This window comes from Cupressus sempervirens, chromosome 3 (genome assembly GCF_028749045.1).
Source record: "Cupressus sempervirens isolate cs-2001-9-10 chromosome 3, ASM2874904v1, whole genome shotgun sequence".
NCBI lineage: Eukaryota > Viridiplantae > Streptophyta > Pinopsida > Cupressales > Cupressaceae > Cupressus > Cupressus sempervirens.
The window spans coordinates 418380494-418452582 of NC_143120.1; the positions used below are offsets into that span (position 1 = coordinate 418380494).

The 72089-nt window shown below is 35.7% G+C and overlaps 1 protein-coding gene across 8 annotated transcripts; it reads left to right on the top strand.

Moving 5' to 3' along the window:
• The first annotated feature begins 12186 nt into the window (after positions 1-12186).
• LOC149566801 (vesicle-associated protein 1-3-like) lies at positions 12187-60410 on the top strand. Of its 8 annotated transcripts, none has more exons than XM_089820118.1 (10): positions 12187-12248; positions 12605-12682; positions 12841-12948; positions 13715-13785; positions 13927-14008; positions 14155-14270; positions 14365-14529; positions 14749-14790; positions 22626-22703; positions 59867-60410. In XM_089820118.1, the coding sequence occupies exons 3-10, from the start codon at positions 12897-12899 to the stop codon at positions 59972-59974; spliced, it is 714 nt and encodes a 237-aa protein (XP_089676244.1). In that variant the 5' UTR covers positions 12187-12248; positions 12605-12682; positions 12841-12896; the 3' UTR covers positions 59975-60410. The 8 variants fall into 8 exon arrangements, with proteins under 8 accessions (XP_089676244.1, XP_089676241.1, XP_089676249.1 ...); XM_089820115.1 differs by having other exon boundaries at positions 12198-12427; XM_089820120.1 differs by lacking the exon at positions 12187-12248 and adding an exon at positions 12290-12427 and having other exon boundaries at positions 12823-12948.
• The last annotated feature ends 11679 nt before the right edge of the window (positions 60411-72089 follow it).

Consider the following 72089-nt stretch of genomic DNA (forward strand, 5'->3'; position numbering starts at 1 on the left):
AAATACTTTGAAGTAACAGACATTAGCTTTATAGCCATACCATAATTCGTAAGGTGTATGATCTATACCTTTCTTTAGTTGAAATCATTTCAAGGTATGAACTATCATACTAATTGTTTCTTTCTAGTATTTGGATGAAATATTTTTCTCTATCATCAATGTTCTTGCACAATCTATGATGGATCTATTCCTTCTTTCTGCTATGCCATTCTGTTGAGGTGTACCAGGTGCAAATACCTATCTTTTGATTCATCTTTCATTGTAGAATTCATTGAATTCATTAGAGATGAATTCTCCTCCTCTATTTGACCTTAGACATTTTAAATTCTTCCCTATTTCTTTTTCAACCCTAGCCGGTCACTTGAACTTTTGAAAAGCTTCAAATTTATCCTTCAAGTACATTATTTTCATCATCCTAGAATAATCATCAACAAACAAAATGAAATATTTATCTCCACTATAGCTTTCTATGCCTATTAGTCCACAAAGATCTATATGAATTGGTTCCAATACTTCTTCAGTGTTGTAATTCTTACTTTTGAAGCTAGTTTTACCCATCTTTCCAATCTGACATTGTTTGCATGTAGCCATTTTAGGACTCTTTATATTTGGAATACCTCTTACTCTTGTGTTCTTACTTATAGTAACCAAATTGTCAAAGTTTGCATGACACATTCTTTCATGCCATAGTCAACTTTCCTCTACTTATGCCAACAATTATGAATATTCAGTGAGATATAGATAGAATAGATTACCTTTTGTTTGATCGCCAATTCCAACTAGGTTTCCTTTACCATCTAGAAGCCTAGCCTTCCCATTCATGAATTCTACCTTGTATCCAATGTTGTTCAGTTGTGCCACACTTAGAAGATTGTGTCTCAGTCCTTCAACCCAGTAAGCATTGTCACATTTGAGTTCATCAGTCAATGCAATGCATCCTTTTCCCTTCACATATCATGGTTCATTGTTTCCAAATTTAACACTTCCTCCATCATAGTGCTCCAAGTGTTCAAACTTAGTTTTATCACTGTTATGTGATGATAATAGCCACTATTTATTATCCATGTGTCATTCTTGCTAACATGAGAAATTAGTGTCATCTTTTCATTATCCTCATCATTTGACTCATCTTTAATAGCAATATATATCATTTCATCTTCATCAACACTGTTGGACTTCAATAACATCAAGGTCATCATCTGATTCTTCTTCTTCTTCACTATCAAACTATTTTCTTTTTGAGTTTCCTCTCTTTCTACCATGGCTTTGAATGTTAATTCTATGTTCTGAGATCTAGGAAGAGAGTTATCAAAGTTATCCAACTCAAAAGTTATTAACCTTCCCACTGATGCATCCAAATTTATATCATTTTTGGGATCATGTCTCATCTCTTGAATAGATGAAACTCTAATTGCATAAATAGGAAGAAGAGTTATTAATACCTTGCTGACTACTATCACATCATCTATTTTTCCTCATGCAGCTCTGATTGCACTCACAGTTGCTTTGATTCTTTCACTATATTTGGAAATGTTTATCTTCTTTCATTTTCATCTAATCAAGTTTACCTCTTAGACTTTCTGCTTTGGCTCTCCTCACATTGTCATCTCCTCCATAGATCTTTTGCAACTTGTTCCACATTTCATGAGTAGTAGGACAATCTTTGACTTCATCAAATTCAAGATAATTGAGAGTAGAAGCAACGTCAAACATCATTGTGTTGTGATTATTTTTATCTGCCATTTGCTCCACAGTCAAAGGATCAAGAGGTGACACATACTAGTTCTCCAAGAAGCTTAGGCACGTATCTGAAATGGTTCCCAAATGTAGCTTCATGAGTTCCTCGCATGCTTTTAAGTTGTCTCTGTTCAACTTATGAATCTCTCTTCTATAAGACATCTTGATATTTAGCTTAGGTCCTTGAAAACTTTTCAACATGCACCAACAGCTCTAATGCCAATTGTTAGAAATATAAGAGAAGTAACTAAGAAGGGAGGGGTGAATTGGTTACCACTAAAATAATTCCAAATCTCTTATATGTCAAAACAAACTTATTAACTTAAATCCTTGCACAGTTCGGTTAGAACTAGATATTCACTGTAACTAATTAATAAAGAAATCTTGAGATATTAATGTGTATTAACCTTTAGTAACTTAGTTGAAAAAAGATAAAGCAATAAGAAAATAACATGAACACATGAGACATGAAGATTTAACATGGAAACCCACTCTGGGAAAACCACCAATGCAACTAGTGATAACTTTTCACTTTTATGAAGCGAGCCTTGTTAGAAACCAACCATGTTAAAGGTTACAAAACACACTATTAGGTGTGACCCTATTAAAGGATTTGAATCACCTTTTCAGGAGTGGCCTGGTTAGAGGTCTTAAGAAACTTCAATCGAGAAATGCCACCTTGCTAGAGGATTTACAAAATGATTGTTAAGTCAACTCTGTTAAGAGATTTCTTCATTGCTACAATTGTTAGAGAGTAACAATGATTGACTTGATTAATGAAGCAACTAATTTTCATATTTAGATCATTGTTTTGATTTATCCTTTGGATCTACCCTAATCAAAATAATATTTGCAGCTATTTGGATGTTTTTCTCTTAATTAGATACCATTCTTTATTCATATATTATCTTCTTCCACAACTTCCATATTTCAATCCACAACTTAACCTTTCATATATATGAAACCCAGTGTCAAGTCAGCTTGAATACCTTTACAAATAAGAAATTAACATCCACTAAGTTGGCTTACATAAACAAAATAATAATAATAACTATTCTATTGTAGGTTGGATAGAACTGAAACTGGGTCACTGGGTTACCACTAACTTCCTTTGTAACTGACTTGACTCGGCTTACACTGAACCCCTTTGGTAACTGACCTGACTTGATTAACACTTGAATCCTTCAATGATTGACCTAACTTGGTTTGCACTTTATCACTAAACTTGGCTTCTTCTAAACTTATGCTCGGTTGATACTAGAGTCTTCTAAGCTTGGTTACTACTGGTAGTGCTCAATTAGAGTGTAAAATTTGTGTAACATCAATGAAAATATATAATTGAAAAATTATTTTCAACTATGTACTTCCTTCCTTTACTCAGAACAAAAATCACAGGATTCAAGCCAACCTAGAGAAATCCTTCATGAACTGATGAAAGTAACCCTCTAAGTGCATGAAACTATAAACCTTGGGAACACTACTGGGAGTTGGCCAATCCATGATAGCTCAAATCATAGAAGGATCCACCAAACTACCATAACTTGAAATGATGTATGCCAAATGCTTCACCTCAGTGTGGAGAAACTTACACTTGTCCAAGTTTCCATACAACTGATGGTCACAAATCCACTACAATGGCTAGCACAAGTGGACCTCGTGTTCTTCAACAATCTTCAAATAAATTAGTATGTCATCAAGAAAAATAAGGACAAATCAATTGAGGGAATTGAAGAAATGTATTGTCCTAAATTGGAAGCACTTCAATTTAGTGACGATTTAGCATTTATTTAATGATAAACATGTATTTAATTTGCATTTACATCTCTTTTTATTGCTTCTAGATGGAATCGGGGTAGGATCTATTGGATCCTCCTTGGTATTCCTATTTCATGATACAAAACTCAAGTTAGGACTTATCTACACAATGTCCTCCTTTTTCATTTTCCAATTAATAAAATCCTTTTTCGTAACGAAACCAAGTTTTTCTTGAAATATGCACCGAATCTCTCAAAATAAGCATTTGTTCTAAGACCTCAAAAGAATCTTAAATTTTTTTGGGCCCTAGGATAGGGATGTATTAAACCCATGACCTAGGAGAGGGATGTAGTGTGTCCCTATCCCATGCCTAGGATGTAGTGCATCCCTTTCCTGGGACCTATTTTGGGTCCCCTTCTTGGCCCTTGTGTTGAGGTTGACATGAGGCATTGTTTCTTTTCTTGGTTGACTGATGGGAGGAATTTTATTTTGAATCCTTTTTAAGCATACTCAATTTCTTTATTTGGCATAGAGAAATAATGCACAAACTTCATGTGGATAATTGTTAGACTCAACTTGAATGTAGGTTCTTGGCAATCAACTCCTTGAACTAACATTTCATAAGCTTTTTTGACTTTGCTACTTGATGATGCCATGCTCGGTAGGGTTACTAAAAATGCTAGAAATCTTCAACAATAAATGCTCAAGTTGCTCAGGGGCCCTGAATTCTCTCTTCACAAATAGCTCTAGAAATTTGCAGTGAAATAATGCATTTGATTTCTTCCTTATAAAAAATTTCCTCTTTTCAATTGCCATTAATGCTTCATATGTATACTTGCTCGGTGATAGATTGTCCTCCACTCGGTTTGGCTTTTAATGCTCCGGAGACATTCACAGCTCGATAGAGTTACCAATAACTTGATGTCTACATCTAGTGTTTTAGTGTATCTCGACCTCACTCAGTAAGGTCTTGCCACCTGACCTAGCTCAATAAGGTCTTGACTTTCCACCATCACTCAATGATCCTTGTGCATCTTGAATGCTGATTGGATATTGCTAATGATGAGAAGATATTGACAAAGGAAGAGAAATATACCATGCTCCATATGTAAGTATATAGGAGAGATATATGTATGGGGGAGTAGTATAGTATTATGTAGATACTTATACAAATAAGCAAATAGTATCTTTGCAAAAACAATTGTGAAAAATCAAAAAAATAGAGTATGCTACCGAGCTACAATAACAAGAAGTCAAAACCAAGTTAAAGACTTCGAATAATGATAAATGAAGTTTTTGACTTATAGTTTTGAATGTTTATATTTTTGGTTTGATAAGTGTTTTTGCCACTAATACCAGAGGAGGAGATTGTTGACATTAAGGTCAACTTGTCTATTAGTGACTCAACACCTAGTCAAATGGTTACATTTCTACCAAGCTTATCATTCATCCCACAATGTTAACCAAATGATTTAGTTGCTCCCAAGCCAAGTGGTTAGAATGAAATGTCTACCAAGCACTTGAGTAAGTTTACAATGTGTGCTAAGCCACACAATATTTAACGAGCTTCAAAGATTGTACAATGCAAACTGAGCATAACAGAGGCTACCGAGCTATTCAATAGAAGTCAAGAAGATTGTAGTGTTAATCAAGCTATAGCATGTTAAGCAAGTTCTACTATATCTACTAATCTCACAATGTTAACAATGTGAATCTAGTGTTGACCGAGTCATGCAGTGTCAACTGAGTTTCTTAGTGTTCATAGAGTAGCACAATGTTGACTGAGTTTGAGCTACCTAGAAGTGATTAGTATGAAACAAGCTTCAAGTTCAACCGAGTACCAAAGTTTGTCGAGCATTGATAGTGTTTGTCATGTATTAGAACATCACTAAGTTTGTCTTCTAAACCCAAGTTATAACAGTTGGGTCGACTTTATGAATTATGTTAAAATTGGTATGTAGCCGACTCCAATAAGTTGTTATTTGGATTGGTATATATGTAATGCATTGTATCATATCCAAATATGTCAGTTAAAGAAGATTATGAAGTACATGAGTATGAATTAAAGAAGGCTAGAAGTAGTATATGGGACAACAAAGATTTATCTATCATAGTTAGGTGATCATTGCAAAACACAGAATCTCATTCAACAAATTGAAGTTGCAAATCAAAGATCAACCATTGATTCATATTAACAAGTGCATCAGTAAAATCCTTTAACAAGGTAGACTTAACAGTCTTTTGCTAAATCTCTTAATTGAGTGAATACTTTATTGTATGTATGCAAATCCTTTAACAAGGTGGACCTCATAGTCCTTATTGCTCCTAATAGGGCAAATCACTATAAGTGGTCATTTGTAAGCCTTAATAGTTAACTTTATACTGCAGTAATAAAGCTTGTGGGTATGATCCCCACCCCAGTTTTACTTTCTATTTGGAAGGTTTTTGGGTCACCATATCTTGTGTAAAAGTGTTATGAATATTTTAATGCTTTCATTCTTTCATGAATGCAATTAGATCAGAATATTATATGAAGGATTAATTGGTGAAGATAAAGTTTTATTAGTTCTTGATTCATCCCTCCCCTCTCGGTAACCTAGCCTACCTTATATTTCCAACAGGTCTTGCTCTGAAAATTTGAGCACTATATTATCAGACTAAAAAGATGATAGATAATTACAAAAGATCAATCCTTATAGAAGGAGATCGATAACCGTAAAGGGAAATCTTAAGAAGTAAATGACATTTAAAAATTACTAATTAATTGTCAAATGGAAATTCAAAGTCCATAAATTGAAATCTTAAGAAGGGAATAAAGGTAATTTAATAAATGAAATGAAATTTATGCTTTACTCTTACACCCCCCTTAAGACGAGCAACAACGTAGCTACAAACAATGCAAAAAAAGTAAGGAAACTACAATGCAATGCTGAAAGAAAACTTGGGTCCCAAAAACAAGGCTGGATGAGGTACCTAATCACAACCAAATCTTTATTAAATATAAAAATAGAGAAAACCTAGTGGGAAAAACTCTACTCCAAAAAGAGATAGAAAAGGATGCATAAATAAAATATCTCAAGAGACTCTTTGAAGACCATAAGTAGAATAAAACCCCCTATGATAGAAGCTTGAGACTCCATAGCCCCCTCAGAATGGAGGAACTCATGTGTTGATGAACATACCAATGTGGCTCCAATCTGAAAGAAACAAAGACAGTGGACAAGGAGGGTAAAACTGTTGAATGTAAGGTGAAGCTGGAAGTCTTAGTTGATGCTCAAAGGATAATGCATGAGAATCCTAAAATGGAATCTCCAATGGAGGTAGAATAACAGGTGTGTTAAATCTATCATCTGAGAGGAGATGTGTGTCCTCTGATATATCCATAACAACTGTAGTAGGTGGCTCAATGACTAGAGCTACAATGGTAGGCAATTCTGAAGAGTAATCCCGTGTGATAGATGAACTCTAAACAAGAGGTGGAGGTGTAGAAGTCACAACACTGGTCTTAGGAACAACACGTAAGTTTAAGCAACCTGACTTCACCTCAGTAGTCTCTCATAAAGAAGGAGAGTGAGTCTCTAATAGTGGAGATGGTGGACCAAAATGAGAGAAAGAGTATAGGTGGCAAAAGTGATCAACAATCCTCGTAGCAACAATATTGCGTGTCTCACTATCTCTGATGTGCATTAAATCTCATGCAAACTCAACTATCTTCCCTATCCTAGTGTGTGTGATTTGATAAATATAAAGAAGGTTAGATGATGAAGATGGAAAATAGAGTACATCATAAATGCCAATAGAAACTTTCCCACATACAATCATAATAGTGTTGTTACCCATCAAAAAATGTGGAGTTGGAGAAGCCTCAAAAGAAGAGAATAAATCTTGAGAAGATGCCATATGGTGCAAAGCACCTGAATCCAATAACCATTTATAAAAATGTGGAGTAGTAGTTGCACATAGTGCATGACCCTTTCTTATATTTTTACCATTTGACTGAAACAATGACGATGAATACAATCTGTGAGAAGTAGAAGGAATACCAATGTTGCTCTTTTGAAGGAGACCAGTCAAATCTAAAACCTATTTGACATAACTATCTAACTTCTTCTCATAGTAATGTGACTCATCATGATTAGGCTTATTACAATAAGTACACTTCAATCTTTCTAGCTTTGGTTTACCCACTTTAGGAGGAGGTGGCCTTGATGAATTGTGAGGGCTAGAATCAATCTAAGACTCTTAGAATGTGATTTTTGTGTCTTCTCCTTTGTCCCAAAAGATGATCGAGCTACCAATGCATAAGTCTATAAGTTTATGAGAGAATCCAACTAAGAGAACTTAGCTTGCTCTTGATTCAAATGATCATAAAAAACCTCAAAGGACGGCATCATAAATCTATTACTCAAAGCATCTTTGGTGGAATAGTAGGTAGAGGACAAAATATGATAGTTTCCACAAAGCTTAGAAAGAATCAGGCAAATGCACTTAGTGTTAGGCTTGGTTTTCCAACAACCCTACAATAAAGATCTTTGTTGTTTGAACTTCATCAAGAAGTCCTCAATGGATGGAAAATAATCCAATACAAGAGAGGTAATCTCTACCTCAATCTGAAGTGCCCCGAGTTCATTCACTGTACCAAACAAGCCTTTAAGCTTGGTCCACATAGCTAGAGGGGTATTACACTAATTAAGATGAAATTGTAGACTGTTAGATACCTATAAAGCAATAAATCACAGTGCCTCATCCATCTTGTTCCTATGCTACATGATCTCAAAAGGCCTCTGTAAAATTGGCTGCACTGCATTTAAACAAGACCATAACCCTTTTGATCATAGAAGTTGTGTCATCAAGGACTTCCATGTGTGATAGTTATGAAGGGTCTGAAGGATCAGAAGTTCTGGACAAGAAGAGGTCTCAACCATTGTTTTAGAAGATGTTGGATTGGTTTTTGAAAAAGTTCTGGTTTACTAATGTAAATAACAAAAACAATAATACAAAACACCCCTTACAATAAAAAAAACTGAACCCCAATTGCTAGAAGGAATTTATAAACAAGAAGAGAGAAAAAATATTCAATTGAGTATCACATATACATTTGAGAAATACTAATGAAAATCACAAAGAATATAGATAGAGCTCAAGAAGAGCTTTCCGATGCTTCTTTTGGATTAAATAATGGAGCTAAAATGAGCAACTTATGGCCTTCGAAAGATAAAATGATCATCTGACTTTGAGCAAAAAGCAGGTACCAAACACCTTAGGATATGTGCCAAAATGCATTAATTTTTGTATAACACATTGATTTTCATGCCAAAATATTGATATGCGATAAAAAAATTCTAATTAGCATGCCAAAAATTGAGATTTTCGTATCAAAAAATCTCAATTTGCTTGCCAAAAATCTCAATTTTTGAGACAACAAATTTGATTTGCATGTTGAAAATCATAAAATCACCACCTTGGTAAACATGCCAAATCTGGAAGCACTATTATTTTGCTTCAAATTCCGACTGTGTCCAAATTCGACAAATTTTATATGAAAATGACGGCTTTGACACCTTTTGAATCCAACCATGAGGTCTGTTTGGCCTCAAAGTGCTCCGAAAATCAGAGACTCCCCTATTTTCACAGAAACTACCAAAAAAATGCTAGATCTATTTGTTGGAAATATAAGAGGAGTAACTGAGAGGGGAGGGGTGAATTAGTTACTACAAAAATAAATACCAGATCCCTTAGATGTCAATACAAAACAAAACTTTGATTAAATTATATTCTGCTGTAACTCAGCAAACACACATGCACTTGGTTTACTCTTAACAAATATTGTAACTTGACAATAACTAAATATTGACAAGTAGGAGATAATTTCCACAACAAGTCAAATTGTGATATTGCTATCAGGATTTAACTATGTGATTTTTAGTCAAACTCATTGACCCATGTTTCATGAGTAGTGATTCAACGTGAATTCATCTCTCATGAGAATAAATGGGTTTGCAAGCTTTGGGTTTAACCATGGAGGAAACTCCATAGTTAAGCACACTTAGGTTGGAGTAGTCCTAGGATGGGTGACCTCTTGGGAAGTCTCCGTGCTTCACCCTTGTGAGCATCACCTAGATCCAATGATTGCTAAGTGTTCCATTTATTCTCATGAGAAATGGACTCATGTTGAATCACTACACATGAAACATGGGTCAATGAGCTTGACTCAAAATCACACAAATAAATCCTGATAGCAATATGACAATAATTGAATATACTAAACTTAATGTGATTAACCTTAATATTAACTTAGTTGCATACACATATAAGAAATAGCATGAACATAAGTGACACCAAGATTTAACATGGAAACCCAATTCAGAAAAAACTATCAATTGAAACTAGTTACTGATTTTCACTCTTTTGAAGTGAGCCCTGTTAGGAGCCAACCCTGATTTTTGATGCAACTAAATTGCTGATTACAGATCTCAATTTTGGCTTGAATACTTGATTCTTCCTGATCGAATGTATCTTTGCAGCTCAACAAGGATATTATGCTTATCCTTCTAATTCACTTCCTCTAAGCATCATTATATCTTTTGTTATGTTCCACACATTCAATCCTCACCTTGACCTTATATTTATATCTCACACATTGTAAAGTCGACTTGAATACAACTTAGAATACTTAATATTCATCTTCGTAGTCAGCTAGAACCAACAACTAAATCAATTAAACTCAATATGCCAAAACAAGAAAATCCTTCATTAGCCAACCCTGCTCGGTAGACACTAACTTAGAAACAATTTTCTTGTGTTAACCAAGTGAACTCAGTTAACACTGCATATTCACAAAGTTCCTTTGGCATGTAAGCATCTAAATAAACTTTTACTATTTTTCCCTCCAACCAAGAAAGTTGTCAGCCCTTTTTTAGTGGACTTTTCAACATGATAGAGACATGTAGTTTAAAACATTTTTGAAGCTTTTAATGATAAACAAATAACCTTTTTGTAATCACAAAATGCATCAAAAACATTTGAAATAATTTTTTACTTTCAAGATTCCCTCACCCAAGACACTTTACAAAGCTAATTTCTGCACATGGTGAGGTGCAAGCCAATAAAGTTGCACTCGAAGTTGCTCACCTGCAGGAGCTGCTCAATCACTGAGGCAATGCTCCTTGTAGTGTTGCCAGAGTTCCTCCAAATGCCTCAACGGAGACCTCGACGTCCCGCGGTCGCCGTCCTTGGTGCCACTCGCACACCCTGCGCTCCCAAGCTTCCCTCCGTCGCTCTCCTAGTGGTGGTGATGGCAGATGGAGGCGCCGCTCAGCTTCCCCACCCCGTGGTGGTACTGGTTGGTCCCCAGCTCTTCCTCCTAGTTCTCATTGTGCACACTCAAGGAAGTGGCCTCGCTTGGACCTGGCAATTTCTCCTCCGCGATTAGAGTTTAAAGATGTAGAGGCTGCCACTGTTCCTGCTGCTGGTGACGATGGCTGGACTGTTCCCAACTTGCCCCCCAATCCTAAAGATGATTGGGGTTTTCAAGATAAAGATGATCCACCACCCTCAGTTAGAACTACTTTGGCAGCCTGAGGTTGCCTTATATATATATTTTTGATGAATATATTCTGATTCTGACTGTGGCCGTATTTTTAGTTTGACTTTGGTCGTTTGAACTCTTTCGCGGGGTGATCTTGTATCCCTCGACCCCTTTTTTGTGAATTGTAAACTGAGTATATTTTATTAATAGAAAAGGTCACTATTCATCAAAAAAACAAAGGTAACACTTTTTATACTTTAAAAACCATTTTTACATGATTTAAGTTTTTCATCATGTCTTGCAAATGTTTTAACATTACATTGACATAAACATATCGAGAACAATTCTACTTATTTGCAATTCATATTTGACTTTACTCCTCTACAACTTATGATGTTGGGGTTGAAGTCATTTTTGAAGTCTCATTCTTTTTTAAAAATGAAGATAATGGAAACAACACATATTTGAAAATGTTGGATCCACATTATTTGACCAAAAAAATCATAAATAAGAAGAAGAAAGAGTATCAAAAGATGTTTCACGATCACAAAAATAACAATATTAAAAGATTAAAAGTTAATAGCAACAAAAAATGACAAGAGTGAAACATTCAAATTTGTGACTATTATGGATCCCATTACCATACACTTTATAACAAAATAAAAGGCTCGGTAACCTTTTTAGCATGATTGGTGACATTGACATGACACTCCCTTCAATACTACATAAAATATTTTCAACCCAAAGTTATAAATGAATGACCACATTTTCGATTTTCAATGTGAAACTCAAACTTACAAGCATATTTGATCAACAAAAGTACAACCATGTAATTACAATGACTTTGTAAGAGTTTAAATCTTATTACTCACAACATCACTACTACCAATTATCCAATAATATAGTAGACACATCATCTAATATTATGTATTAAACATATTAAATAACAAAGTAATTAGGTGTAGTTGAAATAGATTTTCATATTGTTTTAATGACCATGTGTAATCCTGCTAAGGTATGACAAAATCCCATTGAAGGAAAATTTAAACTCATCCACCAAGGTCCAGATCCAAATTAAGGCGACCCATTACCAGCCAGAAGTTGTCACGTAATTTATGCCACCTTACCTATATGGACACGAATACACTCTATATGAAAGAGAACAGTGATCTGATTTAAGACATTGATCTCCTTTACCGCTTTTTAAGTTCGAACTTCGTGACGTGAGGTAGACCCCCATCTTTGTCCAGGCAAGCTTAATGCTGATGTGTAGGGCAAACCGATGATGTTGGGCGCTTTTTGCGAATTTATCTATATAAGTCATTGCCCAGCGTAGTTCTGTTTTTTCGAGTAAATTTATTTATTTACTTTATATGAACATCTAGATCCGAACTTGGATTTTTTAAGGCAAGTTAGATTGTGCTCAAATTATTCTGCATTTGAATTATATGCTTTTGGGTTTATGATTTGTAGTTGCATGGTTTCTTTTTCTTCGCTTAACAAGTTAATCCAAACCCTACTCCGATGAATTGCTATAAAATGTTGTGCATCTTGTTAATGCATTTTTTAACACCTGGTTTGCAGGTTTACAAACAGGTGGGATATTTTGATTCGAGGCAGAAGAAATAATTTTATAGCCCTATTTCTTCTTTTGTTTTGTGGGTTAGTTTTCATTTGCAATATAGGTCGAGTTCTTTTGGGACATTCCTTTATTCTTTACACTGAGAAAGACGAGTCATGTGAATGTCTTTTTTGTCATTTTCTTTGTGGCTTTTATATTTATACTTATGTCGATGTCTTAGTTAGACGGGAATATGCAGGAATTTATCCGAAGTCTTTGAAGCAGAATTCAAGATCAAGCTCATTTTGGGAAAGAATGAGCAGTGGGGAGCTTCTCACGGTTCAGCCCACTGAGCTTAAGTTCCCATGTAAGTTAAAAAATCATCTAGTTTTTGTTGTGCACTTGGGGCGAGGTGCAGGATTAATCTTGACTGGGGTCTCTTCTGGAGTTAAGGTTGGATAAGATTATAAATTTGCATCACAGTCAACTTAACTTTCATTAAGGCTTGTAAAATTGGCATGGCTCATTTTTGGATTATATTTTCAAACATTGTTAACTTGGGTTACGGTTAAAAAACTCCTATGATAAATTTGGACCATGTTTTTAAGATTATAAACTTGGATCAGAAGGTCGAATCGGATTGTCAAGTTTTGTAAATTTAAGTCACTCTTGGATCATGACAATCTGTAAACTTGGGTCATGTACAAGTCGCATGTTTATAATTTGTAAAATCGGGCAGCACTCCAATCTCATTCTCAAGCAGTGTAATCTTTGATCACCCTTGAATATCATTGTTATTTGAGTTATGAGTTGTCTATTATGGTTAGGGTGATTAGATTTTGAGTCACGCTCTTCTCAGGGCTACATTTGCCATTAAACTTAAGTTTGTAGGATGGTTTGATTGATAAATATGGATACAGACTGCGGTAACTATCTGTGTAATCGGTTTGAATGACCATGCCCATTTCTCTTCAGTTTCAGAAATGATATTGACAACTCAATGGGCAGTTTGATCATTGCCAAGCATCGGCCCTATGTGTTTCTTTTATTAAGAAAGTGCCGTAGTATTCTATGGCACAGTTCGTGTTTTTGAGAATTCCTAACCAATGTGGATTTTTGGGTGTGTTGAGCAGTTGAACTCAAGAAACAGAGCTCATGTTCTCTTCAACTGTTCAATAATTCAGATCATTATGTGGCCTTCAAGGTATTCTACTATATACAATTTTTTTTTCTACTGCATCTTCTGTATATATTCAGTTTGTTATATTTTTATTTTCTTAAGCCGGAATGTGTATGTGGTAATTTGATTTAAAGTTGATTTATTTATTTATTTATTTATTTGCAGGTCAAAACTACTTCCCCAAAGAAGTATTGTGTGCGACCTAACACTGGTGTTGTATTACCAAAATCTTCTTGTGATGTTACCGGTACCATTCCTCTTTTCTAATTTTATTCATGTCACACATTATTTATTTTGGCTTCCTGCAATGTAATAAAATGGATATTCCAGCAATTTAAGTGTCCTAATGGCTGTTGCATGTGGCATGTGCATGCAATGTTATGAAATTTCTAGTCACCATGCAAGCCCAGCGGGAAGCACCTCATGATCTTCAATGCAAAGACAAGTTCCTTGTACAGAGTATAATAACAACTTATGGGTCAGAAACAAAGGATATTTCACAGGAAATGGTGAGTTACTTTAAATCTGGAAGTACTGAGGGCCTTGATATAATTTGAATTTGTTTCTCACATTTTTTAAACATCCAAGATATATGTATGACAGTTCAACAAAGGCAATGAGAAAGTTGTTGAGGAGTGCAAATTAAGAGTGGTGTATGTTCCGCCACCTCAGCCTCCTTCTCCAGTGCCCGAAGAATCAGAAGAGGTTATATCTCCTAGGCCTCTGTCACTGCAGAATGGAAAGCAAAATATTGGCGTGTTTGATTCGGTGAGTGCCATGTTCATGTGATTTGGTGCCCATTTAATGAACCTGCACAGAAATGTGGTGAGGTAGATGTTTCCTTTGATTTATTTCTGATAAGTAGTGGTACTATATCACAAGGTATTTATTCATCATACTATTACTTATTAATGGGTTTGCTTTCTAATCTAGATAAAATCATTCACATATTTTACATATGTATACTTTGTGTGGACATGTCTTTAGGGACATAGAGATGTTGGGGAATTGAAGGCGAAACTCACTGAGGTCAGTCTTGTTTCTCTATTTGTTATTAATAAAGGATGTGATTTAAATTAGCATGACTAGAAATTGTCTCTTAGGCACTAGAGTATGAGAATGTACTTTGAGCATTGATTCTTGTGCAAGTATAGAAATAGCCTGCGTATGATTCCCGTGTGTGTGTGATATCAGATCTGTGTGGTTGGCTATATGCATGTGCATGTGTGTGTGCACGCACGTGTACATTCATTCTTGCATGGGAAGAAACTTCTACATTAATAATGGGTCAAATGGCCATTGAATGTTGCATAATAAGTTGATGTTAGTTATGACCATTGACGATAACTTAGTGACAGCCAAATAATAAAATGTAGACAAGCAACACAAATGGAAATCTGGCAGTGAAACATACCCCTCCCCAAAAACAGAAGAAATGGGATTAATAATTGTTAGTTGCTTCATAGATTCTGTAAGATGGAGCATGTGCCTATGCATGTGTATTGGTCTTTATAATTATAAATTTTTGGTGTCTGTTTCCTTCCCTATGTGGAGATATATTTTTTCAAATACTTTTTCTCATTTGTGTTCCGTTTGAGTAATAGAAAGTTTTCTTTGTAGATTTTTAGATTATGGGAACCATTGAAATATAACCAGAATGAATGACTTGGGGGGCATATTATGTAAGTTACGTCATCTGCCTCAACAATAATCTATTTTAGGGGCAAACCCTACCACTCCACACTGTTCTCCCCACTCCAAGACGAGATGTGACATATAGATGCACATCTCTACCCGACTCCAAGTCGCTGCTAGAGAGCAAGTTTCCAATTATGGAAATACAAACACTGCCCTTAGCCCATTAGCACCAGCCATTAGAATAGTAAGCAACCCTGCCAGCCATTAGAATAGTAGGGGGCTGAGTTCCTTGTCAAACAACCAGCTAGTTCCTAACACAAATGCCAAAGATTCCATCTCCCCTAAAACAGCAGGAGAGACCCTGCAAAGGCCACTCCGCTAAGCTCATTATCGTGTTCCTTCTATTCATACTTGTAAGCAGGTACATAATTCTCATTTTGTTGGCTGCAAAAGCGGGCAGCAAACCTTAACACCAGCAGAGGACCCCACTACCCGTGCAAAGGCCACTCCGCTAAGCTCATTATCGTGTTTCTTCTATTCATACTTGTAAGCGGGTACATAATTCTCATTTTGTTCTCTGCAAAAGTGGGCAGCAAACCTTAACACCAGCAGAGGATCCGACTACCCCTTTGCTCCCACAGCTTGGCCAATGACTCCTTACCCTTTGGAAATCCCTTTCACCACGCTCTCCCAATCTGTCGGATGGCTAATTACCTTTATTCAGGGGTTACTAATAATTTTGTTCGAAGCGCTCTCCACTATTGTGGGTGTACTTGCTATTGTCAGAACTTCAGTGAACATCAACAGGCACCCAAGCAATCTAACCTAAGTTGCCGGTTCTGGTGTGTGTGTGTGTGTAACGTTGAAATATAACCAGAATGAACAACTTCTAAGCTTTTGTCTTTAGTGCTTGCTGTTGTCAGTGAAGTTGTGAACAATGAACATCAGCAGTCACCTAAGCAATCTAAACTATGTTGCCAGTTTTGGTGTGTGTGTGTTTGACCAAGGTTCACCTTAGTTACATTACAGAATCCAGACTACTTGGGCAAAACTAGTCCCTTTGCAGATTGGGATCCATGGCTAGTTTGAACTGTTCTAGTTACAGGTTGTGCTTTGAGTAATCCCAGAAACACAGAATCTAATTGGGACATGAAACTGTAAAACTCCACGAAAGGAACAATATATATGTATGTATGTATGTATGTAAATATGTACATATGTGTATATATGTATATGTATATGTGTATATACGTATATGTATATGTATGTATATGTAATATGTGTTGTGTGTGTGTGTATGCATTTAACTAAGGCTCACCTTAGTTCCATTAGAGACTACCTTGGCAAAATTAGCTTTTTCATGGATGGGGATCCATAGTTGTTTTGTAACTGTTCCAGGTACAGGTTGGGTTGTAATTTGTAAACAATACCGACTAACACAGAATCTGATTGGAACATGAAACTATAAAATTCTGCATATGGAACTGTTGATTTTTGCCCAGATATAAGATAAACAGCAGCCAAAAAGAGTAAAAACAATATACAAAAGACTCAGAATATTTATATATTTATCCTGGGAAAACCCTTCCACTTGAAGGGAAAAACTCAGCCACACCAGCAAAATATCTTTTATTGTCTTGATAATAAAAAATTCAGTACAAAGCTTTCACTTGATTCAATTACAATATACCAATCAATCATATAAATAGATTGCATAGGGCTTTTCATCTTACACACGAAGGTCTCTTTGAGTCCCAAAAATAAGACCCTTCAAATTTCCACATATTCAACACTAAACATTTTCATACGCATGCCTCTTCACATGACGTATGGCACATGTCTTTTGCATAATATTAATTTAAATATAATCACAAATATCTCTTTCAGCTGAAGATCACCATAACGGTCATAACAAACATAATTTTATTAGAGATAAAGATCTCTATCGCAGCTACAAATTTCAACACTCCTTCTTAGCAAGAGAGATCTTTTAGTGCGGAAGTTCACATATGTTATCTCAGCATAACATAATCTACCATAGTTACTTCATAAGCACATAGAATGGAGTCACCCTCATGACTTTCACCATGCCTGATTGCAGAGGGTAGAATGAAGGCATTAATTTCAAAACTTCTCCCAGAGAAGGACACATTTCCACCATGCCCTCTCGCAGAGGGTGATCGACTGTACCTACTTACAGAGGGCAGAACGAGGGCGTTCACCTCAGATTTGTCCTAGAGAAGAATGCATATCCACCATGCCTACTTGCAGAGGGTGGTTCACCGTACCTACTCGCAAAGGGTGGAACGAGGGCTTTCACCTCAAACTTTTCTCACAGAAGAATGCATTAATAACTTAGATTTTCTCTTAACAAAGACTTCCTCTCAGCAGGAACAACTTTAATAACAATGTCTCCCTCTTAGTAGGGACAACATTTAATAATAGAGTCTTCCTCTCAGCAGGGACAACATTAATAACAAAGCCTCCCCCTTAGCAGCAACAATTTGATAACAGTGACTCCCTCTTAGCAGGGATAACTTTAATGACAGTGTCTCCCTCTTAGCAGGGACAACTTTAATATTATCACAATAAGATGGTTGACTATTGCATAAACTTGCAATGGATTGGACATCTCCCTTTGTCACGTAATCTCCCTCTGAAGCTGAATAGTCTCTCTCTAAAGATCATTTTTGTTGCATCCTGCAACCAATAGAGATTAAATTGACATCAACTTATCAATGCTAAAAGAAATCACTGTCAAGAGATATAATCATAAATACTTATCTCTTTGAGATCTAATCTCAACACACACACAGATGTCTACTCATAAGGGATTCTGACTGCGAAATGCTTCTTGATAGCCTGGGCTACATCCTAGCCAGTAAGTTTAGAGGCTTTGACCACATCACAGATTCTGACAGAAGCATTCCAATCGAGCTCCTGAAGTTGCTTGTTTGTGGCCTTGTTTGCACTTGAGCTTGACAGCTCAAAGCTTATGCAACATCCACAATTACAACTTTCAGACACACAGAATGGTAATTGACAGAGTCCCCTGCACATTTGAGGCCTACATGGCCGAATATCAATACCTTTGAGGCCAAGCTGACCAAGAATAACTTCAAAACCCCTTTACCTTCCATATTGAGACGTAAGCGGATCCCTACACCAGGATTAAAATTGTGATCAAATTATTACAAACACACCCAATAGCTGGTGTCAACGAATATGCGATTAAACTTAAAGCTACTGCAGTAAACCCAACAACTTAATCAATCAACAGATGCAGAAAGCAGCAGATCAGAGTTTGCCCAACCTGGTTGGAAGGATACACTGAGAAGATATCCAGAAGATGAGATATGTTGATTGAGGAGATGGGTGTTAGGCAGTGCAAAAATATTCAGGAGTGTGGTCGCACCAGCATATACAATATCCTGATAATGATAGCACCAGCATATAATCTCCAGGCAGGTTCCAATCCCATTCAATGAAGGAAACAGGTTGCCGTAATCGTTCTCGAGCAGAGAGGAAAGGCTTCCGACAAACATTGCGTCAGGCAATCTAGCCTTGGGACTTGCTCACGATTCTCATAAAAATGACAGGAATCTTCAATAACTCTCGAGCTCCTTTGGACGCTCTAGTTATTGTATTATATCAATAATCACGCTCTTTACACTGACCTGAAAGAAAAAATAATAACACTGAAATACACCCGATAAGATTACAAAGTGGCCATACAACTCAAGACAACTGCTAGGATAAGAAACTGGTGATGCCATTTCATCAAGGATTGAGCAGTTACAAAAGAGACCAAGGAAAAGAATGAAAGATAGAACTCCAGTCTTGTAATGATATGCAAAAACAATGCCCAATCGTATGGTAAGTTCCCATTTTCCTTGACTTCAACCTGAAAAACTCAGTATCGGGTTGTGTTATTTGATGACACCTGTATCAGAGGAAGACTCTCTGCAAGTTCACACAGTGATGGATAAGAGGCTATTGGCTTCTTCTACTTCCAGACAACCTGCATAAGCTCAAAGACCAATCTTGAATTGGCATTACAGCCGCTGCATACTCTACCCAGTCTTCATCTTAAAAAACTTGATCAAGGAAGTAATAAGAAGATAAACGATGGCTGACTGATTGTTGGCTTTGAACTTTGGGCAATCAGTAAGGTAGCAGAAATGAGCCAGTATACAGCAACCACTGGAAAAATCCTTAGCAAAAATGAGCCAGTATCCAGCCCAATCCAGATCTTGTGATTATACACAAGCTCTTCTTGCCCATGCATAAAAAAAATCATGTTCCTTGAAGCTTTTGCGAGGGGGCTCAAAAACCATGTCAGTGAATATAGCATCATAGACTATCCACCAGATGAACTCCACGTCGGGATGCAACAACAACAGTTTCTGGATCAGGGGCAACTTTGCTGAAAAATCTGATATTTCTGAGTCCAGATGTGTCATGTTGTTGAAAATCTCAATACCGTGAAATCTGCAGTAATAGATGAGGTGCTTCACAGATCTCGGCAAGATCTTGGCCTGTTTCCCAAACTTCCCTACTCCAATGGTGCTCTTCGACATCATTACAAACAAGCACAACCACATCACTTTGGCGTTATGAAATGACTTCTGCAACTGCCTCACCCTGCGCCCTATAAAACACCTATGTAAACCTCAACATATACATAAACTTGTGAAAAATAAAGTTCCTTAATTGCTGTTATTTAAACTAGGCTCTGATACCATTTTGATTTTTTTGCCCAGATATTAGATACACAGCAGCAAAGATGAGTAAAAACAATATACAAAAGACTTGGAATATTTATATATTTATCCTGGGAAAACTCTTCCTCTTGAAGGGAAAAACTCGGCCACGCCGGCAAAATATCTTTTATTGTCTTGATAATAAAAAACTCAGTACAAAGCTTTCACTTGATTCGATTACAATATACCAAGCAATCATATAAATAAATTGCATAAGACTTTTCATTTTACACGCGAAGGTCTCTTTGAGTCCTAAAAATAAGACCCTTCAAATTTCCACATATTCAACACTTCAAATTTTCATACGCATGCCTCTTCACATGACATATGACACGTCTTTTGCATAATATTAACTGAAATATAATCACAAATATCTCTTTCAGCTGAAGATGACCATAATGGTCATAACAAACATTATTTTTTCAGAGATAAAGATCTCTATTGCAGCTACAAACTTCAACAAGAACAAATCTGCCTTTTGTAACTTATCAATTCTTAACTGGCTTTTTGACAGTGGAAAGTTTCCTGTCTGAGAACAATTATTGAACTCAGATATAACAGTACAATATAATATATTATAAGATTCAAGAATAGTAAGAGATATCTCCTATCCTTTAAGTGTATTGAAAATTTGTATTTGTTGATATTTTGCATAAATATGATGTTAATTGAAAATGCATATTATAGGTTTCATATAGAAAATAAAGCCTTTTGTAACATAGCAGTTCACAGTTGATATTTTGATAGTGGAAAGTGCTCTCTGCGAGGACAACCATTTACATCAGATAACAAAAGCAAAACATTAATATAATAAGGTTCAATGATAGCAAGGGAAGAATGTTTTTTTTCTATAGAGAGTATTAAAAAATTGTGTTTAGTAATATTTTGCATAAATAAATTGACATGCATAAAATGGGGTTCTTGAAGAAAATAATAAAATACATTTCTGCAGATTTATAGAGGTCACACATTCAATTTTATTTCCTAGATTTCTCAGTTCACAACCCATCTTAAAATTCTCTCTGATTAAGTATTACTTTATGAAGTGGAATTTGGAATTTAACTAAGTTGATGAATTGCAATCAGGTATATGGGTACGGGGTATGTGGATACGGCATTTTTTTAGGCTTGGATACATTTAGGTACATTCGTACAAAAAATCATAAATACATATGGAAAATTAAATATTATGGTTAAAAATAAATATATTAATGATTAAGCATATTGATCGTAAATTAATATATAAATTAAAAATTGATTTTTTAATTGTAAGTAAAAACTAAAATATATAGCCAAATTTTAATTTGTACATACAAAGAAAGAAGAATGAGTTGAACACATTATAAATAGAAAATAGTACCAAATTCTATTTATTCTCTACCAAATACATTTTATTTGCTCAATACTTCACTCAATTTTTATTCTTTGTTTAACGCACATTACTGAAGGTGTGGTGAGCTGAAGAGAATCCTGTAGAAAAGTTGACAGCTCGGACAGTGTAGAGTCCATGTATATAAATGCTACCAAATTAAATCAGATATGCTGTAGCATGGCAGATACACTGGATTAGCTGCATGGCTCAATATGCTAACTCTCGCTGTTGGCAAAGTGCCAGTTTTTCCTGTCAGGGCTTTTGGAAGACAAATACTATTGGGGAAGGATTTTGGTTAAACAAAACTCAAAAAATACATTAAAAAGTTAATTGATGCCGCCGCGGGTTCAAGTTAAAGTTGACACATGGAATAATCCAACCCCTAGCCGATTCTAAAATTATTCCAATCAGTAACCAATTTGGGTACAACTTGTACCTGGAAATGGCAATATATATAAGGTGATTTGATAACTTAAGAATTACATGCTGTTGAAGGATTGGTCTCAGATTGCAGCCTTCAAAAGTACCATATGTTCTAAGGCCTTCTCTGATTTAACATTTGTAACAGAGAGAGAGAGAGAGAGAGCTGCAACAATTAGTAAATTCTTTCAGGATCTTGTTTGTTTGATATCTTTTCAACACATGCCTCAGTTATCATGTTGAAACGATGGAAAAGCTGAAATTGCAACCAAATATTTTGAAGAATATCATATAGCCTACATAAAGAATAAGCATAGTGGATCAATGAAATTGTTATACCTTATGTTGATATTGCATCATCTATTGTGGGGGAACAGTAATTGCTGCTAAAGTTATCCTATGATGATCAATTTGCACCAAAGATTTGGCTCTATACCAAAAGTGTTAGTTGTACTGCAGAAAATATATTCATATGATGTTTCCTTTAAACAATGTCTTTAAGATGAAATGTTATCCTTTTTGAAAATGCCTGCTTTATGTATGCTAACTCATTAGACAGGGTATGTGCATACAATGCTATACTTGATGGGTGCATTTATAATTTTCTGGTTGAGATTGCAGAATCTGAAATCCTTTGAAGCTCTTTCTTATATGAGTTGTGAATACTGCAGGCACGTGTGATGCTTTCCAAAATAACAGAAGAAAGGAATGCCATTGTTCAGCAAGCTCAACAATTGCAGCAAGAATTGGTATGTTTTGAAGTTGCATGTGCCCTGTTGAAACTTAATATGGCATTTATGGTACATTACCGTGTTTCTTCTTATAGGGTTGCATATACTTCATTTTTCTTTATGTGGATTCTTACATTGTTTACTTTGTTTCACATCATACTGGTTGACAAACTTCCCTATGATTTTGCAAAATTGAAGCTTGTAAAGCTTTTCTGCAAGATTTTTATTAAATGCATTCTGAAACATAACAAAACTAAAATTTGAATGTGCTGCTTGGAATATTTTGTGAATACGAGTCAATTAGTGACAAACATATTGTAATTCATACAAAACTGACATTTTCCTAATTGAGGTGTGTAATACTTGCCTGCAAGATACATGTTAAATGCATTATAAAACAGACTCAAAATCGAGTATTGAAGTTAATGGCTGGAAGATTCTGTCTATAGTTACAACTCATGCAGATCAGACATGTTCCCTAATACCTGGAGATAGGCAGGGATTTTTGTTTTCTTCTGAAGTTTCTGAATGAGATTATGTAACCTATTGTCTCAAATGCAAGGAACTTCTGGTAAAAAAATCAGATTGAAGTTCTTTAACAATTGGACAAGGGGTTGCTTGGTAGATAATGGCAGGTAAAAAATATTAAAATTGATAGTTGCTCCTTAATTGTTAAATCCCATAATCATTCAACAACGCTTGTTTTAACTGCACAATAGTTCTTGACAGGGAGTCTTGTCTCTAAGACTACAAATCCAATGTATCGATGCTGGTCAAAAGCGAATATGTTCGTTTATGTTCTGTGATACATAGAAGCACATACACTGTCTTGTCTTTAAGACTACAAATCCAATGTATCGATGTTGGTCAAAAGTGAATATGTCTGTGTAAGTTCTGTGATACATAGGAGCACATACATTGTACTCATTACAATTGTCCCAAGTGTTTTTAAAAAAGAAAGAAAAAGTTTTTGGTCGGTAATAGTTTTTTTATATTATTAAAATATCATTTTTACAATATTACATCTAGGCTTTTAAATTATAGCCTTCCATTATACATACAAGTTTCATCTCAAAAAACCATCTTTCTATACATTCCTAAACTTATATCTTCCTCCTATGTCCTAAACCTTAAAATAAAAAACACACATCCATCTTGGCATTTCTTAACTGGGCATCAGCAAAAAACATCAAAAATAAATGGAGTGTCCTCCACCTGTCCTGCTATTCTCTTTTCTCGTCTTCCATTTTCAAATCTATTGCTTGGCCTTGGCCCCTACTCGACCTCGTTTCAACCTCACTCCTATTTGCATCTTCCTCCTCGGCCCTTCAAAAACTGTCAAAAAACTGCTTCTTCTATATCACTGCATTGAGCTGCAGCATTGCTATAGTTTCGTCTATCCTTCCTCGAGATTTCCTTCAGCAATTTCGTGCTTTGACACCCATCTTAATCCAAACAAAATTGGCCCATTTTGCTTTCCTCATCCTTCTTCACTCCTCCACCCTAATTGGGAATTTGACCCTGACCACCCTCCTAATCCTTCTTCCTCTTGCGCTTCTCTGCTTCTTTGGGTGGGCAATGAAAAAGCCCATAACCTTTTGTCCGCTCCTTTCCAGAAAAACTCCTATTTCCACCACCAGCTTAACCCAAGCCAACTTTATCTTGGCTTTATAACCTTCCTTGTCCACCCATGTTGGCCACCACAAAAAACCAACCCTTCCAAATCTCATGCCCTCTTCATAGTTCTCATAACATTCACTATAATCGAAGCCTTTCTCGACCATGCCCACTCTAACAAGGATTCCATTCCTACAATTAAATCATCCAGAAATAGATTTTTCATAACCCATTCCACTTCTTCCATTGGGCATGCTATCTCTAGCCTCCATGCCATTATTATCGCTGCTATATCCACATTTGTCTTCCAATGATGGAAGGAGTTTTGAAATAGCTCCCCAATTGTCTCTTTAACGGCTTCTATCACACCTGGCGTTGGGTATTTGAGCAGCAATTTCAACCTCTTGTTGTGCGCTGGTCTGAACAAAGCCTTCTGCTGTCTGCTTGTTTTAAAGTTAAATTCGCTTCCATTCTGCTTTTCAATTCAGTCACTATCACTTCTGTAAATTCACCGTTCTGATTGTTAGAATAGCCTTTACACCTTTACTATGTAATGCCTTTAGGTAGCTTCCACATTAAAGGAAACACCACATCAACCTTCCTCAAAGATCATGCCATCCCTGTTATCGCATCTTGTCATGGTGATTCCATATATTGCTGATTTTCCAAATCTGCCCATCAGCTTTTCTGATAGTCCTTTATGACATCAGTCATCTTTCTATCATCTCTTTTTATAAAACACTCGACCAAACTTAAAAAAAACTCCAACTAATAAATTCATGAAACCTCTTCGCCAATTCCTTCCCAACGGCTACAATTTTCAAAGACTGACCCTCCATCCTCCCTTAAGCCCACTACCCATTTTGAAAGAGCATCTGCATCTCTGTTTGCTTCTCTAAAAACATGGCGAATTTGAAATTCCTCAAATTCATTCAACTCTTCAATAATAGACACTAACAAATTTTCTAAGTGCCATGCAGAGATTGAATTATTGCTCACAGCTTGCACAATCACCATCGAATCACCTTCTAAAATAATTTTATTTCCCCCACATCTTTTTGCACATTTTAATGCTAGCAATGTTGCTTGGAACTTTGCTTCATTATTTGTTCCATCCTGTAACCTCAACGTTCCAAAGGCCACAGTCTCCTCTAAATTGTCCTTGATAATGCATCCTGCTCCTAATTTCCTAGGGTTTCCTTTAGATGCCCCATCAAAATTTACTTTTAACCAACCTTCTTCGGGAGCTTCCCAGTTTGCATCTTCCCATTTACTGGTTTTAGAATTAGATTTTCCTTTTGCTCCTGCCTTTCCTATTTTAATCCTTGGCCACATTTTTTAAATAGCCCTATCAAATTTCATAAACACACATTTTGACATATTTTTCCTAAAGACTGGAACATTTACCACTTCTTCAATAGAATGATCAATCCTTTCTAAAAGTTGATCAATTGTCTTTGATAGTTCCTGAAAAATCCTTCTATTCCTTTCGTTCTAGACCTCCCATATAACAATTGAGGGACTCACTCTCCATATACATTCAAATAAGTTTCTCCTTCCTACTCTTAGCCATGAAATAAAGGTGGTCTTAAGAGAGGGGCTCCAAGGTCCAGACCAACCCAATTTCCCTTGAAGACACCTCCAACACTGTGCTGCAATTTCACAATTTAACAATAAATGATCAGCACTCTCCTCTTCCTTTCCACACATGACACATTTTGTAGGGCCCTGGAAACCTAATTTCCTTCTCCTAACCCTTGTTAGAATTCTACCTCGTATTGCTAGCCATGCCAAAGTTCCCGCCTTTGGAAGAATTTCTTTACTCCAACACAAATCCCCTGCTTCAAAACATCCTTCCTCCTTATTGTCTAAGATTTCATATCCAAGCTTGATTGAAAACTTACTCGAAGCTGCTGCACACCAACTAATCCTATCTTCCCTATTAGTCATGCAAACCTTTCTTCTATTAAAGATCTTCCTTAGGGATTGTTGCTGTCCTTCATAAACGCCTTCCACTCCCCAATTTTTCCACATCCATTTTTCCCAAATACTCCTTCAACTTCCACCGTATAATTTCTCACATTCCTGCCCACAACTTGCACAGTATCTGTTTCATTTCTCTATCCCCTGTTTCCTCATCTAAAGATTTGTTTTCATTCTATGAGTCCTCCCAAAACTTTGCCCTATTACCATTATCAATGACCCATGAAATATGGTTTGTTATGACATGTCTGCAAGAAAGAATAAAGTTCCATATTGCTGAACCTCTAATCGGATTTTGAATAGTTAAAATCCTTATATTCTCATTGGAGTCCAAATATTTGGCTTTGAGAATCTTAATCCACATTTGCTCAGCATCATTTGCCATCTGCCACACCAACTTTGCCCCTAAAACAATGTTCATTGTGTTCCAGTCTCTAAGACCTGCACCTCCAAACTTCTCAGGTTTGTAATTTTTTTCCTATTTAAGTAATGGCCATTTTTTTCTCTTCCCTTGCTCCGCTCCAAAAGAATTTCCTCATCTGCCTTTCCACTAAATTAATCACTTTCTTTGGGATTTTAAAACACATCATTGAGAAAATAGGCACCGTTGAAACCACTGATTTTAGTATCAAAATCCTTCCTGCAAAAGTCAACCACTTAACTTTCCATCCTTCCATCTTCCTTAGACATTTTTCTGCCAATCCCTTCCATACTCCACTTCTATTTTGCCCTTGGAATAAAGGAATTCCCAAATACCTACTTGGAAGATTTCCCTTCTTTATATTCAAAATTCTTCCAATAGCTCCTATACAGAGGGGTGTTGAAAAAGAAAATTTCAGACTTTGCCCAATTTATCTTTTGTTCTGACACTTTTCCATAGATTTCCAAAGTTTTTTTAATCAATCTAGCTTCCTGCTTTGAAGCTTCACCCGTTAGAAAAGTGTCATCCACAAATTGCAAATGTGAAATTGGGTCCACTCCCCTTGCCACCCTTACCCCTTTCCATAGACCTCTAACCTTTTTTTCTTTAATCAGCCTCCCTACACTTCAGCCAAGATTATAAATAGGAAAAGAGATAGAGTCCCCTTGTCTAATCTCTTTTTCTAACTCAAAAAAACCTTGGGGGCTGCCATTAACCAACACAAAGAACCTTACAAAGGTTAAACAATCCTTAACCCAACTAATCCATTCATCATTAAAACCAATTTTTTTCAGAACTTTAAACAAAAAATCTCTATTTACCTCATCATAAGCTTGTTTAATATCCAACTTTACCATCATTTTGCTGAGCTTGTTTGTTCTGATAGAGTGGATCATTTCATGGGCAACAATCACCCCTTCAAAAATGGATCTTCCTGGAGCGAATCCACTTTGGGGATGTTCTTCTTGTTGGAGATTTCAATGCTAGGACAGCAAATTGGCAAGCAAGTATTTTCAGCTCCAAAGTAAATGATAACCCTATTTGGCTCACAGAAGAAATAAATCATCAATGGGAAAGAATATCCAAAGATGCTAAAGGCTGCAATCATTTTGGTAAAGAATTGATCACTCTATGTGGCACATTTGATCTCATAATTTGTAATGGTTTGGCTAGATGGGCTAAGTTGGGCAATTTCACTTGCAACACATACAATGAGGCAAGTGTGGTAGATTATGAAATTTGTTTGCAGAATTTGTATGAAAATATTGAAGAAGTTGAAATTGGAGAGCACATTTGGGATCTCAAATCAGATCATAGACTAATCAGATCATAGACCGCTGTACGTAAATTTGTATTGGGCAAAGGATAGGCGGATTGGGGCAAAAATCCAAGGCCCTCAATACCCCCTTTCTTAGGGCAGAATTTTGTTAACTTCTGAAAACAGTAACACTTTCAGAGCTACTCTTAAGGAACTTTGTATGGGACACTCTATGTATAAACATGGTGTTAACAGTCATGATTTATCAAATCTGATTCATGAGGCTCTTTCAAAATGCAAGAGAGCAAAAAATATAAAATCTGAAACTAATTGTTTTCCAGTCAATGCTTGGTTTGATAAGGAATGCAGGAGGGCTAGGAGAAACCTAAGGGAGTCAAATAAAACTAACCTTGACATTAAGGCCTACAAACAGATCCTAAAGAAGAAAAAAACCGATTTTATGTTCACAAGGAGAGAGGAGCTAATTTTCTTGGGCAGAAATAACCCCAAACGTTTTTGGAAAGAACTCCAACCAAGGAGAAAGCAAACTGAAAATAATATTACTGCCACCCAATGGTTTGAATATGCTAAGAAACTTTATGAACAAGAGGGTGGAGTGGGACAGCCACCTTTGGTCAACGATGATACAAATCTTTTCACTGTGCAAGAGATAGAGACAAGGATTAAGAAGTTAGGTAGAGGTAAAGCAAAAGACCTTGTTGCGCTCCAAGCAAAATATCTGAAGTGGGGTATGAAAACTCTCGCACCGCACATCACTGAAATTTTCAACAAAATCTATCAAGAAGGGTTTCTGAAAGATTGGACAATCAGCCTTGCAATACCACTTTTTAAGAGTGGTGATGTTAACAATCCCTCCAACTATAGAACAATAATCATCAATCCCCTCTTTGCTAAACTTTTTGGCAACATGATAGAAACTATGATCAGCAAATGGGCAGAAGAAAACCATAAACGTGCTAAAAGGCAAGCTGGTTTTAGGCCAAAGCACTCGACAGTGGATCACTGTGTTACTTTGAGACACATTATTGAAAAAGAGTGGGAGAAAAAGGAAGAAGTTTTTTATTGCTTTGTTGACTTTAAAAAGGCTTTTGACACTGTCCCGAGAGACAAGCTTTGGTTCAGGATGGAAGAATTGGGGATTCCTATGCATCTCAGAGCTACTGTTCATAGGATGTACGAAGAGGTGAAAGTCAAAATCAGAACTTCAAATGGCATTTCAGAATGTTTTAGGAGCAATATCGAGGTCAAACAGGGCTGCCCTTTATCTCTTACTTTGTTTAGTTTATATATTAACAAATTGGAAAAGTGGCTAAACATGCAAAAAGGTGAAGGCATTCAGCTAGGTGAATTTGTTATAAAGCTGCTCCTAAATTGGAAATTCTCATTTTAATTACCAAATCTGCCTGTGGTTTGCAAGATTATCTATCTTCTCTTGAGCGCTTTTGCGGAATGGTGGGGATGCAGGTCAATATCAGTAAGACTAAGGTTATAATTTTCTCTAATAATAAAAAACAGTATCAACATGAATTTTATTCCAATGGAAGTGTTCTTGAAGAAGTTGCGGAGTATAAATACCTTGGCATCGATTTCAACAAAAAACTAAGCTAGTCTAGCTGCAGGTATAAAAGGATATTAGGTGGGTGGAAGGCTTTTTATGCTCTTCAAAATAGATGGCGTGAAGCGGAGTTGTGGGATTGGAAAACTATTCAAACCTTGTTCGGTCTTCTTGTACTGCCAGTTGTTCTTTACGGGTGTGAATTATGAGCCAGCAACACTACTATAGCACTATAGAAACAAATCGAAGGAATCCAAAAGCAATTGATCACAAGCAAGTTTAAAATCAAAAGCACTATTCCATATGATATCATGCTAAGTGAAATGGGGGCTGCTCCTATCGAGGCACTTGCTATGGTTCGCCTTCTAAGCTATTTAAAAAGAATCGAAAAAATGGAAGAGGATAGATGGCCTAAAGTTGTCTTTAGTGACACACTATGCAAGCGAAAAAGGACATGGATGCAACAAAACATCAAATTGATGAGTAAATGGAATATTCAATTCAATATGTGCCCCACAAATAATAAAGAAATAAAGGTCTTCATTATGGAGAAATTCTACAAGAGAAATTGGAGAAGCAAGACCAGGAGGAAGAAACTATATTATATAAATGAGTTCAACCCCACTTGTGATCAACTCCAAAAAGCATACATAGGAGCCAACATTTCTTGGAGGGCTAAAATTCTTATTGCTCAGCTGAAAACCAACTCTCACCAATTTCGTTGTGAGACCGGGCGTTGGAAAAGGCCAAAGGAGGCTTGGGAAGAGAGAATTTGCAGATTCTGCAATTCTGGGAAAGTGGAAACTGAATAGCACTTTATTTTGAATTTGAGGCTTACAAGAGTAGCAGAGATAAATTTGCAGATACTATATGTGACAGTTCTTGGCATAACCTATTCAATGAAGAGTACATTGAGCGATTGGGTGGACTCATCATCATCCTGCACAAGAAGCGAACAGTGCTACTTAAGTCTGCTTGAGTTGTCTTGCTGTCCCATAGGCTATTTTTAGCCTCGTGGACGTTAAAATTTTATCTATCTATCTAATATTGTCAGCACTGATGCATCACACACCGGTAAAGCAACAATCCTTATTAGTTTCATAGATATAACCTAACCTTTGCTTCTGCTAAGACTAATCTTACTTTGACCAACCAGTCCTAAAAGAAAATGTGCAGAAGTCCTTACTTTGAGCAACCAGCCTTGAAAGAAAATATGCAGAACAGCTGCAGCGATGTGGAATTCACAACCCTCTCAGAAGCCATCTTGCCTTATATGATATCCTCTACTTGTACACAAACCTAACTGTGATGAGCTACCAAAAAACAGCATCAACCAGCCATAATGTTATCACAGTCAGTCCCATGGTTTATAATTTTCGAGAGGCCTTTTTCAATTTTCCTGCAAAGCTAACAACTACTGAAAAAGCAATAAACTGGGTTGAGTTTCTTCTCTTGAGATTCAAAACCAAAGCATCTTAGGGAAAACAGAACTGTTGGAATTTGCTACTAGCATAAATGCAAATATAGGTAATGTGAAGAATAAATAATGCTAAGTGAGCCTGAAGGTATCAAAGAAAGGGAGTATTACTAAGCTTTAACACAGGATACATCTATATCACAGCAACACATACTTCTATAAGGTTTTTTATTGAACAAGACTCTTTTCTAATTTTTCACACATGACTCGCATGGACAATCATTGATTTAAAGTTTTAAACTATTAGTCGTAGTACCATTTGCCTCCTTTATCATTCTCAGCACTTCCAGAATTATAAAAAAATCACAATCCAACACTTACTCTGTTGCTCATCAACAATGTTTCACTATATCGCTGATGATGATGCATTCCACATTTCAACATCTGACAAATAAATGTCTCGGTAGCTTTAGATAGAACAACATTAAGCAAAAAAGCCCACACTGGAGCTAACTGTCACTCCTAATTCAGAGCCTTCTTCCTAGCACTATAAGTAGCCATACTCTGCTATAAGAAAGCGGCACCAGTCTCCCCAGCCCAAAAAACACTTAGGACAAAAAATATAATTGGGGAAACATGGCAGAGCGCTGGAGAAATGGTTTTCAGAGAGGGTTTACAGAGAACAGCAGGAATAGTGAGAGGTTTGGGAGGTTTGGAAAGGGCTCGAAGCCTTTCAGAAGACATGAAGGAAGGTTTTACTAGGGGAATAGGAATGGGAGATGGCAAAATGGGAATAGAAACTACCAAGAAAGCTTTCAATGGAAAAAAGTGGGACAGAACAATAGGGAAAAATGGCAAAATGGAAGAGAGAGGCAGAAAGAAAATGGCTAGAAAAGACATCCGATGCAAGAATCTTGGCGGGATTGTGGTTTCTGAAAATATAGCAAAGCAAATGAGAAAACCACAGGTAGTGGAAAACCAGGAGAAGCAAATGATGGAGGATCAGCAGTTGACTCGATGTATAGTTGAGAAGGTGGTGCTGGAATGTAGTTTGATAAAGGAGAAAAGTGACTTTCTAGAGAAAAATGCATTATATCTAAAGTGGGGAGGTCCAAGGCCAGCAATAGGTAAGATCAAAACCTGGTCTGATAAGAAATGGGGTGCAGTGAAAGACTTTAAAACATTAAAAAATGGTTTTTTTATGGTTACAGTGGATATAGCACAAGATAGGGACTGGATCTTGAATAGTGGCCCTTATTTTATGGAAGGATATGGGTTTTATATGAAGAAGTGGACCACGAATTTTGATCCAACAAAAGAGGTAATAAAGGAACTTCCTATATGGGTAGGATTGAGAAATCTGCCCTAGGAATACTAGCAGGAACAATGTTGTAAAGCAATTGGAAACAAGCTAGGAACGTTCATTAAGGCGGTGGAAATGGTGGACAGAGAGACTTTGCAAATGTCCCCAAGAATATGTATAATGTGGAATGGTTGTCATCCAATCCCTGAACTGATTGAGATCTGTAATGAAGGGGTAGTATGGAGACAGTCCGTATCTTTGGAGGAAGGGTTGAAAGTATGTGAGTTTTGCCTTTGTGAGGAACAAGACTCAGAAAGTTGTAAACAAGGACGTCATAAGGGGAAAGAAGAGGAAAGGCTACTCCAGAGGGTTATAGAGATGGCCAGGATAAAAGAAATCGAGAAGGAAGAGAATGAAAATCTATGGAAAAGGGATAATGCAGAGATGGAGAATGTTATGATGTTGAAAACAAGAGCAAATAATTGTGTATGCGAGAATTTGGAAGTGGGTCTGGAAAAAGTGTTAGATGATGAAAGTTGCAAAGGCTCAAAAGAAACACCACAAAGTGGAAAAGTTGGTGGTGAAGATCAGCAAAGGAAGTTGGTGAGCAACACTGTCAAAATAAGGATGGCACCAAGGCAAAGGCAAGTTTGTAAGCATATGGTTGATTATAGAACTATGGAAGGAAGTGAAAAAAGGGGTTATAACGAAGCAGATGGACCTCAAATACCAGGTGGTAGTGTTGCCAGAAAGGCCAGAAGAATCACAAAAAGAGTGGGAGGAAAATAAAGGGTATATGACTGGGTTGGAAGGAGAAATGGAGGGGGGGATTGGAGAGTGTTTTAAGGATATTGAAATTTCTCCAATAAGAAACCTAGAAGGAAGATTAGGAGAATCAAACTCGAAGGAAAGTTTGAATGAGGATGATTAGAAAAGGGATGCTGATGGAGAAGAAGATTTCTTTGGGATGGAGGAAAATATGATCCTTAAAGAAAAACGAACTATAGAGAAGACAGAAAGTTAAAAACATAAAGCACATATGGGGAGAGCCAAAAAAGGGGAAGAAGAACTATTAATGCATTGATCCAAATTGTAGGAAGTGCAAGACGTCAAAGTAAACTGAAAATGGGAAGGAGAAAGAACCCCTCCTGGAAGGGATGAAAATCCTATCGTGGAATGTTAGGGGCTGTAATTCCCCCTGACAAAATGCACTTGATTAGGAGAGGCCTTGATCAAGCAAAACTGGATGTGTAGTTAATACAAGAAACAAAGATAAAGCTGGATGATTTGGAGGGGATGAGGAGAAAGTTTATTAGATGGAAGAGTGAGTGGGTGGCTACAAAGGGAGCTTCAAAGGAGTGTGTTTTATGGAATAAGGAGACAGTGAATGGACCTGTAATGCAGATGGGTAAGAATTGGCAATGAATAAAAGTTTCTTCAAAACAATTAGGATATGAATTTAATGTTCTTGATGTTTATGGCCCAATTCAGAGCAAAGAGAAAAGAGAACTCTGGAAAACACTAATAGAGGTTCTGGAAATCTTACAAGATAAAATCACTATTTTAGGACGTGATTTCAATACTATCCTCTACCCAGAAGAGAAAAAAGGAGGTAAAAGCTGGAGGTCAACTGCACAAGAGGACTTCTCGACCTTTGTTATGGAAATGGCCTAATTAATATTCCCTTTAAACAGGGGCATTTTACATGGAACAATAGGAGGCAAGGGTTTGTGAATATTGCTGAAAAACTTGATAGATTCCTTTTAGGGGGGGATTGGACAAAAGTTGAGTGGTCTCTTGAAGCTGAAATTTTTCCTATTCATGGCTCAAATCACTTCCCTATTACTCTAAGAATTCAGGAAGAACATACTCTGACCGATGCCCTTTCGAATTTGAAGCTATGTGGATGAGGGTGGATGGATTCAAGGAGATGGTGGAAAAATGGTGGATGGAGGCACCTGTGTGGGAAGGAAACAAGACTTTTAAAATTTTTAAGAAGCTTCAGTACATCAAGGGAAAGATGAAAGTGTGGAAAAGAGAATCTTTTCAAAACATATTTAAAAGAAAAAGGGCAGTGAAAGCAACACTTAAAACTTCGAATAAAAGAATAATTCAGGAGGGGATGAACGAAAAAGATTTCTTAGAAGAAAAGGGGCTAAAAAAATGAGTATGATGAAATCCTGTTACAAGAATAAGTATTCTGGAGACAAAAATCAAGAGAAACGTGGTTGAAGGAAGGGGATAGAAACACAAAATTCTTCCATAATTCAATTAAAATAAGAAGAGCCCATAATAAAAAAAATTCTATTAACAATGGAGAGGGTGTGGTGATAAGTGATCCAAAATTGATAAAGAAAGCGGCAATAGATTTTTTCAAAGACAGAGGAAGAGTGAAGGATGGGGTGGAGACTTTAGATGAGGATGTTTTGGATTGCATTCAGGGATGCATTACAGACAGGCAAAATGCAACATTAAATGCTGAAGTCTCCAAAGCAGAGGTGAAAAATGCTTTACGAGGTTTAGGTAAAGATAAGAGTCCAGGGCCAGATAGCTTTACAGGCAATTTTTTTAGACTCATTTGGGAGTGTATAGAAGAGGAAATTTGGGGGATGATGGAGGAATCCAGAAGAGGGGGGTTTGTTCTAAAAGATTTGAATAATACTTTTATTGCATTAGTTCCAAAAAGGGATGAATGCAAATCTTTTGATGATTTTAGACCAATTTCTTTATGAAATACTGTGTATAAAATCGTTTCAAAGGTAATTGCCAATAGGCTTAAAGTGGTGCTGAAGGATGTAATATCTGCGGAAAAAAAATAGCAACATCTTTCTTTAACGCAGCATAGGGGTCATTGTGATCTAAGCCACACTTTTAATAAGTTTTAGATATTGGTGGAGCAAAGTAACAGGCTGCGATCGTGAGAAGAGTGTTATTTTCCACAATTTTGAGCCATATAAATTGTTTATTAGAATTAGTCTTTTCCAATTGAATGGCACGACCTTCGCTTTCTTTTACTAGAACCATTATACCTCCATGACCTTTACCATTTCTTGCTGCATCATTCCACACTGCCATCTTCTAGTAGCCTTCAAACAATGGGGTCTTACATCCCTCATGCTCATGTGTCTCTATGAGACAAATAAATGTCTTTGCCTTTTGGGATAGGTCCTAACCTAGGCCCACGTCTCCATAGATAACCTCTGCAATTCCAACAAACTAAACTTAAGGATGCTTGGGTTAAGTTTGATTGCTATTTGTTTTGATGTGAAAGACTCGAAGTTGAGTTATTATCGCTAAGCGTGATTGTTGATCTTGTTGTATCGCTGCATGCTAAAGTGTTTGTTGTCACACCTTTGTTGCCTTCTTGCTGCCCTTCATTGGAGCGGTGGCCAAAATGAGCAATAATTGCTTTTCCCTTGAACATCCAAGCTCTTTTGCCTTCATTTCTAGCTGTTTTGATTTTTTCCATTTCCATCCTTCTTTCTACTTGTTGTCTCATGGTTAAATCCTCCTCTAAAACAAAGCGAGAACCCCTCAAGAGCTGTTTTTTGTTAAGTAGATTTTGTTTGTCGCTAATGCTGGGCATGACTACTTTGATTTGCCTATTTCTCTCAACGTGTGGTTTGCCAACCCTCCAAGCTTGACAAATTTGTCCTTGCCACAACAACCCATCTTGTAGGAAATCTTTGGTTAAGTCGAGGGTATGTTCGCCTTCCCCATAATCTTTTATCTCTTTGATAATTATATTGGATGCCCTACGCTGCCTTTCCTTGACCTCTCTGTCTTGTGTGTTCACACAAATCTTTGCCTCTTCTCTTGCCATATCAAGGTGTTTGCTGTTTTTGTCCCAAGTTTTGGTGACTTCTAAAAAACTTCTCCTCTCCTCTTCAACCTCTGCCTTTCCCAGCGAATTAGTGGGAAGAATCGTTCTCTCCTTATAATGAGATGACTGGGTATTTGCTGTGACCTTGTTTGTTTCCAATGTAGCATTCAGGTTTTTCCATTCATCCTTCATGTTCTGCCATTCAAGCTTCTCTGCTAAAAGTGTTTCTTGCAGTGTTGAGATTTGAGCTTTTAAAATGTTGTTATTATCTGCAAGAGTTTTATTTGCTGCAATTAGCACCTGCATATTGCGGTAACTTTCTTGCTCCTTAGCCTGTAGTAGCTCCAACCTCCTCTTGGCCCTCAAAAGTTCTTGCACATAAAGATCTGGGCACCAAGCGAGAGGCGTGGAGGTAGGGCTGTAAGTGACAGAGTCAACAAAGTTGCTACTCCCACAAAAATGACTGTCACCACCTAAGTGTGGAGGAGGGCACACTTTGACAACATCTTTTTGTTTCTTCTCTAGTTTATGCAATCTCTGCCCATGTTTCTACTTTTCATGTGACCCTTTCAAGCGAGCAAGTCTACGTTTTAAAATGCCCTTGAACTGTTTAACGTTGACCCAAATATATTTCCCTGTCTTGCCAAGTGATGCCATTTTGACTTGACCTAAATGGTTAGTTTTAAAGTGCACCAGAATTTCTTGACCGTTTTTGACCAATGAGATGGTTTGTTTTCCCATGGCTTGCATATCCACCATTTGTTTTCCCATTGTTTGTGTATCCACAATTTGTTTTTCCATTGATCAAAGGAAAGAAGGACGAAACAAAAACTAACAAGAGCAAATATATACAACAAAAAATCGGAAAGTGCACCTTGAAACCTTTGGCTTAAAGGCCTACCACTATCTTGCTGTGGGCTGGGCCCAATCTTTGTTTTGCCCTTGGAAATGAACCTGTCTGGGATCTAAATCCTGTCTGGTATTGTGTCTGCTGCCCTAGTCCTACTGTGATGCTCCGGTGTGATGCCCTGGTCCCACTGTGTCCGTTACCTGCCTAGTGCTCTATCTTTGTTGTGACCCCACACTCCCCTGAACGTGATTTACAAGCATCCCATTGATGCCTTGGTCCCACTGATGCCCTTGGGCATAACCTCGAACAGTAGCCGTTCTATTTTCTAGTGCCCAATTTTACAGACGATCTTCTTTTTCCTCTCCCCGTGCACTACCGTGAAAGGATCTCATACTACTATTCATATTGACTGTAGAGCACGAGGCAGAGAGGGGCACAATCATGAACATTTTTGGGAGACCGATTTGAGGATTGTCCTAATATCCTCTGGCCATCTTGGAAATATTACGGAAGTAATTGGTAAATTCTTGCTTGATATTAACAGAGACCGAGAGGTCAATTTATACAAAAGAATGAGACGATGTTGCCTTAGGAAACGATTGTAAAGAATAGAAACATTCTATTCTAGAGAAAGCAAAAAATGAAAGCAAATTAAAGCTTATTAAATATTTACAATAGATAACCATTAATTAATAATAGATGACTTATCTATTATTGTAATACCCTCCCTTAATGGTTAATCTATCTAACACACCAAGCTGTCCTCTGAATTTGACAAACTTATCAGGACCAAGAGGCTTGGTGAGAATGTCTGCAGTCTAATCTGTGGTAGGAACATATTGCAAATCTGATTTCTTTTTAAGAAAATACACCCACATTTTTCTACTGAAATCATCAACAAACAACAAAAAATACTTGGACCCAAGAACGGAAGGAGTGGCTATAGGGCCGCAAATATCGGTTGAACAAGCTGAAGTACCTGAGAAGCTTGCTAAGAATCGTCATTGGTGAAAGGTGTGCGATGTTGCTTCCCAACTTATCATGCGTCACAAACTCCACGCTATTGAGTCCGAATCTCTAACAATCCAAGAACAAGCTCATCTCGAGCAAGCGGTGAGAGATAATGCACATTTAAGTGTCCATATCGCTGATGCCAAATTATGCTGATAGAAGATCGCCGAGCAGCCATAGTTAAGTCCTGAGAATCACCAGAATCAGTAAGTCTGAAAAGACTATGATCTTCAAGACCCACTGCAACAGTAGACTTAGTTGCCCAATCAGTGATGGTGCACTGATGTGAACTGAAGGTGACTACCAAGTGTGGAGAATGTTGCAGCAACTGACTAATTGAGAGTAGATTTAGTTCCATCCTTGGAATGTAGTACACATCAAGGAATATGAGATTCCTCCTAGTAGACTGAAGCTGAATGTTGCCTTTACTAACAACCGTGTACTCTGCCTCGCCACCAAAAATAACAAAGTTTGAATAAGGTTGGTAGTCAATAAACCAGTCTTTGCGGTGAGTGAAATGACGAGAGGCGCTTGAATCAATGTACGAGGCAGAAGATGACTTCACATGGTCTATAGGGCTTTTAGCCAAGAAGGTGTAAAAAGACAGATTCTGCCTGCTCAGTGTGCTTTGCACTGTTCGCTTTGGGCTGCAACCCTGATTGCTTAGACTGTGTAGCTAAGCGTTTTTGACATTCAACCTTCATGTGTCCAAACCTGTGGCAGTAGTTGCATTGAATGTTCTTCTTTCTGGAACCATCTGATGCTGGAGCAGAAGACTTCGACTGAGATGGCTGTTGAAACTTGCCTTTATCCTTCTGAAAGGATTTCGCAGCAAAGGCTTGCTTGGTGGAGGTGGAATTGGAGCTGCTACCGAACTATTGTTTCCATCAATCTTGTTGAAGCAGTAGTGTGCAGAGATCAATGAACTTCAAATCAACACTAGTAGATGTGATGTTGAGAGTCTCGATAAAATGCTCATAGGATTTTGGTAAACTTTGAAGAGTGATAACCACAATATCCTCTTCCTCCATCTTGCGACCAATGACAACTGATCACGGATTTCTTGAATCTGATTCAGGTGTGCTTGTAGTGAGGTGCGCTCATCCATGACAATAAAAAACAGAGTGTTTTTCAAAAAGAAGGCTCTGCTTTTGTTAGAAGTCTCATGAAGACCTTTGAGATGTGTCTAGATCTCGACAGCTGTTTTGTTGGATGGAATTTGAGAAAGCTGATCATCAGCGACAAATAATTTGAGAAGCATCATTGCTTCTTGATTATTTAGATCCAATGTATCTTGATCAGGACCCGGAGAAGTCGAATGCTTCTTAACACCTAGAACAAGTTGATTGGTGTTTCGATATTCAAAAATTGCTATGATTCGTTGCTTCCAGGTGCCATAATTTCGACCATTGAATTTGGAGTTATGCTTGAGCAGAATATTTGTTAGAGATGCCATGGCATGTTTTTCAATGAAAAATTGTGAAAATCTGTGAAGGCACATTCTTCGAGGCAAAAATACGGAAGACAAAAGATTCAGAGTCACCCAGAAAAGAGTTTGCAAAACACAAATGGAATATACTGTTGTTTTTTGGATTTGTTGGCTCAAAAATTGAGGCACCTAGAAAAATTGGACAACAACCTAGTTGCGCTCTCAAAAAACCCACCAAGCATCTGTAATCAATTTTTTTTTTCAACCCCAAAAATTAGGGTTTCGAGCAAAAAAACCAATTGGCGGCCATGGAGGTCGAAATGGCAAAATATAGTGTTTTCGTGGAGAATAATGGTCAATTTTTGCACAGATGAGGCTGGAGAGTTGAGTTTGGTCTCCGAATAAGGGTGGATTTGACCCAAGAATCCTTCAAAAATGAATGGGAATGGGGGCAGAACGACTGCAACATAGACCCGATTTGCAGACGTGATTTGCACAAATCCAGACACGCGCTACAAACAATGTTAAACACGGGTTGCAGAGTTAAATTTGAACTAGTCATGAGCAAGTAAATCGGCCACGATTTGCCATGGGTTGCAGAGTGAAAGTTCGACTAGTCATGAGCACAGAACTTGCGTTTTTGTTTTCAGATAAAAAACGACCACGATTTTTAGATGTAAGCTGCAAAATCATGATTTGGAGAGGACAAAACCCTAGCTTGAGATTTCAAATTTCTCCAGAGAGGAAACCCTAGGCGGGTTTTAGAGAATCGAGTGAAATAATTTTGAAAAAATTTAAACTAATAATTTCAAGAAGAAATTATAAATTTTTCCAAAAAAATTTAAGCATTAGCTTTGATACCATATTACGGAAGTAATTGGTAAATACTTGCTTGATATTAACAGAGACCGAAATGTCAATTTATACAAAAGAATGAGACAATGTTTACTGAGGAAATGATCGCAAAGAATAGAAACATTCCATTCTAGAGAAAGCAAAAAACGAAAGCAAACTAAAGCTTATTAGATATTTACAATAGATAACCATTAACTAATAATAAACGACTTATCTATTATTGTAATAGGAAACACTAGTTATTTCTCAAAATGGAACAAAGCAGGGAATATCACCTTGAAAATTTGTTTGATAAATTTTACAATAAAGGTGGATGGGTGACTGGTGATGGGGATTTCATCTCCTCATCCTCTGGTGTTGAAACATCTTGAACATGAAGGATATGCACTTTTGTCTTGGGAATGCATCCTTGCTGACCAGTAATTAGCACATGCAACACCACCTATCCCTCTGATGCATGGATTTTATTTAGAGTTTAAAGAATTAATTACAAGATGACAGATTTCATGATTGAGCTTGACAGAGAGCAGAATTTGGACATCATCTCTGTTTCTGAGAGGTGTAAACTGACAATATATAGATTTTATGTGGGTCAGGTGATGTGGCCTTTTTAATGAATTGTATGATAATATGTCAAGCACAAGTTGTTTCTAACAATGGTTAGATGGATTCTTGGGTTCTATTGTCTGACATGATTATTTAATAACTACACAGACATGACTTTCTGGACATTCCTCAATGATATCATTTATTGTGGCTTATTAATTTTAGATTACATTGAATTTTCATAACATTTATGCTTAATTGCAGAATGGTCTCAAGGCCTTTTACATGGGGGGTTCTTATCATTGAAATCTCATAATTTGATCCTAGGAGCCACTTGAAGATGTTATATCATGTTTAAAACCATAAGAGGAGGCCCTCCCTAATCTTGTATCTGGTATATAACCTAGCCAAACTTATGGGAAATTTGACACAAATGCCTTTTTCTTTAAGGAATGTAATATGACTTAAAATCTCTGTCCATTTGGTGATATCAATTGATTTATTGAATAAGAGACTATGCGTTCACTAACTACATTTCCATCGAAGAAACCAATGATATTGATTCATTGCTATGCTATTGATTGGGTGTGGCTCTGCCTATATGCAAATCCAGATTCTGTATGGACCAGGGGCCATCCAGGGTGTCATCCCATCCCTGTGCTTCAGTGTGGGGTGGTTCTGGGGCAAATATAACCATTTTTCATGACAAGCAGGTCCTTGTGGCTAATCTAGGCATTTTCCCCTTCTAATTTTGGCTTTTGACTTTGTTCATATGACCAAAAATGACACCCCTGCTCCCACCTTAGCCCAAAAATGTGGATTCAAGACATCTTGAAGATAAAAGAAAAGTTGTTTTTTAAATTTTCAATGCAAAACAAAATATCATTCATCCTTGTTGAACTTAAATTCTTTGTTGCCCTTTGCATGAGTAGAGTTGAAGATTGATCAGTGAGGGTTCCAAAATGTTTGGTTTGGTATTCTTACACAACTGCAAGAACCTATTTGTTTACAAGTTTCTATGAATCTAGAACATTTAATTTTTAAAATGATTTCAGTCATATATTTGATCTTGTTAGCATAGGGATTGCAGGGCAATTGGTTCTAGCTCCCTGGATGAGCCCATTTTAAAACAAATTCAAGTTCTCTCTTTTGAAATATGTTGATATGGTATGCTGGCTTTCAAGTTGGAGGTTATGTTTGGATTTATATTGGGTGTGATGTTAGTTATTCAATCTCATGTGGTGAGGTGGGAGGCCATTCGTGCCACATCCTTTGATTAGGCATCAAACCTTTCCTAGGAGACAATGGTGTACCAATTCTAGAAGCACAAATCATAGTATGTATTAATTAGACGGAAGAATAGATCAAGTAACAGATTGCAAATCACACCATCCTTTGTTAAAAAAAGGATCTTGAGGAATGAAGATCCCTCCACCCCCTTCTAATTTGAAATTATTAGAGAACCAGCCATTTTTGGCCATGCCCAAAGAGTAATCTGAGATATTTACACAGGAGATAAAATGGCCCATTGGAAATGACATTTTGGAACAAGTCTTGAGATATTGCCGATCAGCACATAGCAAGATGTCTCCACAAATGGATTGACTTTCAATGTTTGCTCATCATACTTGCAACAAGTAAAATTGATTAAGGAGGCTCCAAAAGGGTACTGATGACTTGGGTTTGAAAAAATGTATAGCACTTTATTGGGAAAAAAAGATGAAGTTTGTAGAGAAGTTATTGGAGCCCGTAAAAGATTCATGGGCTAAAATAGGGGTGTCCATTGTTCTTGATGGGTGGAAAGATGCATACAAAAATTGGGCCATTGATCAATATTTTTACGATTTTTCCTAAAGAAGCAATTTTTTTTAAGAGCAAGGAATTGTGAAGGAGAGGGGAAGGATGGTGCATTTATTGCTAACATTCTAATGGCAGCCTTTAAGTGGGACCTTGCAACATTGTCCAATCATATAGATAATGCCAAAAGATTGTAGAGTTACTAGTTTATTGGTTGAGGAGTGTTATTTACACATCATTGGACACCTTGTTTTGTCCATTGCATCAGTTTTATGCGACCAAGACGGGCACCAAAACTAATTGGATCAAATAGGCGTATCTTGAAGATAAGAGATCTAAATGTTCATCAACAGTTGAAGAGATCCAAAATTTAATCACCATCCTCTATTTATAAATCATTTGTAGAACTACAGCTGTTGGAAGCAAATGAGGCATTAAGGCTTATTTTAATAAATATGTTCCACTTTGGTAGTTTTAATTTGATTTTCAAATAGGTTGCTAAGACACATTTTACCTTCAACACTATCGTCTAGAGATTGTTGAATAGTTTGTCATTGATGTCAAAGGTCGTATAATTTTTGGAGGATTACTCAAAGTAATAGAGAGGTGGAATAGAATGCTTATCAAGCTGCTGAATATTCATTAGATCTTCATCAGCTGCATGGTTGTGCGCTTGAGCTACCTGGTTGCCTGCTTGAGCTGCTTGGCAGCTACTTAGTTGGCCTTAGTTACTTGGGTGTCTGGTTGGGCTACTTGGCTGTCTGCTTGTCTACTTAAGGTGCTTGTCAGTTGCTTGCTTGTGCTGAGTCAGATCTTGTGCTTTGTCATCAGTTGAATAGTCAAGAGGCCCAATCTCTTTATTCGGGGTCTGTGTTAGTTCTGAATGTTGCAGCCAAATCAAAGGAGAATCATGTTATTTAATTTTGGAGATTTAAGATGAGTGTGCAGTGTATGGAGTGGGGTGGTTGTAACACCTTGAATTCTTTTAGGGCCCGTTTGTTTGCTAGAATAGGAATAGGAAATGTATTCTCTGTTTGGTACTCCAAATTGGAATAGGGAATAGGCAAACATATTTCAATTTTGCCCCTAAAATGAGCGTTTGTCCATTCCAAAAAATAGTTGTTATTGGAATGGGCCATTCCTATTCGCAATCTAATTTAAAAAAAAATTTTTTTTTTTAAATTAAAAATTAAAAAAAAAAAAAAAAACATTTTTTTCTTTATATCTATTTTTAAAAATACAAAACTTCACCTTATTCCTATTCCATTTTTGTACAACCAAACAAGGGAGTAACATATTCCCAATCAAATACCAGGTTAACCAAACAAGAATGGGATTGCTCTTTTCCATTCCCATTCCACATTTCCATTCCTATTCTAATTTCCATTCTAATTTTCTATTCCTATGCCGACAAACAAACAGGCCCTTAATTAATGACTTCTTCAGCTGTTATGTGTTTTATTAGAGCATAATATTTGTAGCGGGTAATTGTGTGATGGATGAACTGAGAGAAGAAAAACAACTAAGTAGTCATGCATATCATTTAGGAAACAGTCGAGTCTGGTAACAGAGGCAGTGTTAATCATTATTGACTTGACTGGGCAGTTTGATGATGCCGATATGTTTGAGTGATGAATTCATAGTTATTATTGAAGTCCAGTATCTTATTTGAGCTGTGTATGTTAATTACACACATGATATGGTGATGACATGTTTGCAGAATCATGTGTGTCTAAATTTCTTCATTGGCTCGGCAAAGGAAGTTATGGCGCATTGTATTGATTATCAATTAATGAACTGGGTGGTGGAAAATGGACAATGAAGGAAAATGAGACTGTTAATAGTAGATTTGTGTGGAGTTCTTTTTGAATGAGAAGACAATAAAGTTGGACATTTTTAAGTGTTGTGGTTTTCTGTTCCTCGTGGAGGTGTGAAGGAATTGAGAGACGAGTATTGAGGAGTTGATATTTTTTCTTTTTGGTGGAGCGTTCTTTTTGCATTATCAAGTTATGAGTTGTATGTGATTTAATTGGATTGTATCTTCTAAGTGGTTTTTGGTATTTGTGTGAATGCAAAAAATGTTGGCTTTGTGAAGAGGCATGTGTTGAAGGAAGTCAAGCTTAATATTGAAAAGTAGATATATATATTTTTGTGTTAAGAGTTTGATAATACAGAGGTGAAGAAACTTATACTGAGTGTAGTGTTTTTAAGGCAGCAATTTGTTTTTAAGATTTAAAAAGCATGCAAATCATTGGTGAAAGATGGTGAGTGGTGTCAAAAAAGGAGATTTTAAAGAAAGTTATGAGTGGAGCATGATGAAGAAGTCTAGTTCCTTCTGTTTTGAAGACTAATGTACTGCTGCTATATGATTCAGATTAAGGGTGTTGTGTAATTCTTGCATAGTGTTTGAAGTGTTGTGCATGTTTTTTTTTTTTTTTTTGAGTTTTGCAATTGAGTTGGGACTCAATCTGAAGTTGGTGCTTCAAAGAGGCTTGGTGCTTTTTGGGAATTAGTGCTCACTCATGTGATATGGGTTGGTGTCCATTTTGTGATTGGAAGTTATTAATCTGCCATGGTTTTTTACTTGAAAGGGTTTTGCACGTGAAATTTGGTGTTCTCATCTATTTCTTCTTTTATGAGGTTTCATGTGATTCAGAGTTTTAAATACTGATTCACCTCCCCGGTTTCAGTATTTTCTGCGTTCTCTTCAATTGATATCAACGCAAGGTGCTTTTGGAAAAAGAGCTTAAATGCTCAGAGGTTGAACTTGTTTGCACACATGGGTTCTCATGAAGGTCTTGCTATGAATAGCGCATCCTTATTTGATGACTATTCATATAAATTTTTATGGCTTTGAGTGGAGCATACTTATGTAATTTTCTTGGTTTGATGTTTGGATTAACTTTGGAATAGTGCGAGGGCTGGCTACACAACTCCAACAGATGCTGATGGGAAGAAGGCTTTTGAAAATATTTCAAAAGCTATGAATGCAATCTTATCTGGTTTGTCAGAGATAGAATTTGTGAAAGTTATGCATTGCATTACAGCTCAGGAGATTTGGAAGAAACATAGAAAACATATGAAGGAGATGACAAGGTTAAGAAAGCAAAGTTTTGGACTCAGAAGAATTTTTAAGAGTCTCTGGATGTAGGAAGAGGAAAATATTGCTGCTAATTGGTGTGAGTAGATGAAATTGTTAATGCTATTAAAGGTTTAGAAGATAAGGTTGAGGAGTCTACTGTAGCTTATCAAATTATAAGGTCTCTTTTCATTTTTGATGTAAAGGTTTCAGCAATTGGAGAGATGAAAGATTTTGATAAGTTGACTTTTGGTGAGCTTCATGTCATTCTAACAGCGTATGAGATGGGGACAAGCTCTATTTCTCATCCAAAAAGGAGGCAGCCTTTAAAGTTTGATGAAAGGAAAAGACAAGAAGTGTATATTAGTGAAAGTTGTGATGGAATGTCTGACTCTGAAGAGGCACATTTCATGAGGAAGCTGAAGAAAGGTTCAGGCAGATTTCAAGGAAAGTTGCCTTTCAAGTGCTTTGACAGCGATAAGGCAGTACATGTTGCAGCTTAATGTGCATACACAAAAAGTGAAGACGAACTATGAAAATAAGCCGAAGTCCAACAAGGAGTACAAGGAAAAAGAGAAGAAGTTTCAGAAATCCAAAAAAGAGTATATTCAAAGGAAGAAAGTATTTCATCAAATGATAACAACAAAGTGTCTTTAAGTGAAGAAAAATTGTTCAAAATCAGGAATATGAAGATCATACCAATGAAGAAGTAGATCTTGAAGAGGAGCTAATAAGTGGTTCAAATGAAATCAAGAGACTTGGACAAAATAAATCAAAACTTGAAGTTGCTGCTTCACGAAGAGAATGAAGCAAAAACCAAGACATCTCAAGCTCTTAGAGAAACAGAAAAATTGATAGGTGATTTGAAGGTTTTGGTTGAAGAAGCGAAGGAAATAGGAGAAATCATAAATCAGCTTAAGGTCAAGGAAGAAAACTGTGAAAAGCTTGAGGCTGAAATTGGTTCACTTAGAATGTTAGATAAATCTTAAAATATTTGACACATCTGAGTTATTCAAATGTGAGATGATAAATCAAAAAATAATAATGTCTTTGGACAAGGTCATTGCCTCACAAAGATCGTCTACTGCTGAAGGTGGGGCTGGTCTTGAAGAAAGTCAAAGTCTACAAAGAAGAACAACATAAAACCAACATTGATAGGACAAATATTCACTTTCAAAAGATTTTTTCAAAAGGCCTCTTATCTCAGGACTAAGTTACTAACACATATGAACGGGTTTAATAATTCTTTCATTTATGGTTATTGTTTTTTCTTGCAATTATTTCAGACACAAGAAAATCAATTCTAGAATGTTTGCAGGAAATGATTTTAGACTTGTTACATCCCAATTTAAAATGTTCATATAGTCGTTGAGGTTCATATGAACTCAATTGACAGTTAAATTTGTTATAATCCTATGAAACGGTAAGATGGTTAGTCATTATAATTTCATATGAAGATAACATGCTAGTTGATTATTTATCATAAATTCATGGAATTGAAAAGACGGGTAGCCATTTTGATTATTTATGATTAATAACTTGTTATGGTAATATGATTTAACCGCGGAGAATTTCCTTGTAGGGAGCATTTCAAAGGGGTGGAAGCATTGTTAGAAAAGAATTAGGCAGAGGAGCATCACCATCACTAGGCAATGGGTATGAATCATGAATCACTATGGTTGAGGACCTAGCGATTGCATAGCAGGATACACACATTAGACATGCATGAGCTATTAAATAAACATTTAAAATATTAATCATTTAAACTTAATTAATGCATACCTCAAATGGCTTATGGTTGACATTTTAATCACTTCATTATAATATATAGTTATGTACGTACACATATAAATTAAAGGTGACATCATAGTATTATTTTTATACAAAATTTTATCTATTTAATACGTACATTTAAATGCGTGTACAAGAAGATAAAATAATCTTTCAGATGAAACATGTATTTAGATATACATTTTTAAAAGGTATGACCTTGGATAAACATTTAACATGATGCCATCTTAATAAATATATTTATGCGCAAGTAAATAAATATGCTTATAAATTATCTTTTTGATTTATAACCTTCAAGTTCTTTTTTCATATTTATTTATTTTCTTTACTAGAAACCAAAATGTACATTTGGCACATGATATCAGTGTTGCAAGAAGGCAAGTCATTTTCTTTAAGAGTTGCGGCTTCTTGGAAGCTGTTGAGATATCGATTGCCTCTATATATTTAGAAGCTAAGAGAAGGCAGGAGATGAATATTGTCTCCACACAATTTACCTCTGCATATTTTTCCATGTTATTACTTCATGTTCTACCCCCTTGCTGAAGGTTGGAAATCATAAATATTGTGGAAATTGTATACTGATTATTTACGCGACGGAACCGGCTGTTAAACATCAACCAAGGCTCACGTTTCCATGAAGTTAGACTAGGTTAAGTGGTCATTTCCTTTTCGAATGATACATCTTCATTCTTTTATTCCTGCATTTGAAATTATAGCAGAAGGAAGTGCGTCCATGAGAAATCTGTACTGTATTATCAATGAGACTAATATTTCCGTATTGAGTCAAGACCAATTGTTTATGATAAGTCTAAACATCTTTATTTTACTGCTGTAAGTCATAATCAAATTGTACTTTTACAAGTCTTTAGATTATTTTCACAAGTCATAAAAGCTGTGATATACTGAAACATGTAATATTTATACACTAGTTGAGGATCAGTAGAAGGAGTTGGTTTACTTTGAGATTTAAACGCCTAGGACTCAATCGACTGTATGGCCAAGGAAGAGGTGAAGAGGTGATAAAAGAATCTAAAATAGCATGAAAACAGAATTAGATGTGACATCAATTATTTATTATGTTAAAATGAATCATTTAATAGCTCATGCATGCCCAATTCATTTTTTGTTGTCAAGTCGAGTGGTGTGATTAATTACGAAGATGCTCAGTGGTTGACAAGGTGTTCCATGTCTATTGTGGGTAGGGAGGGCCTTTCTAATTAGAGAAAGTGTGGGGATAAGTATAAGGTCCGTGGTTGGGTGGTTAAGCCCTTGACAATGTTTCCTGTCTCCACAAGATGTCAAGACGTACATTAGATAAAGATAAGATGAATATTCAAACATTTATTGGTAACAGGTATTTTTACTTTTATGATATTTATACGAGTAGAAGATAAGATGGATTAATTTATATCGTTAAATTCAATTATTTCCTTTGATGAAAGTAACCTTTTTCGTCAATGTAATTGGTAACTAGTTAGATCGGTTGATCTTCCAATTGAATATGGAATATATCTATATGCAAGAAATATGATTGTTATTTCAGTCTTCCATTGATAAGAATAATGATTATGAGCATATTTTCTAATCTTATGTTATTGCCACATTTAAGAAATTGGAAGAAAAAAGAATGAAACAAAGGTATAGGACGCCCTAAATGATACAGTGGTATATGATGCCCTAAATGATACAGTGGTATTTGGTGCCCTAAATGATACAATGGTAATTGATGCCCTAAATGATATAGTGGTATTTGATGGTAATTGGCATTTGTTCTTAAATGGTATTTGTGGACTAACCTGGGATTCGTAGAAGCATCCCTAGAGGGATTTCGGTTTCAAATTCCATGGTGTGAAGATTTTAGTTTCAATAATAATTTCATTTATAGTGTTTTCAATTATTAGTTATGAAATTTCCGTTTAACTAATTGTAATCGTTAATCTCATTCACATGAATGTAACTGATATAACTCTCTTCTTATAAAAATGAAGTAATAACTGTATTGTCTTTATTTGTTAGTTGTTAGTTAAGACTCGGGAAAACCTGTTGTTACAAGATTTATGAGTAGGAATTATTTTGCTATTCCGAAGAGCGACAATGTTGTATGTTATAAATGTAATATCTTTGGTCACAGTGCAAAAAGTTGTAAAAGTAGAATGGCAGAATTCTCTAACTAGAAGAAGGTTGAGAAAGAGGACAAAGCCGAGGAGGTTGTTAAGGTCAAGGAAGAAAACTGTGAAAAGCTTGAGGCTGAAATTGGTTCACTCAGAACGTTAGATATATCTTAAAATATTGACACATCTGAAGTATTCAATTATGAGATGATAAATCAAAAAATAATTATGTTCTTGGACAAGGTCAATGCCTCACAAAGATTGTCTATTGAAAGGTAGAGTTGGTATTGAAGAAAGTCAAAGCGTACAAAAGAACAACCAACATTAAAGTTAAACCAACATTGAGAGGACAATGGATTTGCCTTCAAAAACTTAAAAAGTTTTTTTCAAAAAGTCTCTTATCTGAAGACAAGCACATATGAACAAGTTTAAAAATTCCTTCTTTAATGGTTAGTGTTTTTCTTGCAATTATTTTGTACACAAGACAATGAGCTGTAGAATGTTTGCAAAAAATGACTTAGATTTATGAGTAGGAATTATTTTGCTCCTCCAAAGAACTACAATGTTGTATGTATAAATGTAAAAACTTTGGTCACATTGCAAAAAGTTGATAAAATTGAATGGTAGATTTGTCTAGGAACAAAGCCAAGGAGGTTGTTAAGGTCCAGGAAGAAAACTATGAAAAGCTTGATGCTGAAATTGGTTAACTTCAGATAAATCTTAAAATCTTTGACACATCTAAATTATTCAATATGAGATGATAAATAAAAAATAATTATGTCCTTGGACAACGTCATTGCCTCACTAAGATCATCTACTGATGAAGGTGGAGTTGGTCTTGAAGAAAGTCAAAGCCTACAAAAGAACAACATAAAACCAACATTGATAGGACAAAGGATTCACTTTCAAAAATCTGAAAAGATGTTTTGAACAAGTCTCTTATATCAAAACAAGCACATATGGATGAGTTTAATATTTCTTTCATTTATGGTTATTGTTTTTCTTCCAATTATTTCAGATACAAGACAATCAGCTGTAGAATGTTTGCAAGAAATTTATGAGTAGGAATTATTTTACTTCTCCAAAGAACTACAATGTTGTAAATGTGATAACTTTGGTCACATTGCCACAAATTGTAATTGTGGAATGGTAAATTTCTCTAACCAGAAGAAGGTTGAGAATGAGGGGTTTCGAGGAAGAAGCAAAAGTAATTTTTTAGTGGAATCTATGTTTGTGCAAACAAATATTCATGCAGAAACTGAAAAAGAGAAATGGACAGTGTTTGTTCTAGGCATATGAATGGAGACATGAGCAAGTTTCTGACTGTAAGGTGAGTTTTGGTTGTAATACATTTGCAAAAATCAAAGGTGTAGGTATACTTCTTTTGAATGATGGTTAGACAAATATTGAGAATGTCTTACATGTAGAAAGTTTGAAACACAATCTATTAAGTCCAAGACAGTTGTGTGATCAAGGACACAACTTATTTTTCAAATCAGATTGTCGTGAAATTAGAAAATATGGTAAATATATGTTGGTGCAAGCAAGGATGCTAATGATCTATATTCTATACGTTCTTAATGATATCCTATGTTCCCCTGAGTTTGCGGGACGACAATTTTTTTTGGCAATTTTGGGGACGGGGACAACAAACGGGGATGCGTGTGTGTGTGTGTGTGTGTATATATATATATCGAAATCTTAAAATATACATTGAAATTTGCAAATATACATCTCATTCATACGACACTAAGCATAAAGCATGTCATTTAAACATTATAGAACCTTAATATACACCATTTAAATGCCATTTAGGAAATACTAACCGATTTCAGTACTCAATTGTCAATATGCATATCAATATGTGAACAAAAATATTTAAATATAAGTTCAGCAGTGAACAATATCATAAAAATCTCAAAATCTTATGCCCAAACTTCAAAGGCTAGAGGGCTGCCATAAAGTATCATCATCATGTTCAAGTTCAATGTAGAAAACAAAATATAGAATAATGAAGCAGACTGTTGCTCCTATTTTGCCTCTGCAGAGGGCTACCATAAAGTATCGTCATCATGCTCAAGTTCAACGTAGAAAATAAAATATAGAAAAATGAAGTAGATTGTTGCTCCTATTCTGCCTCTGCCTCCATGGCATCAAAATTAGAGTTCTCACTATCATCCTTCACGAGAAGCATAGTCTCATCTAATGGAATCCCATTCAATCCTGGTGCTATCTCATCCTCGTCTATTTGGGCCACATCCTTAGGTTCAACATCTCACCACAAAGCTAGTGTTTGCCTAAACTTTAGAGTCTGACGATCCACAAGTCAAAGAGCATGATGCACTATGACTAGCTTCTCCACTCGTTTAGAGGTAAGTTTGTTCCTCTTGACTGAGTGGATAAATAAATACGTGGACCAATTCGTCTTTGCAGTTGAGGAACTAGCAAGTTGTACAAGGAGGTGAGTGACAAGTGCTTTTAACCCAAGTGAATCTCTCCCATGCCAGGTCCCCCATCCAATAGGATCTCTTTCTGCTAAAACCACTCTATCCAACCTCGCTTGTGGCTTACCCAAGTTTGGGCCATGAAGGTTGGTAAAGTCAAGGAATTGTGCATGAAGAGTAGAGGCCTCTTGAGTTGAGAACATCTTATTAATGGCTTTTGTGAAGCCATCCAATACCTCGGGATCATCACATAGGATACCCTTCCACCCAAGTGTGCATACCACTTGGGATCTAGAGCAAAGGTTGCCTGCTATATGAAGTGGAGTATTCATTATGTTCCACCTCCATGTCATAATAGGCCTAATATACTCCTCATAAAATCCCAATGTAGGATCCTTTGCTGCAAGAGTCCTCTTCATCTTCCCCAACATGCTGTCAATACTCTCATATATCTCTCCCAAACTAGGAGCGCTAGTATTAGCATATCTAATGATATCTACAATGGGTGCTATGACAAAGCAAATATATTTGCAAGATGCAAACAAAAATTAAAATCAGAATTAGAAATTAATATTTTTTAAGACTTAGTATGAAAACTAGCAAGCAAAAAACTAACATTAAATTTAAAAATCAATAACTTACTTCATTGTGGACCACCAATTCTCATCAAAGATCCTTTGCTTCACTGCTTTTCCTTTAGAGGACTTAGAATTGGACCATCGTCCTCACTTTGGATTCACCACCATCAATTGGAGGTCCTCATACACCTCAATCATCCTCTCCATCAAGATGAAGTATGGCAATCCCACACCCTAGTCCCTCCTGCATTCTTTTTATCTTTTGGCTTAGGTGTGACAAATTGGAGAAGAGGTTTTTTCATATTGAAAGGACGCTTTGCAAAATCCTTCATGATGGTGGAAGGGCATTTAAACAAATCAGATTTAGGATCAGCTCTTTTCATAGTCCCACAACAAGCAATATCACCCCCAATCACATTTTCTTCCTCATCCCCACTACTACTAGTACTCCGATTGCTGCTCATTGTGCTTTGTTTTGAGATTTAAATATGCAATAGAAATATGAGCTGAAACAATGAAAAAAAAAAAAAAAAAATCAGACTTTTCAAGTTGCAAATCTATTTAAAACATGGAAAATGGAAGCATAAAGAGTTTCATATTTGGTGCACAAAAGAGAAAGCTCAAACCCCTTCTCAAGCTCTTGGAAGCAAAAAAAATCACCGCCCGTCCCTGCAAAATGAAAACCCCAACCAGCTGCAACACACTCCAACTTCACAAGCAAAACCAAGCAAATGACAAAAAACCATAATGTGTCTTTTTTTGCCTTTTAGGGCATTTGGAGGGGTAGGGCTCACATGGGCGACTAAGTTGGAATTAAAAACTTTATTTTTTTTGCTTACTTTTTTTCTTTTTGCAATGAAAAATGGGGGATGACCGATCGTCCTTGGTACGGTTGGACATCTGGATGACCTCTCTCTGTACTAGGGACAACTTGCTGTCCCCTTTTTTACTCCCAGACATCCCCAAGTATCGGGTACGTCTCCTGACTATTTTGCACATTTGGGGTGGGGGGACCTTCCATACCCGTTCCCTCATTGCGGGGACGTCCCCGTCTCAAAAACATGGGGTTTTTAGGCGGGGACGCGTCCCCTAGGTACGTAGATGATATCAAAAGGGAGAGGTTGAGCGTGGTTCCACTCCATTGAATTGCTATTTGTACTTCAAGGGAGTTTTCGTTGTGATATGCTTTTAGCCCTATTTGAGTTATGTAGGTTGGTATTAGTCATAGATGGACTACTGGTAAAGTACTCTCTGAGTTGCAAAAGCTGGTCGAGTTTTCTAGGTTGGCTTGTTTTTATGACTTTTGGTGCCAAAAACTTGCAGAATGTTTGGCAAGAACTTGTTGAGTACTTGCTGAGTTTTTGTTAAAAACTTTGTCGAAGTTTTATAACAACAATTAATAGCAAAAAATGACCCAAATCAGTTTCATTTCTCATTTCTTCACTTGTATTTTTCTGAGAGGGGAAAAGTCTTCCAAACACTTGCAAATTGATTTTGATTGATTTGAAGTGAACTTGAGGCAGGTTTGAAGCATATTTGTAGTGGGTTTGGAGTGGTGTTTCTGAAGAGGATGACATCAATGATTTGAAGAGATAGGCTTTGGAGGAAGGCGTGGATTTGGTTTTACGCTGGATGGCATTGAGTTGAATGAGCTATCACTGCTAGTGCAGAAGAAGCTAGAGGCAGAGCTATATCTAGGATTGAGGACAAGCCACAAACTAAGTTAGACATACTGAGCAAGAAGGCAATCATGGCTAGTGCAAACTTCTAAGATTAGACCCTCTAGTTCTACCTCTCCTTTAGTTTTTATTAGGACTAAGAAGAGGCAAATGTAATTGGAATGATGTATTTACTTTTAGTCTTACATAAATTATTTACTATTTTGCTTTCAGCCATGAGTCTTCCTTAGGAGAATGTGATTTTGTACTCACTTTGTGTTTAAATATATCTAGATTAAGCTTGTTTGTTGTGTGTTCTCATTTATTGACTCATTGGATGTATCTTCTCATTGAATTTTGCAAAAAAAAAGTATTTAGAATTAAATTTAAGCAATTTTTTAAGTTGCCGAGTTTTTGCTGAAAACTGGCCGAATTTTCCCCGAATTTATTTTTCAGACCTTGGCGACTTTTCCAACTATGGTATTAGTCATTGATGTCAAAGAGGAAGTAGTAAGAGGTGGAGTAGTAATAACTCAGAGCTTCCTTGGTTCAGTTTGGTTGCAAATGGAGTTTCAATCAATGACAAAGAGAGATTGTTCAATATTTTGTCAATTGTGTCAAAGGTTGATAATCAAGGTTGTACAATTTTTGGAGGGTTATTCAAAGCACTAGAGAATTGGAATGAAATGCTTATCAAGCCGTTGATTATTCATCAGATATTCATCAGCTGCTTGGTTGTCTGCTTGAGCCTCCTGGTTGAATGCTTCAGCTTCTTTGTTACTTGGTTGAGCCCCTTTTTGATTGATTAAGCTACTTAGTTATCTATTTGAGCTACTTGGTTGTTTTCTTAAGCTGTCCGCTTGTCTACTTCAGCTGCTTGCTTGTACCAAGTTAGATCATGTTGCACGTCATTGGTTGAATAGTCAAGAGGCTTGATTTCTTCATTTGGGGTCTGCGTTGGTTTTGAATATGGCAGCTAAATTAATTAAGGGAAATTTTTTTTATTGAATTTTGGAGATTGTAATGTCCTGAGTACATTGAATTAAAAATTCCTTCAGCTGTTGCTTTTGTCAAAGCATAATTTTCGAGCAGCTATTGAGTGGTGTGAGGGATGAAGTGAGAGAAGTAAAACAACTAAGGAGTCATGCATATCATTAAGGAAAGGGTCAAAGCTGGTAACAGAGACAGCATTTATAATTATTGCCTTGACTGGGTGGTTTGATGATGGATATGTGCTATAAATTTAAGAGGAGTCATGTTTATTATTGGAGGCCAGTATAATAAACACAAATTAAGCTTTTTGTATGTCATTTACACATGATACAAAGACAACATCCTTTCAGAAATGTGCATTAATAATTTTCTTATTGGCGGGGTGTGAGGAGGTTATGGTGTGCTGTATTGATTATCAATCAATGGACTGGGCGGTGGAAAATATACATCGAGGAAAAATTGGAGTGTTGGTTGTAATTCATGTGGAATTCTTTTTGAATGAGAAGGCAATGAAGCTGGGTCTTTTTCAAGTGTTGTGGTTTTCATTTTTCATGGCAGTGAAGGAATCGAGAGAAGAGTCTGGAGAACTTGATATCTGTTCTTTATGGTTGAATGTTGTTTTTGAATTATCTGGATATGAATTGTATTTGATTTAACCAGATTACAGCTTAGCGTATTTGGTGTTGTGTGACTGCAGAAATTATTGGCTTTATGGAGGTGTACGTTGAAGCATGTCAAGCTTAATGTCTGAGAATGTATATATTTTGTGTTGAGTTTAATAATACAGAGGTGAAGAAACTTTCTGAGTGCAGCGGTAGCAATTTTGTGTCACAATTTAAAAATCATGCAAGTTATTGGCGAAAGATATTGTTTGGTGTAAAAAGGAGATTTTAAATGAAGTGATGAGTTGAGCATTATAAAGAAGTTGAATTCCTTCTGCTTTGAAGAATAATATACTGGTGCTGTATATTTCAGTTTAAGGATGTCGTGTAATTCTTGCATGGTGTTTGAAGTGCTTTGTGTGTTCTAAAATGGATTGAGTTATGCAATTGAGTTGATGCTTCAGCTGATTGGAGTTGGTGCTTTGAAGGGTTGGTGCTCTTTGGGAGTTTGTGCTCACTAATGTAATCTGGGTTGGTGCCCATTTCATGAATGAAAGTTATTGATCTGCCATGGTTTTTTACCCAAAACAGTTTTCCATGTGAAATTTGGTGTTCTTGTCTTGATACTTATTCTATTTCTTCTTTTATGTGGTTTCATGTGATTAAAAGTTTAAAATGCTGATTATCTCTACCCCTACAGTATTTTCTGTGTGCTCTTCAGAGATGACATGAAGTTTTGGGAAGCACCTTCTAACATGGTCATCAGCCCAAATTGGTCCCTATGGAGGCAATTTAGCACTACAAGGGCAGTAAATTTGAATTGAATGATTTTAATTTTTAAATGACATTTGGTGGGATCGTGTTGGCCATATTGACTATGATCTATTAAACAGTTACGGGTTTGCTTTGAGAGACATGATTGCATCAACTCTTTGATTGAGAAGATGGAGACTGATATAAATGTGAAAGAAGCAAATCTTGAAGAAATTCTCTTCAAACAACTGCACAATATTTAACCAACCTCAACTATCGCTTACCTGATTTTCCCATCTAAATTTATATTTTTTGAGAAAATATTTATTGTTTGGTTTGCTGATTTACTTCTGGGGACAATTTTTGCTTCAATGTCACAGCTATATCATTTTATAGAATTGGCCTTCTTTATCTCTGTCCAAGCTTCAAAGATGAATTTTTCTTCTTGCAGAATATAATCTAAGTTGCACGGGTACCTCCCCCCCCCCCTCCGGACCATGTACCGGTTCGTGGTTCTGGTCCGGTTCGACCTGGGTTCGTTTTTTGAGGCCTGGTTCGATCTGGTTCGAACCCAAGAGAACCACATATAAAATTTCGGACCAGGGTTCGAACCCAGGAGAACCACATATAAATTTTCCACATTACAGCATGTTTTAATTTAATTTATGTTGATACATCTTGGGTCTGGGTTGTTAGGCATTACTATGCCACAGTTTTTTAGTGTTGAGTAATCCCTAGCTGTAAAACACTTTCTATTTGAATCAAAATGCTACTAAATTTGAGACACCCACAAGAGAAGATGCTCAACATGTGGTGACCACCATGACCAATTTCGAGGAATTTCAGGGCCTATTTGAGTAGCAATATGAATTTTTCAAACACTAAACAATAAACAACGTTTTATTGGGAAATGTTGCCCTGCAGAAGAAAGTTACGGTCGCATGAATATGGTCAGGTGGGGCAGCTACTTACCACATTGTCTATCACTGTTTGGCTGATTATTTCTCCTCTAGGTATATTAAAAATTGTATTAAAGAATATTGAATCTGGGACGTCAGACTGTGTTATCCAAAGGCCTCCATGAATGGTCTTTTTCCAGTTTACTGTTGTTGATCAGTGCTTGGGAGATTGTGCCCAAAGAGATTGAAGAATATTCAGCTGGTCAAAGGGATTTACCTTCTGCAAGCTAGATCTAATTAGTTTTTAACCACGTTCAATCGATTATGTTAATCATAATAAGAGTTTGGTAAATAAATTTATGAAAAGAAGAATTTTTTATTAAAACTTACTGTTGATCTGCATAAACTAATCAGATACATTTATGAATTTTTTAAATGAAAGGGAAGAGATCTAGTGGCTAGGGGTTCCAATGATCGCTGTGGTTTGCTACTATATTGTTTATGCTGTTTTAAAGTTTTTTGTTGTTCAAATGTGTTTATGCTACTATGCTACATTCTAATTCTAACTCATGCTTCGTAAAGATGTATATATATTTAAAAAAAATATATATTTTTTTACATGTTTTTGTACTAACGAACCCAAACGAACCCAAACCCCTTTTCAAAATTTTGTTGAACCAACGAACCGGTTCTCGAACCCGAACCCGGAACCGAACTGCAACCGGCAACTTAGAATATAATTGAAACTATAGTTTGCAAACTGTGTGAGTACTCTCCGATTTTTGCTTCAAGTTTAACTCAGAGTTTATATAGACACAAGAAAAACATGGGTAAAAATGCCAATGTGGGTAAAATACTGGTTAAAATGCATTTTTCACATGCTTTTTTGTCTGGAAAAAGTTAAAACCTTACTTTTTCTCTTTTGAGTATTTTTAATTTAGTACATTTTGTGATCTAATTTGCAAAATAAATATATTGTGAAGAAATTTTACCTTTTTTATTTAAGTTGCGGATCTTTTATGGTGTAGACAATTTTGGGCTTGCTGCATACTCTCTGATTCTGAGTTTTGGAAATATGGTTGAAACATGAAACCACTCAAGATAGTGACATTTCTGTAATCATATTTTCATATAAATTGCAAATTATTTTGTCGCTTTTTTGCCTGTAGTGGCTATACATAATGATGCGCTGTTGAAAAATCCTCCTCTTTATTTATGATTTTCCATTTATCTGAGGCTTTTATTTCGGGCACTGCTAACCTTTATTTACTGATGTCACAGGCCCATAAATCTGGTCGATTTTAGATTGTTATTGTTGAATGTATTTGCGTGCTTCTTTATGTTGCAAATTTTACTTATCATTTGGTGGATAAGCAGACTTGTTCCAAGTTGCTGTCCAAGGATGGCAAAATGGTTTATGAAAAATTCAAAGATGAAGTTAAACTGTAAAGGTTGTTTAGTATTTTAACTTCTTTCAAAGAATTAGTATGGAATGTGAAAGGCTGACAAAAGCTTGGCATATAAATCGTGGTCAGCCACTATTCTAATTTTTTTTTGAGTTCTGCTTCAGAATTTTCATGGAGATATGCCTATATATTGTTTTCTATTTGTAATCTGATGCTTTTATTTGGGGCCCTGCTGTGTTTTGTTGATTGCTGTCACAGACCTATAAATCTGCTTGATTTTAGATTTTTCTTGATGATTCCAATTGCCCGCTTCTTTATTTTGCAAACTTTACTCACCGTTTGGTGGATAAGCAGACTTGTGCCAATTGTGTCTAAGGATGACAATATGGTTTATGAAAAATTCAAAAGATACAAATTGTTTGGTATTTAATTTTCTTTCAAAGAAGTTGTATGGAAAGTCAAAGACTTCCAATAGCTTGGCATTGAAATCGCGTTCAACCACTTTTCTTATATTTTTTGAGCTATGCTTCAGAATTTGGTAATGACTTGAGTTAGTTTATATAGCCTATGGTGTGCATGTTTTACTTTGAGTAATGGTTTGTGCTCTATTTTTACTGTATATATTCATTCATCTGTGTTTGAATATTTTAGGCCTGAGCTTGAGTTGTAGCAGAGTCTTCTCTTCGTTATTATACACCTAAAATATCTACTATCTACAAGCAGGTTCCGAAGCGCAAATTTTAAATCTGAATGAACTTAAAAGAAAACCCTTTTGGTACAGAGATAAATATAAATTGTAATTTTTCTTCTATTCATCAGTTCATAAATAATTTGTTTCAAGTGCACAGTATATTGTGAAATTTATAGTTATTTTCCAAGCATTGCACATTTTTCCTTGGTAAGGATGAGACGAGAGAGGTTTTTCAAAAATAAATACTTTCTAGCTTTGCACTTACACTTCAAATGTCTACTGTTTTGCAGACATCAGTGAAGCAGGCAACTAAAAACACCAAAGCTGGATTTTCTGTTTTATATTGTTTCATTGTTGGTCTTCTAGGTATTCTTGTAGGATACCTGGTCCGCAAATAGATGCATTACAAGTTGCACGTGTTACAAATTATCATTATTGGATTGCAAGAGATGTGATTGATTCAAATTGTGAAAATGCAAGATAGAATGGATAGTTTGATTTTGTTATTTGCCGCCCAAAGTAATGGGAAATCTTTCGCAGGGACACGGTTGTTTATTTCAATCATGCCTAGAAATAAATGGGCAGTGTTTGAAACAATTCACATCAGGAAATGTGCAATATTTTTTTCGGCAATGTTCTTGCATGCCGAGGATAAATTGTTCTTTGTAATGAAGTTTGGTGACAGGCTTGTGCTCATCAAGCTGCTCTGTGTATTATTTTACTGGATGCATTATTCTGTTGTCTATGAACAGGTTAATGGGACTCGCATGATTGTTTTTGTACAAGGTTACCTTTGGGTTTTCTCGCATCATTTAATGGGATATAATTTACAAACCTGTGGGCTTCAATCAGGACTTGGTGAATCTAAAATTGCAAGATTTGCCCTAGTTTTTGATTTGTTTGTATGGTTGACTATGGCTTGGAAACATTGGATGATGATAATCACAAAGTTGGAAACATTCGATAATAATTATATTGATAGTAATAATATTTAATGCCTTTAGACCAGCTAGTCGTAGGACTAAGGTATCACTTGGTTATACAATTAATTTGCCTGACTTGGCTGTGTAATATGTCATTTTGCTTCACTCTCGAGAGTTTGCCATCCTTGTTATTGCTATAAATGTGCAAGTTAAACAAAAAAACAACCCCCTTGTTTCAATTAAATGAAAAAACAATTCCTCAAGTGGATCCCAAATTCGCTGATGCTTCACGTGTATGCAGCGCTCAAGAGGAGCAAATTCTATTTAATATGGTAGTTATTCATCATACACATGTTGAAAGTAGAAGTGAGACTACAAGTTTTTTAGGCAAGGATTTCTATATATTTGCAAGATGGAAAAATGTTGGAAATTAATTCTCCTGGTTATAAACAAATTGTTGTTTGGTTATTCATGTGTGCAATCGGATTTTTAACTGAATTGCAGAACTTGATAACATGTGTCACATGCTTTCTATAATATTTGGAGTAGTTATGTAGATTGGGTCTTCTCTCCTCATTTAACCGTCCATATGTAGGAAAGAATTTAGTTTGGTTTTTACCATTTCAGATTCTAGAAGTAGTAAAAGTCCTCTATAAATAGAGGAAATGTAATTGTACAAATCAAAAAATCAATGAAATCTTCTCTCTTCCAATCTGCTGTAGCAAATATTCTTTGTTATGTTGTCATATTTGTTTAGTTTATCTTTTCCTACATGGTATCAGAGCAATTCTGATTTTTGGGCTGTGGTAAAATGTTTTTTATTGTTTGAAATTATGATTTCTTGTTGTAGGTTATAATTTGATTGAGCAACATCAAATAAATCTTTAAATATTTGGAAACCCAAAATGAATCGTTGAATGGATTAAGGTGTATGGAGCTAGTGCATAAGGGAGAATATATAATGCTTGGTAAAAGATTGTTAAGAGAAGGGAAGGTTGGTTGATTGTATGTCTGTCTAATGTTACATTAAGAGAAGAATAAAATTGATTGGAGGTAAAATTATTTGTTTTTTTAATGTAGAAAAGAGAGAGTAGGTGGGGATCATATCAGGTAAGTATCTGGATTTACTTTTAAATAATTAGAAATTCAAAGATGTAGTTTTGAATGTGAAGTGTGATAAATATAATCAGTTAACTACTGGAAACTCAAAGAAAGTTTTGTTTGTGGATTAATAACAATGAGGAAACAAGGAAAACTAGTATTAAAGACGAAATTAATTTAATTTCTGAGATAGAAAATTTAGAAGAATAATAAAGGTGAAGAAAGATAATATAAGTTTAATTTGTGAAAAGATTTTTTTTGCAAGAAGAATTGACTAAGTTAAGAAATGAATTGAGTGTAGAAAGATGTAACTTCATAAATCTGATTAGTGTTTATATAGATGCAAATGGAGAATTAGAACAAAAGTTAGAAGTCGTTTGATGGAGTTAAGAAAAGAAATGAAGAATTAGAGAAAAGTGGAAAAATTAAGAGAATGACTAGTTAAATGATGAATTAAATCAATCACTTACATTGATAAATGCATGCTTGAAGATGAAATCAGTATGTGATATTTCATGGGGCACAAAAGATTTGGAATCATCATTTGGTAAGTGTGATTTTTCTAAAGATAATCGAGAAAGTGAAAAAGCAAAGGACGATATATTTACAAATGACATTAGTTGTGATAAGAATGTTGACATGAATATCATGAAGAAAATGGATTACAAAGGTAAAGGATTGAGAAAATATGAATGGGGAATCATAAAACTTATTGAGCTATCTATGATATACAACACGTAAAAGATATGATGATATGGGTTCAAGCAAATATGCTCAACACATTCAATATATGCAATGTTCTAATTGAGATAGGAAAGGATATAAGAAAGACAAGTGTTGGGATCTACATCCATGCAATCTTCGTGGATTAAAGAGTCATTGTGAAAAGGCATGTTCAATAGAGGGCAAAAATAATTTGATATAAAAGTGTTTAAAAATGGACTTTGGATGGACCTATGGATCAAGTCGGCACAAAACCACAGGTATGATCAAATGTTTGTTTAAGTACAAATGTTCAAGTGTGAGCAATAATAAAATCTATTAAAGTATGAATTCTCAAGAAGGGTTACAAATGGTTTGAGCACATCAGAATCATTGTCTAGCAAGGCATCTATGAAAAATGAAATTTCATAAATGAGAAAAGCTCCAAGATAGATTTTCTCATCTTTGGGATGATATTTGTGTCGAGTCTTTGAAGGGTTTGTGGTAAGCCAAAACCACTTGTTTGGTTGAAAAACCCTAATTGGGGGAAATCCCAAAATGGTTGTGGGTGAACTGGTTAAAAACCCAAAGCATAATAACAAGAGGAGCATAGTGATAGTGATAAGGGAAATCAAAATTTGATGTTGTAAAATGTTACGCCTAAGAAGACACACTTAACTAGACACACTTAACTAGCCAAATATAAACTTAACTACAATCTCGATGTATGGTCATTCTTATGATCTATTTGAACATTTCATTTTAATAGACTTAAATAGACTTGTAAATAATAGTCATACAATGGTTCTTATTGAAGAATATATATTATATTATATTAATTACATTAAACTATTGATAATGTTATTGCAAATGTAATTAGTTAATGTTGATTTCGTCAAGGATATTACAGGGCACAAGAGTAAGGAAGACCTTCTACATTGTTGAATTCTCACTTTTATTTCGTACATTTTTAGATGACTAATTTATGGAGTTGCTCAACCCTTTTGTTAGGTGTCTCGTGTCAAGTTTGAAATGCATGCAACCCTCACATCTGAAGCTATGCAATTGAATTCAAGAATTTTGACTAGAAGGGTCTTTCATTTGAGGACATGTCATATTTAAATTTATAGCTAGGCTGTGTTGCTATAATAGGAGCTTGAAAAAGATTGATGTCAAGGGCTTAAGAAGAACTTTCTTCCCTTTATTAAAGTTACTCATGTTAGGCTTATAGTAAACTATGAAGACAATATGAGGTTGATGTGGTATGATCACAATGCTTATGCTTTTTTAGTTCACTCAAAATTAGGGAAATGCCAACATTATTTGTGAATTAAACTAATAGTTGTCTTCTTAGTAAAGGATAAAAAAATAGATTTCTTTTCTCTCCTACTCAATTGTATATTGTCTTAGGACATCCTTAGAGATACCACAAGAAGGCCTATGGTTTTATTAGGATTTATTCTCTTTCATTGGAATCAGTAATTTTTGGTTGTTTGAAAAGAAATATATATAATTTAAGAGAAGTAGATCAACAAAAATTGGTAGCTTAAGATTATTATGTGCAATGATCACTTTAATAGACTAGTCATATTACATGTAATATATAGAATATCTATGCCCTAAAATGGGCATGAGATGGTTGTATGCTTATTGGTATTCTATGTGATAATATGATGCAATACAAGGCTGAGTGTACCCCCAATGGAGGTGACCAAGGCACCATCAAATAACCACACAACATAAATAAATAAAAACATAGAGATTCAGATCTGATGCAACACTCTTTCATATATAAGGTTCACAAGATTACATCCAACATGTTAGGTTGTAAGGCCTTCCCGATTACAACCATTACAAATAAGAAAGCAACTCAATCCTTATATGCAAACATCCATCGCCTGGCTATCATCCCTCAAGATGCTCTTTGCTACTCCATACTTACCACTAATTGCTCTAGACAACACAAGATTCTCTACTTCTACCAAACCAAGCCACAAGTCGGCCTCACAGATTACATTAAATAAACACTTAAGACAAGCCTCAAGTTCAAAATCATAACTAAATCGTAAGACAAGATAATACTATGTGAGCTTAGACATAGGTCCACACACTAGCTAACAATTTAGATCCAAGATCACATAAGCTAACTCTTATAGATCAAAGATCTCAAGAACAATCTCCAAAGTCCGCACCACAAAGAAAGAACACACTACCAACCACCAAAAGAGTTCTAACTCAAACATGATCCATCTAATAGTTATACTAACATAGGAAATGGTCCACAGGGATGCCCCAAACATAACCTCAAGCTCATAGATATAGGGTCCACTCAAAATCATGCTTTATGCTCACACATCAAACTCCAGAGGTAAATAGAAAAGTGTGTCCCACACTTTGATGCCAAAAGAAACATCTCCACTCAACTTCATCTTCACCAAAGGTTTCCAATTCATCAAAGATAAGAGAACACATTTGTAAATCAACCATATGTGCTTCATCCATTCAAATATCAAAATCATATGAATTGTAGCAACCTAATCAACATGCCTACTCACAAGACCAACAAAACATCGTAAGGCTTCACAAACAATCTCCATAGCCAATCACAACCAAAGATAGTAACATTCTCAAACATGAAATCCATGTTAGCAACATCATGAAAATCCAAGACTAGGTCAGCAATAACATGCACCCCCAATCCACAACAATAGTAACTTGTAAATCTTCAACCATATCAGCTACAAGTAAATCCACATCAATAACAACATGTAAATTATCAACACAAATGAAACTCTCAACAATCTGATTGTCCACAATAAGATGCTCTGTAATTCCCATGTTAGATACATCCATTTGCTCATGGAAATCAAAAGATACCTCATTATCTTTGATGAAGTCAACCTTTACCTCTTCCTCATTAACAAAGTCTCTTCTTCCCTAAACAATCATTCTAACAAGCCAAAAAACTCTCTTTCTGATCAAAAAATGCCAACTCAAACAAAATTGCCTCATCTCTTCAATCCTCTTATTAAATTTAGCCCAAAATTGATCCAACTTAGTCACTAGGTTCCTCTCAAAGTGCAACTGCCTCACATCGGCGATCTAATTGCAAGACTCCAACTGCCTCAAACTTGGTGGTCTACTGTTCATCTATTCAACCTACCTCTATTTTATGATCTATTCACCCAAGGAAAAATTCATCTCTACACATCAAAGTTTTAAAACTAGATAACCCATCTACGAGTCCTCTACAATTACAAGCCAGGACTACGATCTTATACCTTACAACAAAAATATCTAGGACTCCACAGTTGATCAATCCACTACCAAACATTGTAACATCAAAATCTACTCTGATACCACTTGATGTAGTAAAAGGCCAAGTGTACCCCCAATGGAGGTGACCAAGCCCCCATCAAATAACCACACAACATAATATGAACAAAAATGTAGAGATTTAGATTTGAAGCAACACTTTCATATATAAGGTTCATAAGATTGCATCCAACATGTCAGGCTATAAGGCCTTCCCAATTACAACCATTACAAATAAGAAACAAAATCAATCCTCACATGTGAACATCTATCTCTTAGCTATTATCCCTCAGGATGCTCCTAGTTACTTTGTACTTACTACTGATTTCTCTAGACAAAACAAGAGCCTCTACTTATACCAAACCAAGCCACAAGTCACCCTAGAAGATTACAATAAATAAGCACTTAGGATAGGCCCCAAGTTTACAATCATAACTAACTCATAAGATAAAATAATACTACATGACCTTGGACATAGGTCTACATGCTAACCAACAATCCAAATCTAAGATTGCATAAGCTAACTCTCATAGATCGAAGATCACAAGAATAATCTTCAAAATTCACCCAACAAAGAAAGAACATGCTACCAACAACCACCAAAAGGGATCTAACTCAAATTTGATCTAGCCAATAGTTATGCGTATCAAGCTCTCAGATATAGGGTCCACTCAAACCATGGTCGATGTTCCTCCATCATAACCAAATAGTTAGATGATTGGAATTCCTCATTGTTTAGTTATACGGGTTTATTTACTATTCATATAGATACATACAATGTTGTACATTAGTATTTGTGATTTAATTTGTAAACTGGGAAATCCTAATTAGAGGGTACACATGATATCATTCTCTAGATTGTGTGAAAAGACCTATTGTATTGGATGTAACTGATAATAGAATTGTGAATTCCCTAGTAATAGGTTTCCAATCTAAGCATTCAAAAATTTCAATCTGTACTTAAACAATTAATTAATTATTTCAATGGACTACAACAATATAAAAATAAAAAATTTATATCAAGATTTAAAATTAAGTGACTTTAATGGAATTTCCATGATTAAATCCATCTTCTTTATATTGCTAAAAGACACCCAATATATCATGTTCAAAACCACTATTTCATGTGAATTTATAAGGGCAATAAATAATGCATAAAACATGATAAGGTACTACCAGAGATGCATAAATATGCAACATAAGAGCATTACATAATACATTATTGTAAGGATAAAACCCTTGAAAGAAAAATGCACCATTAATCAACTTTAATATGGAATTGCCATGAATAGATCCATCTTCTTTATGATGCTACAAAACACCAAACATATACTGTTCAAAAACACCATTTTATGTCAAATTATAACAATAATCAATAATGCATTACACCATCAAAATATAGTCACAAAAATGTATAAATATAAAGCTTACGAGCATCACATAACACATGATTGTATGGATAGAAACCCTTGTGCAAAAAAGAAATCCACAAAGAAGCAAGACCAAGTATGCATTATCTTCAAATAAATGAGATTGTAATACATTTAGTTTCAACCACTCCTCCTCAAACATGGAAACACCTATCTATCAATGAATAATCATTTTATGCCTCAGCCTATCCTTATTCATGCAAGACAACTCTTATGTTAAAACTATTCATCATAATTTCTATATTCAATGATCATCTTATGGAATTGTGAAGAGTTATCCCCAAAGATTATTTTTCATTCCAAATGTCACAATCCTAAATTGCCTCTTCAAAATGTAAAAGAACATAGATTTCAAATCCAATGCTTTCACTTAATATGGGTGCACAAACCTGGAAATGAAACATTATATAAAATTAAATAAATGATGAAATACCAAGAGACACATGTTGAACACACATCGAAAGGTTGAGGAAGAGAGAAATCTGTTAAAGTAATTAGATTTTTTCTAATTAAATCTATTCTGATTAATCTAAACTTTAGGCATCTAATAATTAATTCTTTTATTAATTATTATAATGCAACCTAGGTTTTACCTTTTAGGTTTTTATCTCCTTTATAAGGCTTGATCTCTTTTGTAATTACTAATTCATTCACTTTTGACTAATAATAATTTCTCTTTTTGCTCATCAAGAATGTCTCCTCCTCTGCGGATATGGGAATTCTAGCCTCCATAATTTTTTCTCCTTTCTTGTTTGACAGGTGTTTGCATGTAGGTGATTCTTTGGAGTTGTGGGGTTGATCTTTCATCAAGTATCAGAGCACCAGATCTTTATGCCCCTATTATGTTCTTGAGGATTTTGGTGTTGGTTTTCAAAGGTTTTTTGTATTAGATCTAAGGGGACCTATTTTCAGAGCATTTTGAACACAAACAAACATCACCGCTGAGCTCAGAGCACTCAAAAACCCTATTTCCATTCAAACTATGTGCAATTTCGACGTTGTTGAAATCTAAGGCAATTTGTTTTATCTGAGCCTAAGGCTATATGACCTTGGGCTCAAAAAATCAAGACAACAAATTTTTTTTTAATAAAAAAATTGAAGGCATTTTTAAAATTTAAAATTATTTATTAAAAGTGATGGGTTTTTAATAAATTTGACAAGTATTGTTTTAAAGCACATGGAGGTGTTTTTTGATAAAAAACCAAGATTAGAGGCGTTGTTTTTGAAGAATGAGGCCTTTTTTGGTGTGTGGACCCTACAAATATAGTGTACATCCGTTTCTACATGGCCCAACCTCAGACCACCTTCTGCCATCCTTTCATTGGTAGACATTTCAAAATGTTTGACATCTTGTCCTTGGTTCACGGACAATCTCACTCATATTTGTTTTTGTTCCTTTATGTCCCGAGCTCTCCATTTTTTGGGAAATAGTGCCTCTTTAAAGGATATAAATGATATTTTTGGGGCCCCATCAACACATCTTTGCCTTGCAAAATGCATGTGCCTATAATCATTTTTCCTTTTGTCAAAGGGACACATGGCCCTTTGATTGGTGTTTTGCTCCAACCAAGCTTACACCTTGGGTTGTACAAGATCTTGTTTTCCATTGATCTTTGAATACATATTTTCATGCAAATTTTGTTGTAGATTTGGAGCCACGTGGTCAACAAAGGAGGATTATTTTATGGTCTGCAATTATGATGGATCACCACATGCTTTAAACTTGGGTTTGTCGTCACTTTTCTTGGCATCCTCTCATGCTCTTATGAGGGATTCTTTTTGGTGCCCATTACATCTTTTTTGGGTGTGATTTCTTGGAGACATGTCCTTTTGGATGCCTACATGCTAAGACCCACTTGGCCTCTTCACTGTGATTTGTTGGAGGTCTTTTTTTTTGTTGGGTGTGCTAACCATGTGTTTTGCACATGGTTTATTAATTGCTCCCAGTTATGTTGAAACATTATTGCTTCTCCTTTCTTCGTCTGATGTGACACCTATGTACACCTTGGGTCTTTTAAGCCAAGGTTTATCTAGTAGTTTCACACCAATTTGTTCTAGCTGTTTTCTTTATTTAAGAAGTCTTCTTGGAGTTTACAGATGTTTTTACCATGCATGTCATGGGGATTTTCTCTCACATATGGAGATTTTATTTTGGCCACTGATTTCTTTTCCAATGCCTACCCCTATTATTTCAAGTGAGCTATATTTTTATTTTCAGAAGAGGTCATTTTAAAGCATTTTTTGCCACGACAACCATTTGATAATCAAATTTGGGCTAGTCACTTGCTAATGTCAGTACCGCATCATCATCATGTTTTCCCTTTTGGCTCTATTTGGACCTACCTTCATATTTTTTTCTCATATATTAGGCATATAGACTCCATTTTATGCAAACAAGATATCTGCAAAATGATGGTCCCGAGCCCATCACAGTGGTTTAGGTGATTTTTAGTTTTGATGCATTTTTTATCGATTTTTTTCTATCAAAGTCAGGACTTCTTTTTTGCACTCTAAGAACATATCTTGAGCATCTAAACTTTGATTTGGGAATTCTTTATATCAATTGGAAAGTTCTCTTTGTACTCTTTCTAGTGATGCTGGTTCTTTTCCTAGATTTTTCTCTAGACACATTCTATTCAATTTTTTTCATTTTTGAACTTTGATGGATACCTTGGTTGTTTCAAGTTCAAGGATCAATTTTGTTGCTTCAGATGATTTTTCATGAGTTGAACTATCTATTGTATCAACCTTATGTCTCTTATAGTCTTTATAGACATCTATTCTATGTATTCTTGCAAACATATTGAGATAAAGTACCATATTCCATCTGTATTATCATTTTAGTTATTTTTCCTTATTTTCCCCCTAATTTGAGCAATGTCATACAGATTATTGTATTCTTGGGACTCACCATATCTTGTGCCTTAGTGTTCATGCACTACTCTGATTAAAGTGCCATGGGGGGTTTATGTTTTGTCTTTGTCTTCCATCTTCCTTTATCTAGTAAGTTTTCCTTTCGTGACATTAGCCTCATGACGTATCTAAGATTGATCACCTCAGTACACACACATGTATTCTTTTGTGCATCTTGATCATCGTTCCTTGACATATAGTTCTTTTGGCCCACTTTTCTAGTTTCTTGCCAGCTCACCCTTGTATGTATTAGGAGGGGTTCTTCTATTGGTTCTTATGCTTCCTTGGTTTGATAGAGTGAGCTATGTATTTAGTATTTATTCTTATGTAATAGATAGATGCAGTGGATGGGTACCTATGCATTTTGGTGAGATGGATCATTTACCATATAAACACTTTTTTTTTGTTCATACTTTGGTTGCATCCTTCCATGTTCAATTGATCAACTCTTCTGGCTTTGGTGTTTCATGTCATATTTTGTTAGAATATTTAGAATATTTGAGAGGGGGAGTGAATCAATTATCCTCAGGTCCACATGTACCAATTCAACTTTCACTAACCTTCAAATAACTCAAATAATCTCATTCAAACACTCAATTCATATAGAAACTTAACTGTAAATCAACTTATTCATATAGTTACTCAATTCTTTGTTTTAATATATGCCGACTAACAGTAAAAAATAAATAGTAAATAGAATGCATCACACATATATGACATTGGTGTTTATTGTGAAAAACCAATTTGGAAAAAACCGCCAAGTAACATGCTACCACTTTTTCATTCTTCTGAAGTGAGCTTGGTTAAGAGCCAACCTTGTTATATGTTACAAAATACACTATTAGGTGTGATCATGTTAAAGGATTTAATCACCATGTTAGGAGTAGCTTGGTCATAGGAATTTGGATCATTCCATTAGAATGTCACCTTGATTAAAGGATTTTGACTATCATGATGGTTAGAAAGTAACAATAGGTTTGATCCATTTGAATGCAACTTATTTGCAAATTCAGATTCCCATTCGCTCATTTGTTGGTTCATTGACTGGACTGCAATATCATTCCATCACTGATCTTCTTGGCAATCCTTCAAGAAATCACACTTCACCAATCTCTTCACTTCTCCTCTTTTATTCTATTCTTCACAAGTTCTCCTTAAGATCACCAATCAACAACGAGCCAACCTTAGAAAGCATCTCTTATGATTCCTTAAATAGGTAGCTTTGATCTTTTTCACTTAAACATAATTGTAGATCTTAGGGTTAGGTTATATTCATTGAATATCATCATTTTGTCCTTCTACTCCTTTCTTGATACTTCTAGAAACTGCACTTTAAACCCTTTGATTTGATCACATAACAAACTCTATTCATGCATTAAATATGCCAACTCATCAATCCTTATCATCCTTGCATTTTGACTAATATGAAAATTTAACTAGATCGGCCTCAAATTTGATTATTTCAATAACAATAACTTTTTGTGACACTTGACCATCACTGTGTAGCTTGGTCTCTACTATTTTGTCTCACTTGGCTTCCACTTGCTTACTCGATCATCAGTTCACTTAGTCAAACTAAATTTTTCTTCATCAATTTTCTCGACCATAACTATTACTCAGCTAATACTATTTACTTGACTAACTTTTAAGTTCCTTAATCTTCTATTTCAACTTCTTCATTGATCGACCATATTTTACTAGGTTTTTCTTGTGTTAAACTCAATATATATACTTCATATGATTGAACAATACATCATCTTGTCAAAGACTAGTTGATTATGTACCCATTGTAATTACATCATACTTATTCCTCATCATTCAACAACATCACTAGTTCATGTAGTCACCTCTCTTTTCAAATCCTCTTCATCAATCAACATATATGACTCTCTACAATATTAGTAAATGTCTCTCTAGTAGGTTTGACATCAATGAAAATATAATAATTATTCCAATTGTAGTTTTCAAAAATCTCCCTCTTTGGCATTGATGGAAACCCCTCTAGTTACCATGTAAATGCAAAATAAATTCTTAATATTTTACAATAATAACTACTTAACTGCTCCCTCTATGATTTGATATAGATCTTCGTTAACATCCTTAGTTTCATTTTGATTCTTATCTTGCAT

Excerpts from the sequence above, each read along its gene's own strand:
- LOC149566801 (XM_089820118.1), top strand. The coding sequence starts at position 12,897 with ATGAGCAGTGGGGAGCTTCTCACGGTTCAGCCCACTGAGCTTAAGTTC. Across the intron at positions 13,786-13,926 it reads ATCATTATGTGGCCTTCAAG|GTCAAAACTACTTCCCCAAA; the intron begins GTATTCTACTAT and ends ATTTATTTGCAG. Across the intron at positions 14,271-14,364 it reads AGGATATTTCACAGGAAATG|TTCAACAAAGGCAATGAGAA; the intron begins GTGAGTTACTTT and ends TATGTATGACAG.